This window comes from Pholcus phalangioides, unplaced genomic scaffold (genome assembly GCF_987345545.1).
Source record: "Pholcus phalangioides strain wild (caught in Gottingen) unplaced genomic scaffold, Ppha-v1.0 ptg000002l_1, whole genome shotgun sequence".
Taxonomy (NCBI): domain Eukaryota; kingdom Metazoa; phylum Arthropoda; class Arachnida; order Araneae; family Pholcidae; genus Pholcus; species Pholcus phalangioides.
The window spans coordinates 772,945-833,892 of NW_028301595.1; the positions used below are offsets into that span (position 1 = coordinate 772,945).

Genomic DNA, 60,948 nt, shown 5'->3' on the forward strand with positions numbered 1-60,948 from the left:
TACACGGTATCGGAAATATCTTCTTGGAAGAACATTCGCTTTGGTAACCGATCATCAGCCCCTAGTGAGCCTGTTTTCTGAGACTAAACCAGTGGCTCCAATGGCTGCTTCTCGCATTCAGCGATGGGCACTTGTACTATCAGGGTACTCGTACAACATTGTGTATCAGAAAGGATCATCTCATGCTAATGCTGATGCTTTCAGTAGGCTACCTGTGCCGACAACTGTGACTGATTCTCCAACGCCTGCTGATGTAATATTATTACTGGAATCTATGGATGATGGCGCGGTGACCAGATTTCATTTCCAAAAGGAGTAAGATGCTGATCCTGTTCTGTTGAAAGTGAAGAGATACATAGCACAAGGCTGGCCCAGGCGTGTAACGGCTGAAATTCGTCCTTTCTGGCTCTGCCGAACTGACTTGTCAGTGGAAAACGGTATTATTATTCGTGCGAATAGAATATATGTGCCACCAAAGTACAGGAAGTACGTGCTGTCGGAGCTTCATGGGGGTCACCAAGGTATGGGTGCTCTCAAAGCCTTGGCTAGACAGTCTGTGTGGTGGCCGAATATTGATAAGGACATTGAGGACTTGGTACGTTCGTGCATCGATTGTCAAGTCGAAGCTTCCGTTGCTCCATCAAACTTGGCACCATGGCCTTCCACAACGGAGCCTTGGAGCAGAATTCATATCGACCATGCAGGCCCGTTTGATAACCACATCGTTTTGTTAGTAGTGGATGCTGCCACTAAGTGGTTGGAAGCAATTCCGGTGTCTTCGACATCGTCAGCTGCTACGGTCGCTGCATTACGATCCCTCTTCGCGAGATTCGGACTGCCCAGGACAATCGTCAGTGATAACGCAACATCGTTCACTAGTCAGGAGTTCTCGGATTTCCTTCGTAGGAACGGAGTCATCCATGTCCGAGCTGCGCCGTATCACCCGCAGTCAAATGGGTTGGCTGAAAGAGCGGTGCGCTCCATGAAGGATGCGTTGAGGAAAATTAAGGGCGGCTCCTTCCAAGAAAGGCTTGACAGATTTCTGTTTCACTATCGAAGGACACCTGTCTCCTCAACTAGTCAAGCCCCTGGTACGGCGATGTTCAACAGAGTCATGAGAAGCAGGTTGGACCTGTTGAAACCGAGTCAACATCTGGCGACGGATCCCGATTTCAAACCAAAGTTTGCACCTGAGGATAAGGTATGGTGCAGAAACTACGCAAGTGGCCCAAGATGGATGCCAGGAACGGTCTCCGCTTCAAGGGGTATGGTCATGTCGGAAGTGAGTACTCCTTCGGGTCACTTCAAAGACTAGGTGTGTAGTGAGTTGCGTAACTGAACTCGTGCATTGTAGTGCAGACTTTCTTTTAGAAGGGAAGGTGTTATATATGTGTTATATTTATATGTATGACTTGGCAACAGCGCACAGCGCGAGCTTCAATGAGCGCGCGCCGTTCGATGGCTGTGCGATTCGAGTTCTAGCGTCCATGGCGGTCGGTTGTGTTTCTCCGTAGCTATTGTACTAATGTTGGAATAAAGCGTATTTATGCTATTGTGTAATTCCAAATGCTCCTCCAGTCTGACTTTTATAAATGTCTAGTGAGAGACATTTAGATTTTTTTTATTTTATGGCACACTGTATTTTCATTCTCAAAAATTCGATAGAGTGAATCTTGAACATATTCGAACATCTTTTTTAAATTGAAACCATACGTTTACGACGAACGGTTGATGAGATAAAGACCTCATTGCGACTTACACGACACCTTGTATATAAGGTAAGTGTGATTTTCATTCGAATTTTGAGTCAAACAGTTTCAATTAAAAATTTGCTGAATTATTTTATTTCAATTGATGCTGTTACTGTTTAATTTTTAATTTGATAAGAAATATTAACTGAAAAAGAACTCATTAGATAGATTACTATAAAATAATATTTTTATAGTAATAAATCTACAACGATAAATCATTCAATCATAATACTTCACTCATAGTTAGAAAAAAAACTGGTGGCAGATGGCAGCACTACACATAACAAGCATTACACAGAAACAAACTTTACGTCAGGTTGCACTACACGTACGCGCACATTCCCGCATGTACCGATTCGTTGGGGGTTCCGCGGGGGGGGGGGTGTGGGCTGGGTGCATGTGTGGTGTAGCAGTAGTAGGTAGGGCTCGGGGATCCATGATGTTCTTAAGTCAGCCATCTCGTTGGGCAATCTGCCTGTTGTGGCGTTGTATTTGTATTTGTATTATTTTTTTTAAGCCATAAAAATGCTTGCATGTGTCGAAGATTTTTAGGTCATAAAAATCCGAGCCCTAAATTATTATATTGCATAGTATGAATTTATACTAAACAAATCAATATGAAGGTACAGTCCAAAAAATCATGGCATAAGGGGCCCATAGTTCACTAAATCAAGGAAAGACCCTGGACATATATCCACAAAACAAGCGGCATTTAATTTCAATTTTAATCCACCGAATATTAGACTGACCATTTCTTTCTTCGAGAGAAATACGGGATGTTGGGATTTCAGATACAGAAATATATGGGACTTCGCCAAGTTTCGCAAAAAATGATGCTAAAAGTAAGCAAAGCTGCCAAATACTGCTGAAATCAAGAAAAGGTCGCCAAATGGCGGGAAAAGTAACACAACTACAAATTGCAGTGGATTAAAATGAATTCGACGAAGTAAAATGTTCACCAAACTTGAGATCCATATTCTCATAGGCGGAAATAGACTTGAAAGTCTGGGGGGAGGGGACACGATGATTGCTGCAGGGGCATGATGATGATGATGATGATGCCAGTTCATATATACGCAAATACATTAGATCAGTCAGCTTTACCCCCGACGCTGCCCCCCCCCCCGTATCTCTGCCCATGAATATTCTCATTTATATATTTGTACTAACAAGATATAATTTATGAGTTGAAAAATAATTTCAATCTTTAATTTTAATAAAGAATAAAAATTCAAATCGGATTTATTTCAAAAGCAGGAAAAACCGGGACAATTTTGCAAAAAAGTCGGGACGGCCAGAAAAACAGAAGAAACCAAAAACTTTCCCGGGTACTAGAAGATATGTGGTCAGCTCACAGAACATGATGCTGTGTATTTACGGAATTGTGTTTATGGTGACCATACGTCCCGTATTTCCCAGGATAGTTTGTTTTTTCTGTCCCGAGTTTTTGCAAAAGTGTCCGGTTTTTCCCGTTTTTTCAACAGATTTTACTTGAATTATTTAATTTATTATTTTAATAAGATCATGCCACGGGTAATTTTCACAACTCAATGACTATGAGTTGATGAGATGGCATAATTTCAAGTTGATATATGTACTATCATATATATTTGTATTTTCTCTGAATATTATGCGTATTTTCAATACTTATACGTTGAGTACATTTTTTTTAAACAAAACGTGGCCATGGCCCGTGAATTTCACCGAAAATTTTTTTTTTTATTATTATGTACTGCATTTTTCAGAATCGATACATTCAGAGCACAAAGTGAAACTGTAAACAAACATATGAAAAATGTTGTGGCAGCAGTCTTTCTTTCAGTTGAAGGAAAGAATTGAGTGGGGGGGGGGTAGGAAAAATAAATTTGAGTGGTGCTGCATGTAATGAAAAATAAATCATTCGGATCACCACAAAAGAACTTATTCTGAGAAAATGCTTTCAAACTTGGGATTTAAAATCGCTATTTTTGTGGTACTTCAGAAAAGTTTGGTTAGTTTTGTGGCATAATTAGCAACTACACCGTAGTTTGAGGACTTTTTGGCAACAATTGGCAATCTTCCGTATTTTCTCGTATAGTATATATATAATACGCGAATATTATTTGCGAACCAAATTTCTCGTATTTTCCTCGAGAAAATATGGTCACCCTAGTAAATACATTTTGTATTCGAAATAGGCTAACCATATTTGCTCGAGAAAAATATACGGGAAATCAGGCTTCAAAATACGGGAAAATACGGAACATTGTCAACTACTGCCATAAAATAAATAAATAAAATAAAAACATAACAAATATGTGAGAGGATTATTCCTATTTGTAATCATAATTACCCTAGCATAATTTCTGAGTTGAGAAGATAATTTTATTCGTTGATTTGAAGAAGAAACTGTCAAGTTGGCTTCGTTAGAAATACGTAAAAAACCGGGATATTCTAGCAAAAAAGTCGGGACAGCCTTAAAAACAGAAAAACCGGGATTGCCCCGGGAAATGGTCACCCTATGGTCACAGTAATTCGAAAAGAAGTTATAAAATTACTTTGATGGTACTAATATTGAAAGTTAGATGGCGCTAGCTTATAGATTCTGCACTTACTCTTTCTTCCCCATCAATATTACTGCACATATTTCTATCTGAATTTCACTTCCATAGCATGCAAATATGTTCAATTAATCACCAAATAATTAATAAAAGTATAAATTCTGATTTTTATGATTCTCAAAATTAATTAAGTTTTTGATTCTGACGTGAAACTTTTATTAAATGTTTAACGTTAATGTTTATTAATGTTATTAATTATCAATGTTTAACGTTTATTAAACATATATATAACTCCAATTTTACATAATCTCTGAATTAGGAGGGAAAAAAAATTTCACTGCATCGTTATTAAAAAACTAGAATTATCGTGATTTCTAAAAAAAGGTGATTATTTGAATAAAATAAAATGGAAAAAAATAAAATGTTTATTTTTTTCTTTCATAACATTAAAAATGATAGAACTGATATAATATTCATTTCAAATGATGGAAACAAATTTATACTTAAAATGAACATTATTGAAATTATAAAAACTCATAAATTTTATTTAATAATAATTTTAAAATTTTAATGATAAAAATTCACAAGTAAAAAAAATTTAATTTTTTTTTCGAACAAAATTTACCAAAATAAATTCTGAACAAAATTTTCCACACCATTCGAATTATTGGAAAAAATTATTGATGAAATTTTTATTCAGCTCTCATAATGCCCGAGCCCATCCGACCTGGGTGGAGGGCTCTCATGATGATGACATACAAATGCAAATACAAAGGCCACAACAGACAGAATGTGTAACGAGTTTGCTGAAAAAAGATGTCCATAAAGATTTCGTAAAGATTTTCGTGATTAAGCATTGCAAATCGGTAAAAAAAAAGCAATCACTTCTAATCTCTATCTTCTAATCTTATATCTCTTGCTGGTCGTCCCGTATTTATGGAACTCAAACGCGTACACAGAAGAGGGAGGGTGCATTTTCAAAATCATATCTACATCTCAAAGGGACCTCAGGCTAGAGGTCTGACAGCTTTCCTTACCCCTCCACTTCTTGGGGGGGGGAGTAGGGGGTATGGTTTCATACGTAGTTATGATTTATTATTAAATATTAGGTAATATTTTTTCAATTGCATTTATTAGCGAGTATAGGCCTATATCTTGTGCAAAGAAAGCCGCAGTTGTGATTGCTTGATGTGTTGCAATGGTAGGATTGCAGTGAAAGCGATCCATCGCGGAATGACCATCACTGTATTGATCCCATTACTGCGCGTGACCACGTACTGTATGCACTCATGTATTCTCGGAACTCACTGTGTAATACCTGGCTCGCTCATCTTCATTCCTGGAATTTCGCTCATTATCATTTGTCGCGAATATTACCTTCTTTTTTCTGCGCGTTTTATGCTCGGATACTAATGGCGACAATTTACATAATAATAGTATCCAACCTTAACATAATCAGCATTCCATCTTCACACACCGCAAATCATCTAATGACTTTTTTTTCGGAGTTCGGCTTGAATCAAATGAGGCCTAAACGGATTAGTGATTATGGTAAGGCATCATATCTTCAGGCCATGATATCCACTACTCCAAAAAAAGATGAGCATGAGTATAGTTCAGGCAAATAATTCATAATGTGAAAATTATCATTTTCAGAACTAATGAAAGTAATAATTTTAGAATTGACAGAAATTCAGAATCAATGGAATAAATAATTTTGAGAATTAATGGAAGAGATGTCTTTTATAAATTCCGAAAATTTTCTCTTTCATTACTTCTGAAATTTTTCTTTCATTAATTCTGAAATTTTTTCTTTAATTATTTCTGAATTCTTAACTTCTGAAAACTGTCTTTTATTTTGAGTTTTTATCAATTCTAAAATTTTCTTTCATTAATTCCGAAACATTTTTCATTATTTCTAAGTTTTCTCATCACAGAATTTTATCAATTCTAAAACTACTTTTTTAATTAATTCTGTATTTGTTATCGATTCTAAAGTTTCGATTCATTAAATTTGAACTTCATTTATTCCGAAAGAATTTATTTCATTGTATTTGAATTCATTAATTGTGGAGATTTTTTTAAATTCTAAAATGATTTTTTTCATTGATTCTAAAATTATTTCGTTCATTGATTCCGGATTTTTCTAAATTTACTGGAATTATCTGGAATTCTAAATTTACATCTTTCATCAACTCCAAATTTTATGAATTTTAAAATCATTTCTTTCATTAATTTCGAATTTTATTAATTATGGCTTTTTACTAATTTTCGTATAAGGTATTTTTCAGTATTTTTCTACATTCTGCCATTACGGTTTTTTTTTCTTAAGGGCCCCAAAAAAAATATTTATGCTTCCTCCCTCCTCAAGTTCACATAATCGTCGGGACATCCTGGAATGACTGCACATTCTTTTCGGCTTGTATATAAATCGTATTTTCCTACAGATCACCTTTGGAGGCCGTATAAGAATTGCATTACTTCTTCAAGGACGAATGTGAATGAAAAACACCGATGAAAAATACACGGTCGAGGGAAAAATATACTTCTTTCAACTGACACAAAATTCATCATGAGCTTCGCATTATTAAATGTTCGCAGTTTGCCTAATCTATAACCATTAAGAATTAAAAATAGTTTTATATAATTTAATATCATTTTTTTCATATATTGCACACAAAATAATATATTATCTGGTTTTTATTTTTCTGCCGCTTTACCATTTCCCACATCATCCATTACCTGTAAAACAATCTTAAAAACAACAATATTAAAAAATTCTATAAATACAAATACAACGCCACAACATGCAGAATGCCTAACGAGTTGGCTGAGAAAAAGATGCCCATAACAAATATGGATGCCATATGTTTCAAAACTATAGCAACCCAATTAAAAATGCAATCACAAAAACTAAAAACTATAAATGCATGATAAAAATTATACAATGTATAAAATTTATGCAATGTGATAAAATAAATGCCTATAATAAATAAATATTTATTCTATATAAATCTATATTACCGTTTGAATATTATAAGTATAACCGGAATCAAACAAAAATAAAAGTTAACATCATCTTTGGCACCATCAGGTGTTTGGTTTTCGGGATTCTTCTTACTACCGACATGAATCCATATCCTGTTTTAAATGATCCATTTTACTTGGAATAAAGTATCATCACCACCTGTTGCTTTTCATTCACAATAAACCGAAGAAGAAAATAATAATTGCGAGTTCGTAGAATGAACAAAAAAGAGGCCCGAGATAATCGAAGAGAAGAGAGATAATCGTTGTGTTCCACGAGAGAGCAATTCTACTTTTTCATGAAGATTCAGTAAATAATTTCATATTTAGCAACAATATAATATGTGCATTATGTGAGAAGTAGCTGTTCCTCACTTTAGTGATCGTGTGACTCACGGTTTCGTGACGTTTCTATCATGTTCATGTCGTTTTCCTTTCTTTTGTAAACACGAATGATAAATCCAAGGACGTGAACTTGAAAAATGGCGCTCCCGGAAATGGTTTCTTTCTCTTCATTTGTTTCTTATTGCTCCTTTATTGTATTATTACATTGTTATTTTCAAAAATGTAAGACTGTCATCTTTTACATTTAAAGTCAAATGTTACATTTAAAGTTTGAACTTATTTTTCTCTCAAAATTTTAAGTTTTTAAGTAATTGTTTTATAATTTTATTAATACAATTATATAAAAATATACAAATAATTAAAAGGAATATAAAAATAATTGAAATGTATTTAAAAATAATTGAAATGAATTTAAAAATAATTGAAATGAATTTAAAAATAATTGAAATGAATTTACAAAAATTGTCATTAAAATAAAAAAATTTAAATAAGTAAACAAATTTCCAATGCATTTCAGAAATTTTAAATCAAATTTGTTGAAATATTAATTTAATCTGAAAAGAATTTTTTAAATTAAAATATTTTTTTGATTTTCCAATTAAACATTCATTAAATTAATTTTTTTTAAATTCAATTATATCTTTATTTTTTAATTTCATTACAAATACATAATAAATATTGAATTTTTTTTAAATTTCAAATGATTTTTAGTGAACTGTAAATGGTTTGCGTATTTTCAAGTGAGCTGAGTTTTAAATGATTTTCAACACTTTTTTAAGCGAATTTTAAATAACTTTCAACAATTTTAAATGAATTTTAAATCTTTCCAAATGAATTTTTTAATTAATTTAATTTTAAAAAATTAATGTAATGTAAGAGGAATTTTAAAATATCGAATTTGATTTAAAACTGACAGATTTCAATAGAAAATCAAAAAGAGAAAAGATAGTGTTTTATATATATATATAAAACCAAATAATTTTTAAATAGGCATACTACTTAATAATTTTATAAATTGGTAATAAAGTAGAATACATATCTTGAAATTTTAGAGAAAAAAAAGTCTAAAATTTTTTTAAATTCGAGTTCTAAGTAGTAAAAGTTGGATATAAGTTTAGTTCATGGGTTTCCAACTGATTTTCCGTGGAAACTTGGGGTAGGGCCGCAACTAGGGGGGAGCAGGCGGGTCTCGTGCCCCAAGCGCTGGACCCGAGGGGGCGCAAATTTCATTCTGAAACCTCTCCTTCAACATTACAAGGGGGCGTCAAAATGCGCCTTGGCCCGGGTGACCAAGCATCTAGATACGGCCCTGACAATGGCCCTGTTCAGTGACAGCTTTTTTGGGGTTCCACACGGAGAGCTTTCAAAGAAGAAATTTTCTTGATACTAACACTCGCAAAGTTGTTCTTTATTTTCAATTTTTTTTAACGACGTAGAGTCTTTTAAAAAAACAGCAGGTTGAAAAAACAGCATTAATCAGGGGAAAGAACCGTTGTCCATTAGTTTATGCTACTTTTTCCGCACTTATCTCCGATTTTTGAATTGAAATATCTCTGCGAGAATATTGCACCAAGAAACTGCTTTTTTCCCCTTGCTTCGGGAGAGACAGGGCAACAACTTTCGAATTAGGTTTTTAAGGCCGGGGACCCGTATAAAAAGTTCATTTTTACATTTCAATAATTACGCAACCCTTTTCAACATGAATGACGTATCTGCGTTCTAAACGTTATTTCGATAATTAGTTCGCCATTATAATAAGGCCGAAAGAGTAATCACTCTGTACATACATCTAACAAACACCACTGAACTGGAACTACTGCTGTCACCTGTCAAATTAAAATACAATTGTTGCGATTCTTCGATAAAAATTGAGATGACCGGTTTTTGATTAATGCGCCGCATACAAAAAGTCAATATAGTGTGATATTGACATATATTTTTTGAGCAATAATAACAGTTTAATTGTCAAGTTTTTAACAACTATTATCAATTTTAACAGTTGATGTTTGTGTGCGGTAAATTAATATTAGTAAATTGCTCAAGACATAAAATTGTATATTACATAGACCAGAGTGAAATTATATTTTTTGTTATTATTGCGCATCATACTAATGCTAATTTACCGCACGCAAACAGTAGCTGTTAAAATTTCGAAGCAAACTTGACAATTCAATTAATGTTATTGCTCAAAAAATATTTTTCGACATCGTACTGTGTTGAGTTTTTCAATGCAGCACACTAATCAAAAACCGGTCATCTCAATCAAAGAATCACAACAGTTTCACTTTTTATTTGATATCTGGCAGCAGCAGTTCCAGTTTAATGATGTTTTACCTGTAATATATATATATATGCAGTATATATTTTTTTTCATTTATTCTATAATCATTTCTTTCATTTATTCTATAATCATTTCTTTCATTTATTCTATAATCATTTCTTTCATTTATTCTATAATCATTTCTTTCATTTATTCTATAATCATTTCTTTCATTTATTCTATAATCATTTCTTTCATTTATTCTATAATCATTTCTTTCATTTATTCTATAATCATTTCTTTCATTTATTCTATAATCATTTCTTTCATTTATTCTATAATCATTTCTTTCATTTATTCTATAATCATTTCTTTCATTAATTCTAGAATTCATCGTTTTTCAACACTTTGAACCATTTTGTGAAAATGATGCCACGCAGAACGGTCTGTGGCCTGCAGGCCATGCGTTCAAGATACCCTGTCATCTTCAGAGGCCGACAGAAAAACTTTTTTTAAGCGTAATATTCTCTGAGATATTTGAATTCGAAATGACTGAAAATGAGGGGAAGCATATGAAACGTAGAATGAGCTTGTCAGGTAGTTTATGCCAGGGGTTCTCGACCTTTGGAAGCCCGCGGTACTGTTGATTTATTTTATGTGAGTGGAGAAGGCCCGGTCATACGCACGTCTAATGGGGTATTAATGGGTAAAAATGAATCGGTGAGCTATTCACGGCCCGGTTTGACTGATGTCAGACAGGGCTGTCTTAAGAGCATCGTGGGCCCTTGAGCCAAGTGATTTTTCTGAGGCCCTACGTGGCAAATTCTCGAAAAATTCAACCACTTCTCATTTTTCTGAGGCCCCTCTTCTCTTGAGGGCCCACGGCCCGGGTGGGCCCATGCGTTAAAACGGCACTAGTGTCAGGCCCCGATGATTGAGAAACGCTGGTTTATACGGTTTTTTTCCCCCTCTCATTTTCAGCGATTTTTGAATTCAAATATCTCAGCGACTATTGCATTTAAAAGCGAAAGCATGGATTTTTCTGGGCTCATGAAAGACAGGGCAACCACTTTCTAATTTTATTTTTGAGGACAGGGTGTCCCTATAAAAAGTTTTTTTTATTTATTTATTAACTAAACACCCCCCCCCCTCCCCGCAATATGAATGATGTATCTGAGGTCTACAGGTTTCTTGAATACCTGGTCCAATTGGAAGTGTTCCTCTAGGATCAACGGTTAGCGAGTTAATCTACAGGGTGATCCAAAAGTCACGCAACCTGTTCTAATATATTTCATTTTTAAAATTCTATTAAGAGAAGTAAGTCCAAAAAACTATATAGTTCGAATAAGACAACATTTGTGGATAAAAAAATAAAGTTCGTTTCAAAATGTTACAACGTGTATTCAAATTGTGAGCCTTTTGCGTGAATGCAAGCGCACATTCTTTTTGCCAGGATTCTGGCCACTCTTCTCAAATCACTTTTCTTTTCAATCTTCGATTGAATGTTTTTTTTAGTTAATCAATGAAATAGGGATTATTCTTGTGCATTTGCCTTCAGGTGCCCTCACAAGAAAAAAAATCAGGGGCTTTTTTCAGGGTCCGGTGATCGTGGTGGCCACAATCCTTAAAATAAGGCGGTCATAGAAAAATGTGTGCAGTAATCCATTGTCTCATTAGACCATAGTTTCCCAAACTTTTTGTTCCATCGCCCCTTCATTATAAATTTCTTTCTCTCACCACCCCCCAACTCCAGTGAACTCGTAGGATCCTATGTTAAGCTTCTATCGCCCCCTGGAACCTTCCATCGCCCACCAGGGGGCAATATTGCCCACTTTGAGAAACACTGCATTAGACGTATGGCAGAAAAATCCATTCTGTTGCAAAAAAGCAAAAACGTTCATTTTCATTCAACACTGCGATGAACAGCAAGATCATATCCCTGTACAGTTCCTCATCCACTGCTTCATGAGAAAAAAAATGAACCCACACTTTTTTTCCTACGGCGTGAAATTGAGCACCACACACCGATTTTGATCGAATGCAGAGGCTTTTCATGATAGACGTGCAGATTTTCGGTGCACCAAATTCTGACATTTAATCTGATCTAGAGCTTTCATCTCCGGAACAACACTAACACGACAGAGTTGAACTCCAATTTCTTCAGAGGTTTTTTCCTTTGGTTCACGCATTCCATGCTGGCTCAGTAGAGATGGATGTCCACTTCGTCTGCGGTTTCCAACATTTCCAGTTTCTCGAAAATGAAACATCAATCGGAAGAATGTTGTCTTATTGGGCACAGAAACATTTTTGAATTCACTTTTGAATGCCTCAATAACGGCTTCAAACGAACGAGTTGAAAAATATTGTTCAATCATAAAAATTCTTTGCTTCTGACAAAAAACCATCTTGATCATACAACAAAACAAGAGCCACTGAGAGTATCAGTGCACGTGGAAAATTAAAAAAAAGTGACTTTCCATCTCGAACAGTTGTTATAGTGCTGCTGTCTATGAAAAACTTTACATTTGAGAAATTAATTGTTTTTGGTAGTGGGTTGCTTGACTTGGATCACCCTGTACTATAAAGGGACTGTCCTATGCACCCTGTGTTATTTTCTGCTGTGTGTGAAATAGTTTTTTTTTAATCATTAATTCACACAAATAGATCTTTCATTTTTTTTCAATTCAATCTGAACTTTATTGAATCCGAATAAAATCTGTTCCAATCAATTTTTCATGAAAATATTTCTGAACATTTTGTAGCCTATAATAGAAGGGCCGTCATTTCAACTTTTTCCAGGTGGGGGCGGGGGCAAAGCACATTTACTCAATGCATGTGTGTATATATATATTTATATATATATATATTTATATATATATACCATTTTTAGCGTATTTTCAAAAGGGGGGCAACCCCCGTGCCCCCCCCCCCCCTGAATGACGGGGCTGTATAATAAATAGTACTATATATCATAGAGGAAAGAATTATCACACATTCGAAATTATATTTAATATTTTAATGCTATATTCTGGTGAAGTGAAGGAATGATTGATGAGATTGAAATTTCCTGACCCCCCGCGAAAGCTCTCCCTTCATTTCCCGGGAAATAAGTAACAAAAATATTTGAATAGAGCACGTGTATTTCCAAGAAAACGATCGTAGCGTGTTCCAACGGAGTGCTACAGGAACTGTTGGAACCGTTCCGAGTTCTTTGTTGGCTACGATTAATTCAACGGGAGAGAGTATATGTAAGTTGGTGACTGACTGGACTTGGGTGAGGCCCAAAAAGACTCAATGGAAATGGAACGCGCTGTTCGCGAAATTCTCCGCATCACGTGGATCTAGTTTTAGGAAACGAATAATTAAGGTGAGTTTTCAAGTTCGAGTCCCGCTGAAGTGTGGGTGGAGCGCCTGTAACCTTATCGGAAACGGTCTGATTCGGGTAAATGGATACGTGCCAAAACACCGGGTTGTTTCTCGAATTTTTTAACTCATTGGTGACTTTCGATTGTGATGTTAAGCTAGGGGTCTTCAACCTTTCAGACACGGCGGGCAAAACTGAAACTTGCCACGAAACTCGCGGGTCACCAACGCTTAGTGACATCTAAATAGAAGGGACCGATGGGGTCCCGAGTTAACAGGGGCAAAAATAATTTGAGACTTATTTATTCTCAAATTATTTCTTTTACCAATTATCAGTTTTGATTAGTTCTTAAATAGCTTGTTGACTAATTCTAAAAAGTTTTGGATCAATTACTGTTTAAATTAATTCTGAGAATAATTTTTATCTGAAATCACTTTTTTCTCTCTCAATGTGTGTCTTGAAATCATTTCTTTCAACAATTATGCAATTATTCTTTCGTTGATTGTAAAATAATTTCTATCAGAAATTACGAAATTATTTCTCTTATTGATTTATTTTAATGGTTTTATTTCATTTTATCAAGTTTTTTTTCACTAATTCTGAAATTATTTCTTTCACTAATTCTGAATTTTCATGAATTTGTTCCGGAATTATTTCTCTCATTTCTTTTAGAATTAATCGTTTTTCAATGTTTTTAACCATTTTCTGAAAATGACGATAAAAGGCACCGAGAGCCAAATGTGGCCCGCGAACCATACGTTGAAGACCCCTTGGCATACGGCAATGTGTTCACCGATCATGTGAATTTCATAAACAATCTATAATTATTCTATTATTCTTTGAAAAATTGAATCATATTTACATTTTTGTGAATATTATTGTTCGGTGAGAATTGTATCAACACGATATTTTCCGATCGGCATCCAAACAATGTGAATATAACACACGTTAAATTTCATTCCCCGTGTAATTATGATTAATCGGGAGAGTGTAACCCCCCTGCTCGCAACCAATATGTTGTTCCGGCAAAGCCATTGGCCGTCTGTGGTTCCAAGAAAAAACGGACTCACGGGAAATGCGTTATCCATTGTCTTTCTACGCCACTGTCTCGCATACAAAGCGTCATTTCCACCACCTGTGCCCAGAACAAATATACTAATCAACGACGCGAATTGTATATCTCTCCTCTCACACACACCACTGTCCATTTATTTCTAGGAAAGAGATACGAGCCAGTGGCGATCTACACCTACACCCATTCTAATGACGTCATTGCCTTCCGGCCTCCGCTGACGTCATCGAAGGTCGCCAAAAAGGAAGGATACGTTCATTACCTGTTTGATTTGATGTCCCAGATAACCTGCTTCCAGAGACGGAGAGAAAAATAACTAGTACATAAATAAGAACGGCTTTTTTTGGCAAATTCAAGCCAATGCAGGTTATCACAGACGCGCTACCTTGTCCTCTTACAGTGTGATAAACAAACGTCATTAGTGACGTCACTAGATTTTGTTTAATCGCTCTGTATTGGCTGCAGTATTTGGCGATATGTCTGTCCAGTGTCAATTGTGTCTTCATTAGAGCTCAGAAATTACCTCAAGAGCAGGGGTGCAAAACTCCAGGCGCGGCCCACCAAGCCAGGGCCGCAACATAATATCTAATCAGCCGGGGCAAGCACGCATTTTGGCGCTCCCTTTTAATGTGGAAGGACCAGTTAAAAGAAGGATTCGGTGCGCCTTTAATTCCAGCACCCGGTTCACCAGACCCGCCTGCTTCTCCCTTGTTGCAGCTCTGCACCAAGTGGCAGAAAAGCATCAATACATGCCATGATGAAGTTCACAATTAGTCACAAAACATTGTCTTGGCAATCAACAAGCCTATCGATTATATTCGAGCGAATGCAACCACAACCAACAGGCTTATTGGTTGTTTTTCAAGTTTTGTAAAAGATATTTTATCAAACTTTTATAGTGTAATCCCGGCCTAAAGGCAAGTAAGGTTGCCAATTATTCCCAGAAAGATTGTTTAAGGCAGTGGTTCTCAAACTTGGGAATCTCACGGCCCGATTGATTCCATTTTTGTGAGTGGAAGGCCCGGTCACACACGATAATGAGAAATAAATTAGGAAAAATGAAACCCCTCGCGGCCCGGCGATTGAGAAACACTGATCTAAGGCAAAGTGGGTAGCCAATTACAGCCAAAACAATTGTCCAAGGCAAGTAAAGTTGCCAATCACAGCCAGAAAAATTGTCTAATTCCGGAATTACACTATAACAGTTTTGTAAAAATTCTTTTATAAAACTTGAAAAATGCTACCAATAAGCGTTATGGTTACATTTGGTTATAATTAAGAGTATTGGTTATAACATTTAAGCGATGTCGACACCAATAACATGTTGTAACCAATTAAGCGTATTGGTTACCACATGTTATTGGTTTTTTTTTTTTTCAAATTTTGTAAAAGATATTTTATCAAACTTTTATAGTCTAATCCCGGGCTAAGGCAGCGTTTCCCGAAGTGGTGACTCCTAGGGGGGTGTCGCCAACCTTTGTCAGGGACGTCACGGTGAACTGGAGTTATTTATGTGTGTGCTTATTTATACTTTGAAATGGTTCTTTTATGAATGCACAAAATACCTACTAAACTGTTCTAGAGAGCCGTAGATGATCCATGGATAGGGCAGGAGAGCCACGAGTGACAAAAGTTTGAGAACCACTGGTTTAAGGCCGGTATTACACTATAAAAGTTTTGTAAAAATTATTTTATAATTGATATTCTCGGTTATATTCGAGCGAATGTAACCAATAACGAATGTAACCGAATGTAATGTAAACTTATTGGTTGTATTTTTCAAGTTTTTAAAAGAACATTTATCAAACTTTTATACTGTAATCCCAGCCTAAGACATTGATTCAGAAGTCATGAGAACAGCATCAATTCTTGATTTCAAAAATTCAAATAAGTCTTGATGAAAATGAGAGGGAAAACTGAGTCACCAAAAACTACGGGAATGCTCCATATAGAAGTTTCTGTTTCGCGAGCGGCAGAATTACCGTATACATGCATAGGCGTACGCAGAATTTTTTCGGGGGGGGGGGGTGTTACGTTTTTTTCCTGCAAAATAACAATATAATCTCGGCTTGGGGGGTTAGAACCACAATTCGCCCCCCCCCTTGCGTAATCGATCCCCGAAGAAATAAATTATCGCCAGGGGAAAGAGAATCTTAAGTAACTAAAATGTTTGGCGAATATTATCGTCAATAAGGGAAGAAAAAAGCGGCAACCCTAATGACAAACTTGTTTACTTCGTGGTTCTTTTTGTGTCCCAACTATCAAAAAAACACGCAGATTCTTCTTTTCTCTCTTAAAATTTCCCCAAAATATTTCAATTCCTGGAATCCCAGAGGGATTTTTCCTACATTTATAGTGTTGTTGATTTTAAAATGCACAACAAAACGAGGAAAAAATCAATGCAATAACGATGCGAGGTTGCTACAAACAATGACGAAATTAACATTAGCTATTGCTTTTTTTCGGCGGAGGTCGACGTTCTGATTCCGTCTCACGTCGAAAAAAATAGGGCAGCTTTCACTGTCCCTTAGTTTTGTCGGTCACTGGGAAAAACCTCCTCAGTGAGTTAGCTATTACATGCACAGGTGCAATCCCGAGACGAATTCTTAACAGAGCCTTGACCCTCTCTCTTTCTTATTAGTAGGAAGTCGAAGACCACTTTTTCGGATACATATTCTTTTACTTGTCGATTTTGTGATCACTGACAGCTTGAAATGACTATAGAGACCGCAGACAGGGTTCGTGCAAGCTATCACGGGCGTACGTATGTCGAACCTAGCTTCGGGAGGAAAAGAGCTTAGGACTTTGGATTGAGGAGATGGAGGGAACGTGGAATCCCTTTCATAATTTTTTTTTAGTTTTAAAAAGTAGCATTTAAATTGAAAGAAACTGGTTATAAAAACATAATAATAATTATTTTTATTTTTGATCGTCTTCGGTTTGGGCTTTCTTAGGCCGGTCGTCCACTGGAAGCTACTAGGAGCCAAAAGAAGTCGCGTGTATGCGCACTATAGAACTCTTACGAGAGACTTGTTTTCGCTCCTAGTAGCTTCCAGTACTTCACTCACAGTTAGAAAAAACTGGTGGCAGATGGCAGTACACTACACATAACAAGCATTACACAGAAACATACTTCACGTAATGTTTCGCTACACGTACACGCACATTCCAACATGTACCAATTCGTTAGAGGTTCCGCAGAGAAATATGGACGAGGTACATGTATGGTTTAGTAGTAGTAGTAGCTTCCAGTGGACGACCGGCTTTATGATACTCTCCGCGTACGCCTCTGCAGGCTATAGTATAGTCATAGAGACTAATACCGTACTACAATTAAAGTTCCTTTAAAAATTGATGCACTTACCACACATTGCCGAAATGGCACTGCTTTTAGACCTGACGTTCTTAACCAGAGGTCCACGGACCTCTTTCGGGATTCTTGGAAAGGTTTCAGTTACCACAAAAATTAATTTCCTTCAAATAAAATTACCGAATTCGCTTGTAGTTGTGATCATGTAATTTTACATTCAAAAACAGGCCTGGAAAAACATTGTGTGTCTTGATACTGAAGGTATGATTCACTGTATACAATGTGTGTAAAAAAATTTGACACACATTATACGCTGGTAAAAGTACTACATTTTTAACTATAACTAATTTCAATTTTTAATTATAAGTACTCTGGTATATTTTTCTAATTAATTTTTTTTCAATTTAATTACAATACGTTTCAATTTTTCATTGCTGATACGCATTTCTTTTTCATCAATTAAAGATTTTCTTAGCGTTATCGGCACCGGTGGTATTCGACCTAGGGATATCCATATAAGCTCCCTTGCAAGGGCGATTTCCGTGAAATCGTTTCATTAAATTTTTATTAGTTTTATTGGTAAGCAATATATACAGCAAAAATATGGAAATTTATTTTTACCGTAACATATATAGGCCTACTCTATATTTCAAAAAAAATAAATATATGAATATACACGTATGTACCATGGCTCACACGTGAGGGAGTGGCTCAAGTCTGAAAATGAATCTCATTATTTTTTGTTGTGTTTTTTCCTCTATAAATTCTCTACCGAAAGTCTCACAAAAAATCCTGACTTAGAGGCCCGAATCCAACATGTTGGAGCATGATTTGTACACACTATACATATAAAATAAAATTTCTTAAAAGTAAATCTATAAGAGAGTGAAATCTAAGGGATCCTATGAATGCTATCATTCACAATTTAGGGATCGGCGCATAATATTTTTCATAAATGGCAAAAAATAAGATGTTATGTTATATTCTACTTTTTCGTTAATTTTCATGATAAATAAATAAAAAATCGTCTAACAACTTTAATTTAAGAAAAATTGTTTTTAATTTTCAAAATTTGAAAAAAAGGGATTTAATATGAATTGCTATAAACAATATAAAATTTCTATGTGATTAAAGTACATATTAGAGTGTCCTTAACTTTTAGTACTGTTAAACTACCAAAATACATATTTCCCCATAAATTGTTTTGAATAAAACACGATAAAATTCATGGTGAAAAATTCTCATCCAAATAATTAATTTCTTAAAAGAAATGTTGAACTTCTTGTTCCTAAAATTTTGAACTGCTCAAAATATGTATAAGTGAAATTGACTAAACTTTCTGTTCAACGTGAGAAATCATTTATACAAATAAATACAAATACAACACCACAACAGGCAAAATGCCCAGCATTTCCACGAATCAATTGTTTTAGTTGTTATTTAAAAATAACAATTTAAATCAATTTAAATAACAATATGTACTTCACGATTATACGATTTTTGAAAGTATCGGAAAGTTTTATAAAATAATATTTAGACTCCCTCATAATTTCCGAAAGCGTTATTATTTACAGTATAACAAAGAAATGAATACAGGGAATATTTCATTGGAAAAAATCATATTTCAATCTATTTCATTAGTGTTCTTTATTTATATTTCACCCTTAAACAAAAGGTATTTACAGCCTACACAAATATTTCTGGGACCAAAAACGCTTACAACCTGGTTTTCGTACTCATGCTTTATATTAGTCCATAAAATCGACAAAAGTATTCGTTCATAGTTCGAAAGATTCGGATTGAAATAAGAAATGAATATGTAATTTACCGACATTAATACGCGGCACACGGATATAAATGTTCACTGCACATTCATTATTATATTATATTAGTCATCCTTCGTGACTAGGGCACATAAGTCCATTATTCATTTCCGAGTCGAAATTGTCCACGTGAATTTCCTCGTAAATCACCATCATCATCTTTACTACGAAGATTTATTCATTTAAAGGGATGTGTGTGTCATCCATCGCCATTCGAGCGTAGTGCCCTTCCATCAGCATTTGTTCTGTAGTAAAAGAGAATGAAGAGAGAGAGAGAGAATGTATCAAAACCCTAATAAAGACGTTAGTGTCTGTCTTGTGCCCATTCATAAAAATTCGCGGGAGAAAAAGTCATGAATGGAAAAGGGTTGCGTCATGATGTTTTTTACTACGCGAGCGAATTTCCACGTGTTTTACTAGGAAAAAGAAAAAACACGCAAAACACGTTTTTACGTGAGGCGGCGTCAACACCAGATTGCAAACAGTGACGCAATGACAAGGGTTGTCGCAGTCATCAGCCTTGCTTGGCGAACTTGGCAGCGGTTGAAAAAAATCCACGTATTTTCCAATTACTGTGTACTACATTCAAATTGAGGTATCCGACTATCTTCCTTAGCATTTTTTTTATGAAATGATATTGGAGTGAACTCGGATAAGAGTTTTTGATAGAAAGTTACCATTTTTCGAAAATGGTGAAAACAATAATAAATGTTAGACTACCTATCGTTGCCGTTCGTGAAAAACGTCACACGTCCAAATTATCAGTTTTTTTTATGCCACTAAAAACTTCTTCACGTGTTAAGTAGTAGTAATAATAGCTGTAAAAAGGAATCGTGACATCTTTACAGAACACGGAAACACGTGTGAAGAAATTTTCAGTGGAGTGATAAAACTTGGGAATTTGGTCAAATGGCAGTCTGCACGAACGGCGGTGCTACGTCATTTTCTATGGAAAATTCATTTTTATGTCAACTTTAAAGCAAAAATATATGTAACATTCATAACACGATTGAAAAAAAAAAATCTGTAAATGAAATGTTTAGTTATTTTCACTGCACATGCAGCTAGTAATGATGCAAGTTCGATACTAAAATTCAAAGGATTGTATGGTATGCGCACAAGTTACACCCAAATCTGTTGTACGTGTGAATTTTTTTAAATTTCATTCTACGTATTGTGCATATATAAAACAATGTAATCTTACAAATACACGTAATAGGCCTTAGACTTTAGTTCGTAACCTTAATAATAGATGACAGAATATCATATTAAAATTTCGCAATGACGCAACGAATAGATTTTTAGAAATCATGTTTCAAGTAAAATGTCAAAAAAATAGCATTCTTCGTAAAAAACGTTTGAAGTTTTTATTCATGTGTTACACTTGCATGTAAAAATGCAACGCTAAAGTGAACGTAACTTCGGTTCTAAGCATCATATAAACAAAACAAGCCTATTTTGGAATCACAAAAAATATGGCTTTCCTAAAAAATGGATATTTTCTTCCAAAATGACGTTTTCAACGTGATCGGACACGTCCAAATCGTGCTTAAGATTTCACATAACAATGACTTTTTTTCATAGAAAAAATGATATTTAGGTAGTCCAAAATTCATTATTGTTTTCACCATTTCGAAACGATTTTTATTACAAAACGTTATTCAAATTCACTCGAGTACCATTTTAAAATTATAAAGTTATGAATATCTCAGATGGCTTTCTTTCAATGAAATTTTAATATCTTCTTCGCCCCAAAATATTTATAAAAATATATAACTGGATCCAGGGCCGCCCTTACCAGACACGGGGTCCGATGCAAAAACGACAGCGGGGGTTAGATGTGTCGTAATTTCAAGCCCCTTTCCTCAGTTCCGATTTTATATATTTTGTGGAGAAGAGAGGGGAATATTGGCATCCAGTTCATACATTATTAGAACATGTACAAGAATGCTGAAAAATATCCATACAAAAAAATATAGACACTATTAAAGGTAAATTAAGAAAAATAATTAAAATTTCGAACTGAAGGAAATTTTAAATTGATGAAAGAAATAATTCCTAAATCAAAATCAGGACCAAATGAAAGAAATTGTCGGAGAACTAATTCAGAATCGATGAATGAAAAATAAGAAAAAATAATTGACCAGCACCCACGAAAATTCAGAATGAAAGAAATAATTCAAGAATTGATTCAGAAAGAATATATATGTTTCTAGAAAAATTCAAAATTCCAGAATTGACGGAAATTTAAAAAAAATAGAAATGGTTTTGCAATTTAAAAAAATTCAGAATAACTGAAAGAAATAATCCCGGGACACCCATGAAAATTAAAAAACAAAATCCAGATTTGATAAAAATTCAAAATTAATTAAAGAAATAATTCCAGAATGCATGAAAATTCAGAGAAAATGAAAAAACAAATAATTCCAGAGTTGATGAAATCTAGAATTCTGAAAATTTGAAAGTTCAGAATTTATTCAATTCAATTTCAATTTATTTCGTACATGAAAAAATTACAGAGAGAGAGAGAGAGAGAAAGAGAGAGAGAGAGAGAGAGAGATCATTATAAAACTCATACGAGATTCTGATACAAATAAGAGCATTAAACAATATAATATAAATTAAACATGTACAGGCGAACCACGGAGAAAAGGGCATATAAATGCCCTGAATGAAACAATTTCAGAATCTGTGAAAATTCAAAATTTATTAAAGAAATAATTCCAGAATTTTGCAGAAAATACAGATTCTTCCAGAATTGATGAAAGTTCAGAATTTTTTATAGGAATTAATTAATACGATAAATGCACCTGTCACACACCCCCTAAGGGTAGCTCTGGTTTGTGAGTTGATTATTGAAGCAACAAAACTTTGAGTATCTTTTTAGATGGCTTACTTTTGATGAAATCGTACTTTCTTCAAGATATTTTTTAAAAAAGACAACCGCGGCGCCTCTTATGCTAAGTGTCGTGGCAATAATGTATGACACGTTATACTTAAAAAGGTGTATGTTGCCAAAATATTTTTCTTCTTGGTTTTTACTTCCTTTTCTTAAAGAGCAACGAGCCTTTTTTTTTTTCCTAATTTCCTGTTTGGGTCTTTTTTTTTTCGTATTTTTCTTAGTTTCCAGAGGTGGATGAAAACATCTTTCGCAAATGAAAAGTGATTCCGGGAAGGAGATCGGCAATCACTTTTTCTAAATGCCAAGCTCTTTCTCGGCTTTCCGTTCTGTAACGAATATGAACGCGACGATATGTATGGTCAAGGTCGTTATATGACTCGGTCGATGATCAGTCGAAAATTTCTGTTAGTAATTGCCTGAAAAATTGGTTTCATATCGGAATATCTCACCTTTAAGAAATGGCATTTGAAACAAAATTCTGACCCATTAAGCTCTCCTAAGAAATGGTTATCTTTTTAAGAAACTTCTTGGTCAATAGTTGGTAATACAGACGGGAGCCGCCCAATTAGTGGGCCTTGACCTCTTCAAATAGAATTTACTTTCTTTGCGAGTTGACGGGATCATTATACAGCATACTTCTCAACATAAGGAAAAATTTATATTTTATTTAAAAATTATTTAATTAAAAAATTAAAATAAATATGTGTGGTATCAGGGTCGTACGCAGGATCGACCTTTGGAGGGGACACAAAAGGCTTGTGGGGGCACAAAAATTTTCTTAGCGAAGAGAAATTTTGATTTACCACCCTTCAAAAAAGCATTTAAATTAACAGAAATTATTTTATATTGCATATAAAAGGTATTTTCCTTCAATATTTAAAATTTTTTCACTGAAATATTACATTTTTTGGGGACGGCCTCTCTTAGCATCCCTCTGCTTACGCCTTCACGTAATATAATATAACTATTGAATATATATTAGTAATTTGTATTCAAAGTCACACACACACAAGCATTAATTTAATGTTACTTTTTTCCCAAAAATATACATATATGTATACAGTGATATTTATTTATTTAATATTTTTTTACCAAGTATCATTTTTATCCTTTTCAATTTTATTCACTTTAGAATTTTTTTACTTCAGCATTTTTTCTACTTATTTTACATTTTAGTTTTTTTTTTGTTATTATTTTTATTTTAGTTCATTTTAGTATTTCCTACTTTATTTTAGTATTTTCTACTTGTTTTATTATTTTTTCATTATTTTAGTATTTTCTACTTGTTTTATTATTTTTTCATTATTTTAGTATTTTCTACTTGTTTTATTATTTTCTATCCATTTTTGTATTTTTCCTACTTATTTTAGCATTTTTTACTAATTTATTTATTTATCTTCATATTTTTGGGTTCATTTTTATTTTTAAGTAATATTGTGAATTTGTATCTCGCTGCTTTTCTTTACATGAATTTTTACGGCTTTGTGTGTTTTTCGATGCCCCGTGTAAGTGCATCGATGCCCTTTAGGGTTTTATACATAAATATTGAATATTTTCATGAATTAATTTTTCTTCAAAACATGTTTCGCAGATTTAGAGTGTGTTGAGATATATTTGAAACGTACTGAATATTTATCGATTCGCCCAAAGTACTTTAGTGAAGTTAATTGCATTGAATAGTGATTGTAATCACTATTGATATATACAATGGAATTTTCAGAACAAATAATTGGTGTTTGAAGACCTTTTTTGACATCACACACATTTTCGTTATTCATTTTTAATTAATATTTTTCGTATGATAATATTGTTCGCCATTATTGTAGATGAGTGAATTCATAGACAATTCATGACACATTGATCGTGCACAAACTTTTCCGATTTATGGTGATATATGATTGAGCCAAGACCAATCTCGCTGCCCGTACAATAGCGACACATTTACAGTTCACTTTAGCGGTCCGCGGCATTTTTATGTATCAATTTAGGGCTCCCGGCATATTTCCAGATTGGTGGATGTTTCCCGGATCATTTAAGTGACTCGAAGAGCATTTCCCGATCACTTAAATTACCCGAGGTACATTTCCTGATCACTCAAGCGGCACGTGGCTCACTTTCAGATCACGTGAGTGGCCGAGGCATATTTCCGGATAACTCAAATGGTCCGCGACACGTTTCTAACCCAATGCACTCCTGCACACCCGCACTCCCCGAAATATTGAGCACCTTTGCCCTAAAATTTAGAGCCTAAATGCTCTTTGAAGCACAGGTCGGGAGAGACTTGTTACTACTTTCAATACACAGTAAAACCTTTCTTTTGCGGATAACGGTGGGGCAATAAAATTCATCCGTAATAGAAAGGTGCCAGTTAATCAGGTGTTTGAAATGCTTAATTATTTTATACAAGGGGAAATTATTATTTGGGCATAAAAGAGGGGTGAAAGCATCCGGAGGGTGTCCGTGTTAAGACGGTTTTTCCTCATGTCCAAAACATCTCGTGGCATTTCTAACCAATATTACGACCAGGCACGGATCCAGAGGGGGCGTTCTATGGGGGCCCACCAAAGGTCCAAATAATATGGGGGCACTTTGTCTGTCCCATAAAATATGGGATGATCCGATGCACCTTCATAATAAAGTTTCTTCTCCATCACATCACCCTGGATCCGCCTGCCTCCGCTCCATTCGCAGTTTAAGATGTCGGCCTCGGCTACATTCGCAGCTGAAAATATATCTGCCTCATCTCATTCACAGCTGAAAATATCTGCCTTCACTCCATTCAAATTTCAAGTTGCCTGGTTTTACTCTATTCACAGCTGAAGATGTCCGCCTCTGCTCCATTCACAGCTGCAAATGCCTCCGCATCGCCTTCGCTCCATTCACAGCTGCAAATGCCTCCGCATCGCCTTCGCTCCATTCAAGATGTCGGCCTCTGCTCAGGCGGAGATCCAGAGGGAGGGCAATGGGAACGACCACCCTACCGAAGAGCCAAATAATTTGGTAAAATTTTTCTGTCTCTTAAAATATGGGACTATCAAAGAAACTAACACGATTCTCCCCTTCCAACACATCGTCCTAGATCGGCGCCTGATCACGGCACCTCAGGATGCCGCTACACACCGATCACCAATCATTCCTTTACCACAAAAGAACAAAAAAATATATGCACAAGTCTCCAGAGAGTCGTTCTCCTCTCTCTTTGAACTTTATTTTTGACTTTTTCGCTCGAGGAGGAGAAAAGCATTTGGAGCTTGGAAACGAGTAAATTTCCACCGGGTTGCGTAATTTCTCCCCAACCTTTTCTTTTCTTGCTATCATTATTACATTATTGCTACGTACTGTATTTATTGTTTGCTAACGGAGCGCACATTTCCCATCATCATGATATTCATCACTAAGACACGAATCCTGCCGCCGCCGCTGCTGCTGCTGCTGCTGCTGCTTATAGCTTTTGAATAAGACAGAATGGGGGGGGGGGGAATTCTTAGAAAACAAAATCTAGAAGAACTTGTTTTCTCTTCGCCTTTCTTCACGAAAATAAAAGAAAAGTAAAACAAAAATTTCTTAGAAGAGACCGAGAAAATAAGAGGCAAAAATCATCATCATTAGAAGAAGCTGAGAGAAGACTCTCATATTAGTATGTGCGAGTGTTGTGGTGTGTGTGTGTGTGTTGATTTCATACCGCGGGACACTTTTGGAAATCACCGAGGGGACAGAAACAGAAGAAAACAAATCGATGCTTAATTTTTTTGCTTCTTTGATGTTTTAGTATTTTACCGGATGAACTATCCTTATTAGAATATTATCGAACATTATCTTCCATAATTAAAATTATCGCAAGCTGGGGTTTCGACACTATTGTTTCGCGATCAATACGCAAATTACGCAGAATATCGACGAAAGATTTTTCTAGAATAAAACACCAAGTCTTTTATTTTGACGTTCGTATAAATTGCTTTATAATTATTTCCCTTTATATAATATTCTTCTTCAACCTCAATCTAGCTCGTACAGAGTCGCATCCTCGGAGGAAGCTAATAAGCTCCGTACGACCTGTACGAATCCTACCTATAATGCATCTACCTCAGTCCATCAGTCATCCTCAACTTCATTTTCGGTGTAATTCTTCTATTCAGTGATATTGGAGTCGGGGATGCAGTGAGTGCTCGATCACATCCACAGTGTTTTGTAGCACCGGTCTGAGCACCCCCAGAATTAATTCAGAAATCAAAACTGCCTATATAAAGATCAAGTCGAGCACTCACATGTCTTAAAAACACTTTCGATACCTCTGCTTCTATTTGCTTTGTACATAAATATTTAAATATTTCTGGGTAGTGTTCCCGAACGGTGAGCCGTGGCACCCCAAAATGTCAGGGATGGAACGTACGATATTTTTTAGTTTAAAATTATGAAGATATATCTTCCAATGTACAATAAATTATTGAATGTATCAATTATTCATTGCACAGAAAAATTTGTTGAATAGAGGTATACGAGTGCAGTCTCTGCTGTACATTATTGTAAATAAACACAGAGTGTTCCAGACTCTGCCACGAAGCTTGGCTGGAAGAGATCTGGAAGCGGGGTAAGTCCGGTGGCAGAATTCTGACGTTCATTCATTCGGCAATGCTGTAAATAGGAATAAAGCCAAAGTTTCTTAATACTTCGTAGCACCACTGATAGATCTCATAGCACCTTAGGATGTATTAGGATTTGATATACACACCCTATAATCACTGGTCTGAGTAATTAATTTTAATTCGGTGTATTTATGTTCAAATTTTTACGAAAAGTTGATAGGATAAGTTATAATTAATTCAAGTTCCGCATATTCGAGTTAATACTTGAATAATATCTCATGACCAAAGACCAAGGACGTAGAGAGAGAGAGGGGACCAGGGGGTGCTCGTTCTCCCCACTAAAATGTTAGAAAATGACTGATATGTAATAGAATAACATGCTTGTTCCATCTCTTTGGCCTCCCCCCGAAATGTGATGAATATTTTAAAAATTCCTTTTCTAAAATTTTTCTTGAAATAAATACGTATTTCGATATTTTTATGTTTATCCGTGAATTTTAGAAGTCATATTCTGTGAATATTTAAGGCATTAAGAACAAAAAAATTTCTCTTTTTAAAAATTTTTGATTTCTTGTATTCATTTTCATCAGAAAGCCCCAACGCCTCCAGCCCCCCCATTTGATTGCAAGCAGGCGTAAGTGCCTGAGAGAGGTCTGACAGAGCAGTGTGGTCAGACACATAATATGTGACAAAGATTTCATATATTATAACATCTCTGAATATTTTTCAGATAGCAATCAACCCATACCGTCAAACTCACATCTATAATGTAAGAGTTGCAATATTATTAACTAAATTATTATATCCTTCAATTTTATATAGCAAAATTTTGCATTTTACTTGATTGCGTATTTAATATATGATTATCGATTAGTATTTAGCATTTGATTATCGCCACCGACCGAAGCGCTTAAAGGATCACAAATATTACTTTTACATGATAATATCGACTTGACTTAACTTGTAATGCAATTATCATAAAGTAATATGGAACAATAGACAGAGTATGGGGGTGAGGAACTATGTGAATTCCTTTTCTTAGTGCCATTTTAAGCATTTTTAGCGTCTTTTTGCATCGCTGTTTTTACAATTTTTAGTACCTAAACTTCCGGCCTGTAATAATCATAAATGAATTTACTTTCGCGTGCGATTCCGCTCATTAGAAATCAATATCTGTTGTGGTCGCGTGGTTCCCGAAGTGACATTCCCTCATTACCCTTGCCCTACACTGAATGGACTTTTACCAAGGATACTAAGAACCTAAAATGATGATGGGAAAACCCCCCTCACAGCCCATCAACACGACCTTTAAAAAGCAAACGAATACACAGAAAAAAGAGGCGATAAATTCACCAACTTGGCAGTAGTTTTCGAAAGAGAGAAATAGAGAGGAACTATTTTGCGTCGATGCGCGGATGGGTCGCAACTAGAAAATCGAGTAATCGGGCGGAAGAGAATGAGTCACGTGTGGCTCTGACGAAAGAGGCTCGTATAATCACGTGTGTGGGCCACGTCTTGTGTTGTTGCGCGTAAGATCTCGACGGAGTAGCACGACTCCGAAAAAACCGCAGATTCATTGGCGATTCCTCCAGGGTGTTGTGTGTTCCAGCTTTGATACTCTCTTTGTTGTTTTAATCCCCAGTGATTTTTTGGTTTGTCATCCGGAACCTACCAATTGAGCAGCTGTAAGAAGGACTGACTACTACTAGCGGAATATCCTCGTTTATATCATTCGTCTGATCGGCGGACCGCACGCCGTACCGCAATGCACTTACCTCCGGAATTGACAGTGTCATACCATCACCACCAACTCGAAGAAGGCTATCGCATGAGCTCTAAACATGTGTGCGACGACGAAGACTCGGCCGCAGCTGCACTACCGGGCATCGAGGGCGACAAGCTGTTGCTGCCGTCGGCCGAACTCTGCGGTCTGGACCCGCAGCATTCGGGTGAACTCGTCCGTACCGGTAGCCCCTGCTTCATGTGCACCGTGTTGCCGAGCCATTGGAGATCCAACAAGACTCTACCTGTGGCTTTCCGAGTTGTGTGCCTCGGTGACGTGCCGGACGGTACCGTGGTCACCGTCACCGCTGGCAACGAGGAGAACTGCTGCGCCGAGCTGCGCAACTCCACGGCTGTTGTCAAGAACCAGGTGGCTAAATTCAATGACTTGAGATTTATTGGGCGCAGCGGCAGAGGTGAGCTAACGCTACTTCTCAACTAATAGTGTTATTTAACTTCAGCGTTGATTAACTTCATTGGTAATTAACTTGACTTTTACAAAAATAATTGACATTCAAATATTCTAGATCTTTTTCCTAATTTTTTTTTTGTCGTGGCGGGACCCACCCTCAGGGGGAGCCACAGAACTCCTCTGAGAGATATTTTGAGTTAATAACTTTTAAAAACATAAATTAACACTAATTATGTATATATAAATGCATGAATTAATCAGTTTTTTATTAGTCAACAAGGTTTTCTTTTTTTTTAATTTCAATTTTTTTGCAAATTATAATTTTTAATTTCTGATAGTGGGAATCCCTTTTCAACCAAATTTAGTCTAAAAATTTGGAAAAAATAAAAAGATTAATTCGTAATTAAATTCTTAATTATTTAATAATTTATAAATATATTATTATTATATCATAAATTCTTAATTATTTAATTAATTATTTAGTTAATTTTCTTAATTTTTATTAAAAAGATTGGCTCTTTTGGCAGAGCCTTGTTCCTAATAGTTAAATTGGTTAAATATTAATTAAATTAACAATTTAAATTATTTTTGCCGATTAAATTATCTCTCTCCTATTTATTTATTTTTTTTTTTGCCAATCCGCAAATTATTTCTCCTCTTTATGTATTTTTCGAAACAAATTTATATGAACAAAACTTACAGTGAAAAGAGTGAATAAATGTTATAAATAATATGGTATATACATCCATATACATTAAATAATAAGAATAATAATTTTGTATTAACATATATATGCACATACATAATTACATTACAAATGCATTCACTATATTCAAAAATGAACATTTGTTATATATACATTCAAATAAATTATATGCGATACTGAATTAGATAAACTTTTGGATATACAGATCAATATCGTCCATTGATAAGATTAATTGGAAAATGGCTTTCTTGAATTTTGTGAAGGCATGTATATTTTGCATTCCTAAAGGTAATGCATTGTAAAATTGGGAGCTAAATAGTAAAAATATTTCAGGAAAATTTCTTTTCGACAGTGTGGTATAATAAGGATTTCTATTAGTCGTCGCGATAATATACTATTTCTTACAGCACATATTGATTTATCCAGGTATACAGTGAGAAGAATTCGGTTTATAACATTATATATCTAAAAGGTAATATAAGTTTAAGGTTCTGTGTATATATGAGGAAGACCAATATTATTCATGGTTCTAAAACATTTATTTTGCAACATTGGGCATTTGCCTATTGTGGTGTTGTATTTGAATGGACACTATAGTGTAGACCCGGGGTCTTCAACCTTTCAGACATAGATTAAAACTTCCCACGAAGCCCGCGGACCACCAACTCATGTAGTGTAGTTGGTGGCATCTTATATAATGGAAAATATCAATGGGGCCTCGAGTTAAATATGGAAAAAAATAATTGAAGATTTATTTATTCTGGAATTATTTCTTTTATTAATTATCAATTTCGGTTAGCTTTGAAAATATTTTTAACACCAACTCTGAAGAAACTTTTGATTAATTACTGATTTTATTAATTAGTTCTGAGATTATTTTTAATCTGGAATCTCTTTAAATGACTGTGATTATTTATTGAGAAATAATTATCAGAAATTACGAAGGTGTTTCTCTCATTGATTAATGAGTTACTTTTCTTTTCACTTATTCTGAATTTTCGTCAGTTCTAGAATTACAGTATTTCTTTCACATTGTTTCTCATTCCTCTCTCATTCCAAAATCATTTCTTTCATGAATTTTCTGAAAATGATCGGTGGGCCACGACAAAGAGCTCCGAGTGCCAAATGTGGCCCGCGGGCCATATGTTGAACACCCCCGATTTCTACACTACAGACACTAGATTGTAAATTTGTCTTATAGTCTTCACCCCAGATAATTATATCATAGTTTATAAGAGAATAAAACAGTGCATGTGTATAAAAATCATTCAAGAACTTGGCTGTAAGTTAGTATTTGAGATGAAAAAAAGTTTATATACAACGAAACGAAGCTTTTTTGGTATTTCACGAGCATGTGTTCCCCATATTACAATGAAAAATTTACGATCTATACTTAAATACAAATACAACGCCACAACAGGCAAAATGCCCAACGAGGTGGCTGATAAAAAGATGCCCATAAAAATATAGATGTCATATATTAAAAAAAAAAAAAAAAAACAGCAACCCAATTAAAAATGCAATTAACACAAATTATAAACAATATTGTCTGGGTCTCGGCATTGACGTCAAGTATTTTGACTACAAGAACAATCGGGGAGGGGGTTTTTTATGGGACCGATTGGGTAGTGAAATTTTAGATTAAGATCAGTTTCTGTGTTTTCCTTTATTGGAAATTGTCTTGGTCCGCCCCAGTTGAGAATTCTTCTGTAGATGCCACGCTAAACTTATCGAATAGTTCTTAAATATTTATGAAAATAAATTGTCTTGTTATTATGTACATACCGCCTACGTTGCATAAACAGAACGATGAATATTCCTCGAAATCAGGGAAATGCCCAAAGCGTATTAATTGATACGCTTTGGAAATGCCCTTCAATGAGAAAACAAGATGAATTTTTCCTCTGTTTTGTCAATCATGAGTGGAGCGTGGGAAATTTCCTCCTGCGACAAATTCGGACAAAGGAATAACAAAAAAAAAGAGCACCCTCACTTAACGAGGAAAATTCTTCTATTTATTTGGAGACACCATCTCTACAAATTGGCTCTTTTTCTTTTCCATTAGCCTCCAAGGTGAAGAAAGACAACTCGACACTATCGCTTTTCTTGCATAGGAGAAAGGCCCCCGCCCCTAGGTATTTGGGGACCCTACCGGTATCTTTTGAAGGAGACTTGCCCCGCCATGGGTGATCCTTCCACCATAATAGCAAACACGGTGATTACCGTTTTATTGCCCGTTTGCTTTTCTTCCGTTTAGTGTAGGATATAATCGTTCTTCAATAGCGTGCTTATCGCCTTTTTTGTCTGGTCTGGCGGAGATGTTTGCCGAAAGAGAGGGAAATAAAATGTAATGTATTATGTAACAACTGGTCAGACTGATTGGCAATCGTGGCTCCGAGTGAAGTCCGTCTTTTTTCTCTTTTAGTACGAGTTGAGATTGAGATCTATTGAAGGTGTCTGTTCAATGTCGAATTCCCATTCTTCCCAACAATTTTAGCTTCTATAAGTATAAGCAACGTCAACTTTTTGCTTGGGATATGAAGCACCGATCGTCACCTTAATTAATCGTCTTTTGAAGGATTAACGCTAATATGAGTTAGCTTTCGTACGTCGAAGTTGCCAGATGGGTGGTCTTCTAACACTGAAGGAACTCAAAGACATTTCTCAAATCGCGAGCACTTTTTCTGCTGAGCATCAGAAAAGAGCCCATAAAGCGAATCTGATTCATACGGTCATAAGCGTACGCAGAATTTTCTCAAGAGGGATTTCAATTTTTTTTTCCTCTCAAGGGGGGAGTTTACATTTTTTCCTGTAAAATAACACTATAATCTCGGCTTAGGGGGAGGGTTTAGACCCCAGAAGCGTGCAGTTGGGCCCCCGAGTTAAACTGAGGCAAAAATAATTGTAGACTTTTGTTTACTTAAATTATTTCTTTTCTTAATTATCAGTTTTGATCAATTAGTTCTAAAGTATTTTTTTTAACAATTCTGAATTTTTTTTATTAATCTGAATAGCTTTATTATTATAATTATTCTATAATTATTATAAATTATTCTATAATTATTTATTATGTTAATTCTGAAATTATTTACCTTTCTCAACAGATCTTTAAATCATTTCTTTCAAGAATTATGCAATTATTCTTTTATTGATTGCGAAATAATTTCAAACAGAAAATACGAAATTATTTCTCTCATTGATTTATAGGGGTTTTTTTTTCACTAATTCTGAAATCATTTTTGTTTCGAAAGTTCCAAAATTATTTCTTTCAGTAATTCTGAATTTTTAATTCTGGAATTATTTCTTTCATTTATTCTACAATTATTTTCCATTAATTTTGAAATTATTTCTTTCATTTAACATTAATCGTTTCTCAATATTTTCAACCATTTTCTAAAAATGATCGGCGGGTTCCGAGGGCCATGCGTTAAAGACCCCTGGCTTAAGCCATAAATGCGTAGCTTTGCGTGTGTGCAAAGAGTTCTTTTAACGTTCGTTACTGCAGCCAGTTTGAAGATCAAAATAATTCAGAATCGCCTTTTGCACATAACGTGAGCATTTTTAGCAATTTCGAGTGAAGCGAGCATTTTTAGCAATTTCGAGTGAAGCGAGCATTAGTAGGCAATTTCGAGTGATTATTAGGAGAGGCGGAGGGGGGAACACGTGCCCTAAGCCGACCAAAAATTAGGGGGAAAACTTAATATTTCGGTGAAAAATTAAAATATCGAAGGGAAATACCCTTTTATATGCTATGTTAACCAATTTCTGTTTATTTTAATGCTTTTGAAGGATGGTAACTCAAAATTTCTATGGAAGAAAAACTTTTGCAACCCCCTCACTAAGTCTTTTGTGTGCCCTCCAAAGGTCAATCCTGCGTAAGCCCTTGATCATTAGGGTGCTAAGCGCAACAGATTGAAGTTTTTTTTTGTTTTTTTTTACGGAGGGGAACGTGAATTTTACATTAATTGAACGGTGGGTTGATATAAAAATTCAAATTAAGAAAATCTACTCCTTAACTAATTACCACGCCCAGGGCTGCAACTAGATAGGCTACTTTGTTAGCCGGGGCAAGCACGTATTTTTTCGCCCTAGTGTAATATAGAAGAAGCAGTTAAAGGGTTAATTCGGGCCCCCCCCCCTCTAGTCCAGTGCACGGTCGCCTGCCCCCCCCCCCCCAGTTGCAGCCCTGACCATGCCTCCCCAGTTTGCCGAGAAATTGGCCAAGGGTGTCGGGTACATTTTGAGGATAAAAAATTATATTATCAGCGGTAGTGGGGGGCTGCGATTCCCTCCCATCCATTATAGGAATGGCACATCGAATATTCAATTACATTGAGGGTTGTCCATTTTTTGGCCTGGATGATTCTAAACATGTGATAGTTGGTCATTTAAATTCTCGCATAATAAAGCACACAGCATTAGATGCATGTTTTTCTTTTCTTCTCGAATACGCCGATACTGTACTCAAATATGTAATCATTGTCCGTGAAGGAATAAAGGAATGTCAAACACATCCTTGATTAAAAAGTGTTTTTTTGGTATTTATGTTGTATTCCATCCTTGCCTGTATTATAAAAGGGAAAAGTTTCTGGGAAAAAGTTACGTAACTGATAGAATAAGGTGAAATTTATGTAATAATATCTCGCGGTAATGATAAATATTATTGTGGGAAAAAGGGTGCGTTTTTATGTGATAAGATATCTCTGACAACATCTCCTGTTTGTTAACATCCCAATCGAAGAGCGCCATTATCAGATACGGCACCAGTACATTAAAACAGGGGATGGGTGCTTTAACTGAAAACGAGGGAAGTTTCCGCCTAGTCTTTCATTTGATGTCGTATGAAAGCAAGTACTCATCTTAAATATTGCATCTCCATTTGGCAATACATCTGGTGCCACTTTTGATAAAGCGCTGCAATCAAATCTATTTCGAAAAGAACTCACCCGTTTTTAGCAACTTCAGTATATATACGAAGAATATTAAAATATTACTATCAAATTCGACCATAATGACACGAAAGACTCGAAGGAATTGCATCGATATAACGAGGTTAAGGTTTTAAGGTACTGGTTTAATTAAACTAGCTCCTCGTTATAACGTGTATTCGGATGTACGATATTTTGTGCCTTTTACTTGAACTATTGTTAAAAATGTAACAAATATTTAGAAATTCGACAAAGCCGTCGGTTTGATTCGATCTTTCGTTTCTGTCTCCCGATATGCGCGATATATACACGTACTCATTGGCGTACACAAAGAAGGAGAACCCCCCCCCCGAAGCCGAGATTATAGTGTTATTTTGCAGGAAAAAACGTAAACCCCCAACCCCCACTTTGAGAAAATTCTACGTAGGTCTGTGTACTTACTTATACAGTAACCATTATGCAGGGCAAACATCTCTGAAATCTGCATTGATGATGAAAATGATTCGTAGGTTTCTTCTGACCCATGACATATTATTCCTTTAATGGGGGCTCAAAATTCAAAGTCAGTCCATTCAAATGAAAGACAAAGCCGATATAAAAAAAGGTAACAAATGCGTGTATTCACAGTAATGAATGTTGATCTCCTGGGGAGAGACCCGTACCTTGATCATACAGTGAATCATGTTGTTATTGCCACAGCAATCGATGAAAGAGGCAAACCAAGCATCGCATTAAAATATTGATCTTCAATCATGATTTCCGGGGGAAAGCAACGCAAAAGTGAAAACGAAAGTACTGAAAAACGGAAGGTAATATTTCGTTTGATGTTGAAAATAAGGTTTCCTTACGCCTAAGGGAATCAACCAAACTGCTCCTTTCAGACGTTATAACGTGTCTTGATAATCAAGTTTCGCTATAACACACATTCTTTTTCCCCATAATTACGTTTAAAAGACAATTCACCAGAACCTATACGAAACGGAATAATTTAAAAAATGGTCATTTCTAATTACACGTATGTACTCAGAGGGTTCACGTGCAAATCTATGACCTAAGACAGAGGTCTTCAACCCTTTTCTCTAGTCGCGAGCACTGTCTGTACAATCATAAAAAATGAGAGCACCCTTACAGCAAGTTTGACGTACGAATGCATGTAATCAGGCTTATTTCATTCCTTTTGAATGCAATTTGTGCTATGTGTTTAATTGTAACGTTGACCAAGTGTTCGCGAGCACGAAATCGAATGCAAGTATCGAGCATTCTGGATGCTCCAGAGAGCACCGTGGTGTTCGCGAGTAACGGGTTGAAGATGCCTGACCTAAGAGAATTAGCTGCTCAATCTTTCGAAGAGTGCGTGCCACTTCGTTGGTTTGAAAACGTGTCACGGCACATAAGTGATCTGTTAATGCGCTGTATGGCATTCAAGTAATCTGGGAATGTGACTCGAGTAGTGGGCCACTTAAATGCTCTGAAACAGTGGTTCAGGTCACTCAAGTTATCTGTAAATGTGCAGCGGGTCACTTAAATGATCTGGAAATGTCCCGTGGGTCAGTTAAGTGGGGTAAAAATGTGCCACGAACCACTTAAGTGAGGCAAGAATTTGCGCCACAGTGGTGGTCGACTGAAGTTGGTCTTCTGTGGTTCCTGACTTCGAGATACGAATACGAGCCGATCTCTCCGTTAAAATGTCCCACCACAGAGAGCAACGGGTCTACAACGGTACAAATATTCAATCACAACAACTCACTAACAATTTGAAATATAGATGGCGGCTAACAAATTCCACACACAACACTTTCTACGCACTCAGACTAATACTCAGGTACACGCGCTAACACTTCGGGCACAACTCGGTCGACAGTAAATTGCCCGTTGCGATAGACCTAGAAATTACTTACTTGATTTTTAAATGTGCCACAGCTCACTGAAGTGGTGTGGGAATGTGCCACGTGTCATTTAAGTGGTGTGTAAATTTGCCGCGGGTCATTTAAGGAATCCGGTTATGTGCTGCATTTTCACAAAATTATGTTTCAGGTCGCGGGCCACATCAGATAATTCGAGGGCCACATTTGGCTCCGGGCTATGATATGGTGTTAATAGTTTTTTATTTTATTTGTGTGTAAAATTTTATGAACACAACGAGCGAGTTTCTACAATTTCCAGCACTTAGTTATGAGAGTTTCGAAGCTAATAAAGTCCAGGACTTGACAAATCGAAAATATTTTTAGGAGCCAGCCAAATTCCTTAGGAGACAAGAATGATTTTAATCTCAAGAAGAAAGGCCCTACATAATGTTTTCTTTAACCTTTTCCGGGAGGGACTTAATACCATTTTCCCATGTTAAAAAGACACATTTCATGAAATCAGAAAAATCGTCAATCATATACTTCAATTTAGCAATCGCATACAAAAATATTTTTTGATACCAATACTGATTTTATACTCGTCAAAACTGCCCCCACATCCTGGAGCAGGGCCCCTAGGCTGGGATCTTTGTCGGGCCTCCAAAGAACCACTTTTCACTGGCCCTTCTATAGGGAATTTATAGCATGAAAAAACAAAAAAATATATATAATTGTGACGGGCCCCAGGGCTGGAACCCTTGTGGGGGGGGGGAAGCCATGGCGACCTGACGCCCGGGATTTGTCAATCCCTGACCTAAAGATATCGTGTTAAAACATTTTTTTTAAACTTATTTTTGTAAAATTTTCTGAACACAAGCAACACCACTTGAGTTATCTGGAAATGTGGCGCGGGCCACTTAAGTCATCAGGAAATAAGCCGCGAGTCATTGCTGAGGTGATTTAGAAATGTGCCACAAGTCATTCAAGAGATCTGAAAGGGCAATTTAAGTGATCTAGGATTCATTTCGAATCACTTAAATCAGCGGTTCTCAACTTTTTCTGACTGGTGGAGCCCTTTTCAGTGTATAATTTCTATGGCGGTACCCTGTTTAACTCGAGGAGCCCTTTTTAGTATGGCGGTACCCTTTAGGCCTCTTTTTTTTGTTTATCAAATTTATTGATTTATTTTATTATCCTCGAGTGGTCGCGGAGCCTCTAGGAAGTGCACACGGGACACTGTATGAGAACCGCTGTCTTAAATAATCGATCTAGAAATATGACAAAATCCATTAAAATTATCTATAAAAATGCCACCGACAGCTTGGACATAGGCCCGCGGGACATTGTATGTCCAGTGGTTCTCAACCTTTGGAAGCCCGCGGCCCGGTTTCATTTATTTTTGTAAGTGGAATGCCCGGTCAAATACATGATTAACGGAACATGAGTGGGGGGAAAGGATACGGCAGATCAGTCGCGGCCAGGTATGAATGATGTCACGGCCCGGCACCGGACCACGGCCCTTCGGTTGAGAAATACTGCTTTAGTTCACGTACGAAGATACTTGTTCTTATGCGAGATTCGTCGTATCCCAAATCAGATCGCCTATTTCGGATACTAGACATTCTACCGCAATTTGAAAACAAACAAGTGAGAAAAATCGGTAAAAACCACATTTTTCAGCCTCTGTTCTCTTTTGCGGTGAATCGATTATAGTGTTTATTTGTTCTGCCCTCAACGTGTTATTCTTTTCGTTTATTTATCTAGTGGTAAACCACCGTGTGTTTACTCTCTCTCAGATATAATACATAGTGTTGTGTTTGTGTATGAATTACACGGTCGATTGAAGAGTGGCAGTAATATACGTATATATAACGCTCAACACTCGCGTGAACTGATGTTAAAAACCACTGTTTTTGCTGATATGAAGTGAACACGCTCTCCTTTCAAGTGAAATACAACCTTCGTGGTTTACTCGTGGGAAAACCACTTTGCACGTGTGTGTGTGTGTGTATGTGAGAGAGAGAGAGAGAGAAGACATTTTATTGTTATTTTAAATATAAATGAAAACTTTTCAACGTAATATTTTATTTTCAAATTATTTGAACGTAGATCTTTTAATCCATTTATTACAGGCAAAAGGTTCAATTTGACGATCCACGTCAATACAAATCCTCCGCAGGTAGCCTCTTACAACAAGGCCATCAAAATCACGGTCGATGGGCCGAGGGAACCTCGTACAAAAGGCCGTAAGTACCTATACGTATTTGGTATTTCTATAATAAGTCTTCTCTTCATAAGGTAGTGGGTGGTTCTCAAACTTTTGTCACCCGCTGCTCCCTTTTTCAATTCTTGTTTAGTAGATATTTCTTTTTATAATCATGTACCTATATGTGTGGTTTTGGCTGGAACTTGTGTTTCATTTACATATACAGCAGGACTGGACAAATTGCAGAAAGATCTAGGTACCAGAATAATTTTTTATGCGCCAAAAATTTTTTTACCCGAAGAAAAAGGCCCAAAATAATTTTTTTGACTTTCTCAGGGAATAGTGCCCCCTCTTTCAGGTTGACAGTGATGCTGCTATAAAGTCAAATTTTGCGCTGCTCGCAGCCTGCAATTTAGAAACTAAAATTTTAGGTGCCATTACCAATTTCTTAGTTTAAAAAATTACTCTATTAAAAGATGTAGTACTAAAATGTTATACTAATCTTAAAGATATTTATAATATCTTATGTTAATAGTTGTTTTACTAATTTTTTAAAAGAGATGTATCATATTGAAATCAAAAAATTTGTGTCGTCCTTAGATTCCAATTTACAAATTCATTCCAATTTAGCAACCACATTTGGGAAATTTTAACCGCCAATACCGATTTTCTTGTCGTCGTCATGGTGATCTGGCGCCTGGGATATGTCAAGCCCTGCTATATATCATGTGCAGAAACTTAAGAAATGGTAATATTGAGCTAAATCGATCGGAGCTATCCGTACTTAGATAAGACAACCATAAGTTTTTATTGGCAATGCATTATATCTTTCTCATAATTTCTATATTTTTCTTAATAATTGCTCTTATTTTGGGTTGCTTGGCATCCATAAATTTTATGGGCATTCCGCCTGTTCTGGCTTTCGTATTTGTGCAATGAATAAGGAGTGTGTGGCGAATTTCGGATTGTCTGAGCGAGTCGTGGATAAGTGCGTTGATTCCATTCACGTTTTACGATGATCAAGTGATGGTTTGTCGACGACGATGCACGTATTTTTCTCCGGAAGATGATCGTCACCCTTTCGGGGTGAAACGTTGAGTTTTTCACGACGTGATGTGATGGTCAAACAGACCGAAATCATCCCAACAGTTGTTGAATAGGAAGAACCCCTGGGGTCTTCGAGAACTTTTCTGGTTTTCCTCTGTATCAAATGCTGTAAAATATTTTATTGGTGTTGCAATATAAAAACATTTATATTCAAGAAATATTCATGTGTTTGTGGGTTTTGAAGAAGCCTCCCCGGAGTATAGAAAAAACCGAAAACATCGGCGTAACAATCAGTGCTGCTGCAGAACAATCTCGGAAATAACTTTGAGGGGAAAAATACAGAAAAAAAGAATTCTCTCTTTCATGTATAAAACACTATTATGGAAAGTTTTGTTTTTATCTCTGAAAATTTTCAGTCAACTGAGGACACGTTGCAGAAAAATGCGACATCTGCTTTGGGGGCTTGTAACCATCATCACGGTTTAACAAATTGAAAAAAAATCGAGGCGCCGGTGAAATATTTAGAGCCAATAATATCTTTTTTCCCGAAAAATAGCCCAAAATAATGTTTCTTTCAACTTTTCCCGCACAAAGCCCCAGTAATCATCAAGGGTTTGATTAAAACTAAAGCATCAATTACTTCTGTTCTGCAGAGCTTGAAAAATCGAAGAAAAATTATTCACCGGCCGAATTTTTGAAGATCCAAGCATATTTTCTTCCGAGAAAAATGCTAAATAACAAAATAATTATTTTTCTATTTTGTGACTTGATCACCTCTTTTCCAGTTGTTCGACATAAATCCCGAAAATTTTGTGTTCTGAAACTCCAATAATGGGGACCCGTTACCTGAGATTTGACAAGCCCTGCGTATATTATGGCAGTCTTTCTATAGGATGGATATTATTTCTGAGGGTTCCGAAACCGATAATTTATGGATAATGATGAGAAAAGTAGAGGCAAATGTGAATTTTTCTGATCGTCATCCACATAATAACCGATTCGATTTCCTGCTAGCTTGTAAGGTTTTGTGATTTACTGTATTTTTATTATTATTTTTGTCGATGATTGGTATTTCATGATGGTGCCGATAAACACAAAAATGCAAGGCGAGACGATCAACCAGACAAAACCAAGAATATAAAAATTGTATTAGACGAAGCATCATATCAAAAAACGGGAGTTACAGACGGATTGCCTTTAATAGTATGGTTTTAGAAGCATGTTCCGTATATCTCAGACAGGACGTCGTATTTTCTAATCGATAGCTTTGTCTAGAGTTGTTCGCTTCGACGTCCATGTTGTTGACAGTTTTCTTTACAATAGACGTTTCAGCTTTTTCTCATTGAATGCTATAAATCAGTGACTGTGATCATTTCCCTTCGGAATTGATTAGAAATCAATAAGGCATGAAATATGGCGTTTCATATGACCGTATAAACCAGCCGTTGATTGATGGACAGAATTTTGATTTCTGTTAAGTTACCTAAATGTTTTCTGGTTAGATGGAAACTTTACTTTTAGCTCCCCCCTCAAAAGGATTAGACCCATCAGATGTGTCTACATAGAGCGATACAGAAAGAAAAATGGTTTTTCCTCAACCCATAACACATCAAGGAAAGAGAGTTTCTGGATATTAATGCCGAAACGAACTCGGGGAAAAATAGCTCGTCTCCTTTTGGAATCAAACCAAGCTCTTCTTGCTATTGGGGCAAGTGCATTATCCAATACACCTGCAGAGACACGACTTCTTTTTCCTTATCAATGCCTAGTAACAGCTTGACCAGTGACGTGTTTACAGGAGGGCTTAGCGTTCTATAGCCCAAGGCAACAAGTTCGGAGGGGCAGCAAAATTTCAGGAATGATTGGCCGAGAAAATTAGTAGAATTGGAGGAGGTCGGCAACATTTTTATAGCCCTCCATAGATCCAACCCCCCCCCCCCCACGAGAGCAAGGGACCAGGTCAGTGGGCGATTAAAAAGGGTGACATAGAGCGTGTGCAAGCATGTGAATGACCAAAAAAGTGATTTACAAAAAAGGATCATGAAGAAGGAAAATGAAAAAAAAAAAAAAAACAACATTTGGGACTGGCTTTCCCGCTTGTGGGGGGGGGGTAGACCTAAGAAATTCGGTTGGCACATAAACTGTTATTCGATTTATCAAGCCCTGCTATATGCAATAGCTAATTTAGTGTCTATGGATGACACAAAATTTTATTTATTTCATGACAGGGTACCTTCCAATACGGGGCAGAGTCAAATCCCGCCGAAATGTCAAAAAACATTATTTAGGCCGGGATTACACAATAAAAGTTTGATAAAATTCTCCTTTTATAAATCTTGAAAAATCCAACCAATATAAAGTTATTGGTTGCATTCTAGAAAATGCAACCGGTGACCTTATTGATTGCATTTTTTCAAGTTTTATAAAAGGACATTTATCGAACTTTTATAGTGTAATCCCGGTCTTATATTTCTTGGCTACTGAGAAATTCGGCTAACGCCTAAAATTATATATATATTTGCCCATCCCCGAGTTAATGTGGTTGACGTTCTTCAATTGCCGATTCAGGGTAAAAGAAACCCTTGTGAATTTTGTCCGCAAGTGCCTCTAAATTACCTCCAAACAATTTTTACGTGGTTCTTATTTTGCCTGTTTGGGAGAAAAACTTACCGGAGATTTTATACGCATTTTTGTGTTTCTTCCTCAATCGAAAAAGGAATCTCTAACCTAATTTGATGGGAATTTGATTCTGAAAAAGTTTTTCCCGGTACCAATTTCTTGGTTGCGGGTTGCAAAAAAAAATATTAGGGGGAAGATAAGGTGTTGCTAAAGAGTTGATTTCACAATTCACCATCAACACACGGTCAATTACGACGTATCAGGGTATTTTCCCACACTTGTGGTTTTTAAGGTTTCAAAAATATTTTAATAAATATAAAACTCGATCAGAGCAGTTAATAATTTCCAAGTGGACGCTTCAAGTTGAACTGGTTCTATTTTTTTTCTCAGTTTTTTAACATTGGTTACGCACAAAAAAACCTTGTAATTTCGTGCCGCGAGAGAAACGCTCGTTTGTAAAAAAACAAAAATGGGCGTAAGTTTCGGGGGAATTTCCACGTATTGTGCAAAATGTCGACACTGGGATGATAATAATTGTAATAAATCGCCAAAATATCTTCCTTGTTTGCTGAAAACACATGCACGACCATAGATTTAATCGGTAACCTTAACCGCTCCTGAGTGTGGTCTTCAAGTGTTATGTGTGTGGCTCAAACTTCTGGATTATCATACTCACATGAAGATATTGCCATGTTTTGTGGGCAAATATAGTACTTTTTTGCATGCAGGAGGGGTGGGGAGGTCGTAGGCGGGATCAATTTCTTGTCGCTAGACAGTTGTAAAAACCGAGGAAACACCATATCCTTGCGGTTTAAGTATTGGATATTATGCTCAGATGAGAGAAAGCTCATCGTCGCCTGTCAGTCGCACATCTGTATGTTCATCCAAGGCGCCGTTTTCTGTCATACATCGAAAAAAAACCGTATTTCAACCCTTTAGGTAACACGTGCAGGTCCATTAAAGTAGTAAAAAAGAGGTTTCGTGACTCATAGTGTCACACAATGTGTATATAACTTCCTGCCGTAGTATAATTAGCCTATACGGAATTATAACCTCCCGCCTAGAAAAAAAAACGTGTTCATAAACCCTCAGTATGTTCCAGCTTGTGGCAACTCTGACATTTTGATTACTCATGTTTCTGTGGTTGTGTTGCGAGGGAAATCTTCAAGACATAGGTGGACACGTGGAACTTTAAACACCCCCTATATGACATAAGTATTTCTCAACTCTCGGCCGTATAGCCTCCTTGCGGTCCTAGGATATTCTATGGGGGATACTGGTGAAAATCAGATGCAAGGGGGTTCAGCCACGACAAGTGGTGAAGAGGGCCACGGGTGAAAATCAAATGAAAGGGGAGCCACGACATGTGGTAAAGGGGAGCATATTTGCAGATCACTGAAGAGACGTGTGGCACAGTTCCAGAACACTTAAGCGGCCGGCAAGATAGTTACATATCACTCAAGTTACCTAAGTTACCAGCGTCATGTTTTCAAACAAATGACCCGCCCTCTCCTGCGAAAGTTGAGCACCCTCACCGTAAGGGGTGCTCTTCATCTGATGATAAACATAAGCAGAGTGCTCACAACTCGAGAAAGGTTGAAGACCCTATTCTAGAGACTAATCTTAGTATTTATTAAATTTTTGTTCATTTTAAATTTAGCTTTGATTAAATGTAATTAAATAGAAAGATTCTCTTTCTTTTGGATAAGATTAGGAGGCCCTGGGTAAGACGGGGGGGGGGTGCCACAAAAAGGAAATATTGTCCAAAGAGGTCTGTGAGCTGGAAAAAGTTGAGGAACACTGCACTGTGGCAAATAGTCTTTATTTTTCAACGAGAATCCTCGCGATCTCTCTTTAGTTATCCGAAATGCCAAAAAAATGTGGCATCAATATCCACATGATGACGTAAACACTTGAACACTCTCTTCTTCGAAACATGATGAATAGAATCCCGTTGCCATCGCCTTATTGTGACGTAAAGTGTTTGACGTTTTTTCGATGAAATTCGTGAAAATAAAACACCGTGATGTCAATGTGATCTCTCCTCTCACTTTTTTTTATTTGCTCTCCAGCTTTACTTCATTTAATGAGATCTTGTTTCAATCTTCTCATGAGAAAACGCTCCGCTTCTTCTTTTTAGAAAGTTCTTGGGATTATTGAAGAAAGCTCTGGTAATAATACACAGAGAAAGAAGAAAAAAACATGAACTAAATGGTGACAATGGTGCTCCTTATGTTCGGGTCATTAAATTCGCGGAGTCACTTCATGTGCAACTTGTGCCACCGAATTGCTTACACCAGACGCTTGCCGGTGCAATATATATAATTCCGGTTTAATTTCTTTCTTAATGAAAAACAGGAAACGGATATATAATATGTGGTATTAGCAGCTTAAGATTAATCATAATTACCGTTAATGTGTGGACGAGACTTGCTTTTACCGGGATGTGGTGATGATTGAAGTTTATCTTAGATTCCGATCGCTTATTCATCATTTGAATTTATATACACTAGTCCACGGGATCCATATCCTGAAGACGTTGAAATCAGGGCCACCCTTATCAGATGAGGGGGCCCATTACAACAATAATAGCTGGGCCAGGTGTATCTTAAAAATTTTGGGGTACGAAAAATTTGTAGGACCCCCCCCTGCTTGAAGCTTGGGGGGGGGGATCAGCATCTATTATTTCAGAATACATAATACAGGAATGCTGATAAATATCCCTACAAAAAATTTTAAACACAGAATGAAATGTAAATTGACACAAAAATTGATGAAAATTCAGCACTGAAAGAACTAAAAATAATTGAAAGAAATAATTCCAGCACCAATGAAAAATTCCGAATTAGCGAAATAATTCCAGAATTGACGAAAATTCTAAATTATCGGAAAGAAAAATTTCAGAACTGATGAAAATTCAAAATTATTGGTATTAAAAGTTCCAGAATTTATGAAAATTTGGAATTAACGCAAGAAACAGTTTAAGAATTGGTAAAAACCTCCAATGATTTACCGTAAGTGCGGGGTCCGGTGCAACAGTACTTGTCCACCCCCCCCCCCCCCCCCAAGGGCGGCTCTAGTTGAAATGTATGAAGAAACTATCTTTGCGGTCATATTTTGATTATATTATGACCATTCACCGTAAAGGGAAAACACAATAACCCCCCGTTCTTTAAAAATCACTCTTTCAACCCGGGTAGATTCTCGTTGCTTCCCACGGGTTTGTCTCCTTTTGGTTGTAAAAAACTTTTTTTTTTGGTAAAAAATGTTTTCTTAATACAAATTTATTTTAACCCGCTATGGTTCACCCCCCCCCCCATATAAACGAATTTTTTAAAAAAAATGTTCACAAAAACGGATGTAAACTGAAGCAATTGACATAATTTTAATTGAAACAATACATCAGCATAGCAATTTAGATTATTAGAATGGGGTTTTTAATTAGGTTAAATCGTTAATTAAGGGTAAAATATAGAGTTTACCTTTTTTAATGTTATCTGTAGGCCGATCAAATCTAGCTTTGCAAAGTTGAATAGTTTTGCCTTGAATTTAACTTCCAATTTCCTCAATTTGATGCGATTTTGTAAATCTTTGAACACGTAAAATTTCAGCGGCTGTCGTTAATGGCACCGACAAGGAATCAACCCTTCCGACTTAAAAAAGTATTGTGCTTATATAGCCGTGTTTTGCACTGAAATGACACTAATAGATGCACTTTCTAAAATACCAAAAAAATTAAGAAAAGAGATTATTATAAGGGTTTTTTTTTCATGTGTTTGCCATGTGTATTCAAATATACACTTCACGGGACCATAGAGGTTCATTTATTTCGAGAATTACTGTATAACTTGAATATAAATATTGTATTTGAAAAAAAAAAAATTATTCAACTGAAGCATTTCATCTTCTGAAAGGGAAAAATTCTCGTATGTGAATTACTTTTCCATATAGTACAAACATTCACGCGATTATCATGACTATCTGTTTAAATGTAAAGATTTAGATATGAGATTAAATTACAATTTTGCACAATGAATTTAAGAGTGTTATGAAAGATTGAAAATGAAAAATATTTTAACGAGCCTTCATTTGCCAAGTATAATCTTTCGATTTAGAAAATAGCAAATCCCTACAGATCAATCATATACTGTGCAATACAAATAAAAATAATTATTACAAATTAAATGTTTCGAATCTGTGAATGAAGATAATGCTTTGTGAAGAAATAAACTACCATATAAAAACTAAATAGATTTTTATGAACAATATTTACATACGTTTTTACCTATGTTGTCATTTCGAAGAGACGCTTATGATGCAAAAGAAGAAATTTTTCCTCGAAAACTTCTATTCCAATATTTATATCATTTATATCAAGTTTAAAAAAACAATGTAGTTTCATTTGAAAGCACAGATAAAAAAGTTCGAGCTAATAGCATAAAGAAAATAGTTTTACAGGATAATAAAGAAAAATGTAATAAATGTAATTTTTTTAAATAAATAATTTGGAAATAAAGAAAAAGTATAGAAGGGGAAAAAAATGTCTTCGTAATACAGCGTGTTCTTGTTGAATTCAAGGGAAAAAAGATTTCTGAAGAAAAGGCAAATAGGAAAATGAATACAATGAAAAAAAATTAAATTAAAAAGCAATTTTTCTGGACAAGAAAAACCAAATAATTAAAAGTATCAAGAATAATCGAAGTATATCAATTTGTAAAAAATTTCCTATCATCCAGCTACTTTCAGCAAGTAACTTAAATTATAGCTCACTGTATCACCGACATCTTTCTGAATTTTTGCTACATTCAACTCGAATTTTCATATAAGTTGCACTATATATCTGGCAACCAAATTATAAAAAAAAATAAATTTTATATTTCCTGCGCATGCCTAATTAAAAATTATTTACTTAAAAATTCTCATATCTCATCGAAAACTAAAGTGTTATATTTTAAAATTAAATTTCTTCACAGTGTCGAGCTCGATTTTTTTTAAAAGTCTAACAGAAAACTGCACTTTAGAGAATAGCCGTTTTTTTCTTCTTTTATTTGTGGAGTGGCACTGACTAGCACGGCTTGACAAATCCTAAATTCCAGATTACCATAGTGATTAAATTATATACTGTATTACAGGGCTTGACAAATCAAGAAAAATCTAGGCGCCAACCAAATATTTTAAAGCCAAGCGTATTTCTTTTGCCCGAGCTAGTAATAACACACAAAGAAAATTTTAGGTATCACTATGAACTTTTTTAGTTGTCGCGGTGATCTGGCACCTAGGATATGTCAAGCCCCGATGTATTAAAATTTGACATTCTTCTAATGCACTGTATTCACACGAAATGTATGTGATATCTGAGTGACTGAATATCGTGCCGCCTTTCATCAAATTTCCATAAAGATCGGAAACCATTGGTTTATCATAGCTTCCCTCAACCTATAAATAAAAAAATAAATACGACAAAGTACTAGATATTAAACCAATTGTTTTCTGAAACATTGCCATAAGTTGGCAAAATCACCAATTGTTGCTGAGATGGCTGAACATTATGAATGAGTGGAAAATGGAGGACCACTGGCACTCACAGTAACTTGAAATGTAGTTCACGGAAAAAACGTTGGTCATGACAAGTATGTGAATTGAGTATTCATATAGTCATAACTACCGTAGTATAATTTATAAGTTATGAAAGTTAAGATTAAAGTGAAGATTACAAATTAGAATAAGCTTCGTTGAAAAATACGGAACAGTTGTATAAAGTCGGACAAAAAAAGAGGAATGTCCCGTAAACGGGGCACATGAACACAACTCATGCTGTAAGTTAGAGGTCCGTTGAATTATTTCTTTATGATATTTTATTGGTCCTTGGGTTCAGAAAGGTTGAGAAACACTGTCTATTTATTACAACTGAATACGGCAGAAAAATCAAACCTAAGCATACGTCTCGATAAACTCTCCAAAACAGTGATTTATTTGTATGTCATAAAAGGCGATGAATTTTAATATTTGAAATAATGATAATGATCACAAGGAAGAATAAACGGCCGAGAAAGAAGAAGGATGAGAATGATGACATTTGATTCCATCCCTTCTATGTCAATGTTAACCGATTCGCTTCCGGCATTACGTACATCATAAACGCACATTATACAAGAAAAGCACTTGGCATTTAAAAAAAAACGAATAAAACGCTGGGAGTCATCGCGTGAGTCACTCGATTATGATGATGGTGACTCGTTTTCATCGATGCACTTACTACTCATCGTTTTTCATCGAATCTTGTGGTGGCCTTCAGTGTGAAGAGTGCGGTTTCTCAATGTGACGAAAAAACAAACATAACTTTGATAGTGATTTTCTAGTTAGAGCGGGTGTTTGTCGTTTTTGTCGCCACCGTTTGTAGACACGCGTTTGTCATTTCAAATACTTATCAAAGGAATTATTATCTTACTATTAATTTTAGTAAAGTTTTAAATTTTAGGGACGTCCTACCTTTTAACATGGTGAAAAACTATGTTCTAGTAGAAATATCATTAAAAATATTATTTAACCATTCATTTATTTCAAATTTGGTACACATATTTTTGATTGTATATGCTATCATATGCTAATAGAATATTTTACTTATCTCCATTACTCAATTTTTTGCACATTTAAAAAAAAGAAAGTATTATTAACACATTGCGTGCATGCTAATATAGCATAGCATCAAATGTAATTGAATAAAAATCGATTCGGAATTAAAAAGAAAACTCTTGAGTTCATAAATTAATGAAAAAGATTGAGATTTCATTGACTCAATTTTATTTAAAATTAAATTTTAAGTTTTTAAAACCCGAACAAAAACTAAATATTATCATAATACTGTATTAATTAACTACTATAATAATATGACGATATCATATTGTCATTTTATGAACTAAACAGTTTCTTTTAAAAACATTTAATCGATATTATAACAATGACAAATAAGTTTCGTTTTAGGGGATTTTTAAAATATAAACGAACTTATATGTCATTCATTGTAATTTTCTTTCGATTTACATAATTTTGTATGAAGAAAATACTTTTTTCGGGATATTATGCCGAGGCGAATTCGGAAAGTCCGCCGGGAATCGAAACCATGTCCCTCTTGCAAACTGCGCGAGCGCGCTATTCGTATAGCTAGCTATACGCACGCCACAATGCGTAAATAAGGAAGGAATGTTCATGTCTCGTGTGGTGTATGTGGATAGCGCGCTTGTCCAGTTTGCAAGAAGACCTGGGTTCGATACCCGGCGGAATCCAGTAGAATTTTCTTTCCGATATAGAAAAGTCTTATTTTCTCATATCTATTTCTTTTTGTTATGTATATTTTATATTTTCTTTCCGAGTTTACCTCGTCATAATATCCGAAAAAATTGTTTCCTTCTTATTATTCACACATACATGTTTAACCGATCCAATTGCACTACGTGCCAGGCCTGGCACTTCAAGTGGCAATGGGTCGCAATCTTGTTGGGAGGGGGGGGGGGAAGCGGGGTGATAATCGATAGAAAGTGAAAAAAAATATAGTTTTATTTCAAAACATTAAAGCCTTGTAACCTCCCCTCCCCCTCGTGGAATCTATGGTGCTAGGCCAAGCGCACAAAACACTACTACTCAAGTAGTCTTGAAAACTATGAGGAAATAGCAAAAATAATGGAACCGTCGGATTGTGAGTCATATTCTTGCCGCGGAACACTCTTCGAGAATTAATATCACGGGCTCTTTCTTTCCTTCAATTTTTCTTAGAGCTTCATTAACGCTAAATTGTAAGTTTCAAGGGGAGTTCTAAAAACAAAAAATCTGAACGGGTTCTCAATAATTATTCGCGGATCACAATTACCGGACATTCGGACCAGCTGTTCGGCCACTAACGGGGCGTGTTTCTGAAATGATACATACTAGACAAAAAATACATATAAAGAAATGTACTATTTGCCAGCTGCTGTTTCGACGAAATCTTTTCGATTCAGCAAAAGAAATAAAAAGCAGATTATAAAAAAGGGACATTATCATTACCAGGATATGCAATATACAGAACACAACAAAGGTGATGGTTATTGAGCACGCGACCAGCACACCAGAGTGAGAGAAAATTACCCGCCATGGAAAAAAAATCTCCACCCCGATCTTCTCGGCACTCTTTTACTTACTTACGCCCGGCGCTAGGGTGCTTCCTCGTGGAGCTTTTTCTGATTTTTATAATAATTTTTCTTTCCTTTCATTTCGACTTGGTACGGACGTAAAACCGCAAAAGCGTGTGTTGTGAAGCCGCCATCGAGACGCCGCCATGTTTAAGTATACACACGTACATAAAAAAACAACACTAATAATAATATGATAATAATAATGATAACAAAAAATAAAAATCAAGGCAGAAAAGGGGTTTTTTTTTCCCAAGGGAGCAAGGGGGCATGATTTGGCACTTGAGAAATTAGGCCGGAAAATCCCGTCTCCTTCAAAAGGCCTTTGATTCGATGGCGCATCTCTTTATCATCTCTTATTACCTGTCGTCGTTTTTTTTCCCCCTCTTAGTGTATGTGTGGTATTCGGGATATGCTCGCAACTAGCGGAAATGGTTGTGTTGGCACGTGATCGAATTCAGCAGCTCCATCCATATTAAGCTAGTTCTGGCATCGTGGAAGATAAAAGAGAAGCGTTCTTGTGATTGCTTTTTTATTATGTCACCCTTGTAATCAAGGAACAACACAGCCGCCGAATGTACACAGTCTTTTCTGCTATGGATACATATTTAAGTCACGAGCGGTGTCTTTTCTCTTCCCGTGCTTCCTTTCTTCTCTTTCTTAGAAGTTGATGTCTCCAGCTGGGTGAGTTGAGGCCTGAGGCGTTAGCCTCTGGTTCCTTGGACTCTCGGGGGTCCTTATCGTTTTGACATCATATCCGTGATCAGGGATTGACAAATCCAATCAAGGCGCCATGTCACCGTTGCGATTGAAAAATTGGCATGAATCGGTGTCTATAATTTTATGAGTGAAATTATGTACCAATTGCAAGCCGAGGACATCGCAAAGTTTTCGGAAATTAGATTGGCCTCTCCCGTATAAAAATAGTAAAAAACATAATTATAAACCACTTTTCACAAAAAGTTAATATGTCTGGCTCATGAGAAATTTGGCTGACGCCTACATTTTTTTTTTTACACTTAGTCAATCCTGTGTATGTTGTTTCTGTACCATCCCAGTACACTGATCACATACAGGGCTTCACAAATTGAAATATATATATATATGATGTTACAGTAAATGCTATTTATGTATAGCATTTACTTCACCCTCACAGTTCTGCTGTGGTAGTCGAGTTGTCATAGTGACGAGCTCGTGCTGGGTTCGAACCCCACCAGCGCCACGGCAGTGGTCGGCTGAAGTTGGTTTTAGAGAGAATGTGTGTGTGCATGGAAGTGACCTAAAGAGTAAGAAACCACCACATCAGTGAGTATAACCAAAAGAATGCCCGAGAGAGCAAGAAACCAGCAACCAAGACCTGAACAGCATCGCGGGTCACTCACGAATCCCTAAGTTTGCGGTATGTCACTTATATCATAAGGTGACTGTAGGGGCCTCGTGATAATTTAAGATTTGGTGCTACGATTTCCGATATTTCGTATGAAACTTGATAGGCAGGTACTTCAAGCGAGCTGGAAAAATCAGGGGACCTGGACAAATGCTACCTACATTCATCCATGTGGAAATTGCTCCATGTCAACACCTCTCCTTCCCCAGGAATAAGGATTCCCTAAGATGTCAGGGGTCCTTGTTGAGTGATCGTTGAGCTTCGTTTATAGTGCAGGAGATAACTGCTGAATTTCAATATGAGTGCAAAAATGCGAGAATTTTTCACTAAATTTTGAAGAAAGAAAAATTCATTCAAAAACTTTAATATAGGCGGAATTTTTTTCGTATCTTGTCACTGCTCAAAACACGATAAGATTGCAATTTTATTTCATTTCGTTCGCAGGTCACCAGCAACTGCACAGTAAAGGTTTCCACCCTCGTTCGAGTCCGAGGTCGAGCCCGCCATCGGTCAGCGACGTCCAACAGATCTACAGACCGCCGTCGGACTCGTCACTGGTCATCAGCACCAGCAGGCCGGTGTCACCGAGGCCCGAATCTTGTTGGAGCAGCAGCGACGTCCCATCATCCAAAAAGGACGAACAGTGGACACCGGCATCTTTGAGGCTACCGACGACCACTTTGCATTCCGCCGGTGGCGCACACGGTAAGACAACAATAATTGCTTTTTCATTTACATTTTTCGTTTCTCAAACCGGAACCGGACCGCTATTCGCATGACCGCAGCGCCCTCTATACGGAATGTTCCGAATCATTCGTCAACGTAAAGGCATTTCCGGCGTTGCCGTAAGAACTTGTTTTGTTTCTCGTTGTTTTTTGTTTTGGCGCCAACGAGCCATTTGATCGGATCGCTGATCCAAAGCCATTTTTACGCCCACGCGCTTCTGATTTTCCGTATTACGGAAACTACTTTTTTGAATACTTTGTGGCGATTTTTTTCTCCATTTTTCTTTGTTTTTGTTTGGTTTTTTTTTTCCTTTGAATGGGGGCCGTATTCAAAAACAACGGCTCTTTCTTTTTCTAACGATCGTTACGAACCACTCTTTTACGATTATTTAAATAATAATCTGGAATCTCTCTTCATCTGCAAAAAAGCCCTTTTCGAATTATTTTTCCCATAAAATCTGAATTTCCTCCAATTACGGAATTGTTTCTTTAATAAAGATTTATTAAATTTGATTTAATAATTTCTTAAAATTATTAAATTTAATTTGAATTATTTTTCATCAATTCTGGACTTATTCCTTTCATGTATTCTGCACTTGGGTGCTGGAATTATTGAGATGAAATTAATTATCATATGGGTGCTAGAATCATTTCTTTTATTTAATTCTGAAATTTCGTGGAGAAGTTGGAATTATTTCTTTCATATATTCTCAATTTTCATCAATTCTGGAATTATATTTCATCCATTTATTCTGGATTTTCGTGAATGCTGGAATTACCTCTATCAATTATTTTTATTATTTTCAATTAATGGACTCTTTAATGGATTTTTCGTTAGTTCTCAATTTCTTTCATTAGTAGCTTTAATTTGTTTTTTAATTATTTCTTTCGTCAATTGAAATTTTTTTTAAGTTTAAGTTTACATTAACTATTTTTGTTAAGTATTAAATCGTATCTATATTTTTTGTACGTATTACAGTTCGGCATTCCTGTATAGTTTGTAATGAGGTATGAATTTTTTGGATGCCGATTCTTCCCACTCCCACAGAATATACAAAATCGGGGCTGGGGGCGAAATCAATTAGGACACCTCTGGCCCTGCGTCTGGTAAGGGCGGCCGTGTTACGAATTTCTCCCCCCCCCCCCCGCGCCTATTCGACGAACGGTCGTTCTGAATGGAGAGAAAATATTCGAGGCTTAATTATGAATTTGTGGTCGCTCCCTACCCATCCGTCCAAGCGATTTCTCACGCTCAATAACGTGTGCGTACGCTCCCCACCAGCTATAGTAGATGGTGTCGTCCCCACCCACGGTGATTCCTGGAACTGCCAGCAACTATTCGTCCTTGGGAAATTTACCGGCTATTACTACTAGTCAGGATGTCTTCTTTTCTTCCACCTTTGATACCTACCACCCTGTAGAATCTTCTGTCTTACCTTGGAAAGAATGCCACCTTACAGGCTGTCAGTGCTGAAGAATGCTGCCGCAATCCTTTTTTTTTTTCATTGAGGCAACTTCCGCACACCACTCCCTTCCTATTAACGCCCCCCCCCCCCCCCACATCTTACTATTCGTGTGTCAATCAATATTTTGTGGTTTTTTAGCGCTGAACCCGGTAAATGACCTAAATTTGAAGTGTGGCATTGATGGGATTTCAGAATCGAAGACAATCTCGATTGACTAAAGGGGAGGTCTCAAAAAGAGAGCCAAATGTGGCCCTCGGAGCTTTCCGCCGTGGCCCGCCGATAATTTTCAGCTGAAAGACAATTAAATAAATGAATTGGATAAAATAGGCTCATGCATTTCTCAACTATAGGGGTCTTCACCTTTTCAGACACAGCGGTCCAAATCTAAGCTTCCCGCGATGCCTGCGAGCCATCGAACTCATGTAATTCAGTGATATTTTAATAGAAGGGACCAATGGGGGCCCCCCGAGTTGAACTGGGAAAAAAATAATTGAAGACTTTTATTTATTCCTAAATTATTTCTTTTATTAATAATCAGTTTTGATTAATTTTTCTGAAATAATTTTTTCCCTGATTCTGAATTTTTTTCATTAATTACTGATTAAATTAATTAATTCAGAGATTAGTTTCGATTTGAAATTACTTTAGATGACTCTTTAATTATTTATTTTGGTAATTCTGAAGTTATATTTCTTCGCAATAAATCATTTCTTTCAGTAATTATGCGATTATTCTTTTACTGATTGTGAAATAATTTTTACCTGAAATCGCGAAATATTATTTCTCTCATTGATTAAACACTTATTTTTCATTAAAAAAAAATAAAAACTTTAAAAAAATTGAAAACTTATTTCAGCAATTTTTGATTTTCATCATTTGGAATTATTTCTTTCATTAATTCTGAGTGTTCTTCAATTTTGTTCCGGAAATATTTTTTTTTTCAAAATTCTAGAATTATTTCTTTCATTTATTCTTTCCTTCTAGAATTAAACGTTTTTTATTGATTTAAAACATTTCCTGAAATGATGGTTGGGCCGCGACAAAAAGCTCTGAGGGCCAAATGTGGCCCGCGGGCAATGCGTTGAAGACCTCTGCTCTACTATCAACGCTGTGCATCTGATGCACTATCAGGTCCGTTTTAATAAGTTGGGGAGTTGAGAACAAAGAATTTTTGGGGCCCAATTTCATTATCTCTAAAGGGGGAAAAAATCGCATAACTAACTTACAGAAATGCTTGGAAATCCCTCAATGAAAGATATAATTTCGGAATCAGGGAGAGAAAGTTTTTCAAAATTAGTGGAAGAAATAATTTCATAATAAATAAAAGGAATAATATCAATAATATTTTCGAAGTACGAGGGGAGACACCCTGTAATTTCAGAATTAATAGATGAAATAATCAATGAAAAAAATTATTTTCGAGTGATTAAAAATCTTCAATTATGTATTAGGGGAGGACCCCATTTTAAGATGCCAATGCCCTCGTTCTCTGGATTTTATCTTGCAATTATGACTTGGTGTGATGACCTGTGATCTACATGTGAAGTTCGAATTAGGCCCGTAATGTCTGTACGTTTAAAGTTCAACTGGCCAATAGGGGCCTGCCCGTGTCATTATTACAGTTGAATCCCGTTATAACGAACTCCAAGAGACCGAAGAAGAAATCATCGAAATTTCGCTATAAAGGAATTCCAGGTTATTGCATTGGGGTCATTCAAGTACTACGTCAGCATGGATATGGTGGGGTTTCGGATTTGCTGACTTTTGATGATGTCATTTTTAGACATTTTACCGCTATTTAAATATGTTAATAATTGAAATATATTTTCTCTACTTTATTTCTCTCAGATATTTCGTCGAGGCCCGTCTTTGACGCCGACTCGGACATACCATGGAATCTGCTTCCGGCGCCGCCTCTTCCTCATCCTTTGATGCCTTCTTCTGTATCCCAAGGGTTGTCGACTCATCCTACCCCTCATCATCATCATCAGTCTGGTGTGACTAGCATTACCGCTGCTGATCAAGCATCTGGTGAGTTTACGACTTCAATGACGATTCTTGTTAATTAAGACTGGCCAATTTATTAGAAATTTTTCTTGTGGGCTAGTCAGAAAAAGGGACACGAGATACTCAGAGAGTAGGTGCGTCCATGGTCCGTCATATCCTGTTGTAGAACCTCTCTCTTGGCTACTACTACTACTAAACCAGACATGCATATTCCTCTACGGAACTTCGAACGAATTGGTATATGTTGAGAATAGCACTAGAATTTTACATACCTCACCTCTGCTCACGAGACCGATAACCATTCTCATGGCTCCTTAGGGCCAGCGCTGTCTAACGCATGGGTCCACCGGGGTACTTCCCTGAGGGTAAGGGGAACTTGAAGTATTGGTAGGAATGCATTTATCGTCAAATCACTTAGCCCCCCCCCCCCGCTCCCCCATGATGCTCTTGAGAAGGCCCGCCCGCACCGTTTGGGGTTTACTGTTTACGGGTGGTATTTTTCATTTAACATTCATCCTAGAACTCCCTTGGTCAACCACAAAAGGAACCCCCTCCCCCCTGCTATGTAGCTATATAATTGCACTTAATTAATGCTTTATTGTGAAACACGTCCTTTGAAGCCCTTAGGAACCTCTTGCAGTGGTCCGCGAAGCATATCTGGAACAATTTTTTAATACCGCCAATGGCCATTTTTGCCTGCTAGCTCAACAGTTAGCGTGTCAGGCTTGCGTTAAGATGCGAAGTTTCAGCCATGTTGACATCGTGACCATGAAGTTTCTTTGATGTTTTTCTAACGATTGTTTTTCCCCCGCTTTTTCATGTAGGTGTCCTGGACCAGATAGTTGGCGAATCGTTACAGGTTCAAGCAACAGACCCATCGTATTACTCTTCATCTTTCGACCAATCATTCTTCAGTTCGAAGCAATCATCTTCCACCACGACCAACTTCCAATACGCTGCCACCTCTTCCTCGCCTTCGGGTGAAAACGCACAAATCGATAACGTCATGAAGACCTCGTGGTACAACAATCCTGGTGATAACAAAGGTATTTCTAACATGGACTTCTGCGAGTTGCCTTACCCCGTTGCGAGTACAACGGCGACGTCTCCTCGGATGGTGAATCTCAAGCCCCCTACTGCTGCCGCTGGCAGTCAGCCACTGTCATCGTCGTCAGCGAGCTATTGGGGTTCTTCACGCGATAACCAGGAGCCGCTGCCGAGTTACTACGGAGATCAACCGACGTACTCGACCATGGTCAAGGACTACATGAAGGAACTCTCCGAAACTTGCGAGTCTGGGACAGCCGCCCTTCTGTCCGAGACCCAGAACGTCCTGGACAGGCCGAACCCGCTGACGACGGAACCTCACCCTTCGTCGTACTCGTCGCCGCCGACTTCGTCGCCCCTCACGCACCAACTGTCGTCCCTGCAGCTGGACCTCTTCGGTACGCCACTGACGTCGGCAGCATCGATTTTGTCCACTTCGTCCTCGCCGTCATCGAGTGACCTACCGTTCTCCCTGGACATGTTGGAGTGTGACCCGACCGTGTCCATGTCACGACCGTCTTCGGTCCCGCAGTGGCTTCAGTCTTCCGGCTCTCAGCAGCAGCAGCAGCAGTATTCGTCCGCGTTCATGCCGGTTTTGCAGAGCTCGAGCAGTTCGAACGTTACCCTGGTGTCCGGTGGAAGCCTCGAGGTGCGTGATGTCATGCCCGTCACGACTGCAACGACGTCTATCTCTCAGAGCGACGTTTGGAGGCCTTATTGAACACTCTCTAATTTTGGATTTTTTTTTTTCGAGATGCAATCAGAGACAATTGAATGCATGTGCTGAAGGAACAAAAATCAAATAGGGTACCAGAACATTATTGATCTGTCACTACCCTCGATACCAATATCTTCCCAAACGTGCCTTTTCCTGAAACATGACGTCCTCATGATATTCGTATGTTCAAAAATACAAATTTTATCCAACGTTTTTTTTTGTAAAATGTATCTACCATTATGAAATTATTGAAATATTTATCTCTTGTATGAAAAATTTGACCGTAGCGAGAGAAAAATCTTATCAATTTTGTGTCAGACTCGAAACGGTTCTTGACAATCCAATCAACTGACAATCGTAATTATAAATGAAACAACCTAACCATAATCTAAATTTAGTAACTGTATTAATTGCTCAAAGTGGCGTATTGACAATCGCAATTTGATACATGTGTAAAAAAAAGTTATCCCAGTCGCAGTGTTTTTACATCCATATTATTATCACTGTAAGTGTATACATGTGTTTTTAAACATGTTAATTTAAATATGTATATTATAGTTTTTGTTCGTGAATGTGTTCTCGAAGCATTTTTACAACTTAATGAGTTTAGTCATTTTTTTTCTCCCGCCTTTTTAATCCTTTGCTTTAAGAGAAGGGGGATCCCAAGGCAGTGGCGTACGGATGATCGGCTTTTGGAGGGGGGGGGCACAAAAATTTTCTTGCCGACAAATTTAACGTTACTACCCTTCTAAAAAGCATTTAAACTAACAGAAATTGGTAAAGAAAACCATATAAAAGAGGTATCTTTCGATATTTTAATTTTTTCACAAAAAAGTATTTAAAAACAATTTAATTTTTGATCACTTTTGGGGAGGGGGGTAGACACGAGCACCATATGCCCACCCCCTTCCCTGCGTACGCCTCTGCCCCCAAGCACCAGTAAGATGTCTGAAACAATTCTATACGGAGCACTTACGAAACCTAGTAAAAAACAAACAAAAAAAATCATAAGATCCACATCGACCCCTGTCAGCCTTCCTGCGCCCGTGGGAGCCCTGATAGGCGTGTGCAGCAACCTCGGTAATAAAACTGTCTCCGGAGTGTGAAATTTGAAAGTAAATTTCTCGGTCTACAGCACTGGTTTTTTACCAGGGTTCCTGGGAGAGATTTTCAGGTCAGGGCAATATTTTTCAGCATGGATGGCAAAACAGTAAATTTATTTAGGAATAGATTTGAATCCTTTTGCATAACCGGGCAAGTGCGCTAACTTTCACACCAGAGAGAGACAACTTTTTTCCCTAGTTAACACTCATTACTAACGTGATGTGCCGAGTGGAGACATTCTCTTTGAGGCAGGAGTACAGGGGCATGGAGGGTCCTCCCCCCTCCCAAGACGATCAAAAATTAAAAATATTTCTTAATATTTTTGTAAAATATTAAAATATCGAAAGATGTCAATTTTACCATTCGAATGGGCCCCGGAAATTTGTGGTTCCCTGGGCACGTGCTCCGTTTGTCCATGCGAGAAAACGGGCCCTGAGGGTAGAGGAGTGTGGTGCCTCGGACCTGGATCAGTGAGGAAGCTAAGTTTATTGTTTTCCGTTCCAATTACAAGGAAAGGCACCAAAACGGTGCCCGGTAGCCCGGGCAACAGCGTAAATTTTTGTTTCTAGTGGTGGCCCAGTACATTACTAAATACTGAATATCATTCCGTTTAAGGGTCCGTGGCCTCATTGTCACAAAAGGTTCACTCAAAGGAATAAGAATCCCTGGTCTGAAGCAGTGATTATATCAAACTTCTGTCCTCGCGGCTCCCCAGTATAGTCCAATAAAGATCCTTCCATAGCACCGAACAGGCACACATCAATATTATCAGCACAACGCTACTCCTCGGAGCCGGGACGCACACTTTGAGAATCACCGGTCCAAAGGAACTTCAGCGGCACAATCATGAATTTCCGTATAAGTTTAATTCCCAGAATAAACGGTAACCATTACCGACCCAAAAATACGCCTCTGCTGTCGTAATAGCTAACGGTATCGACGCCACTGTCTTGCTTGACGTATTACTAGCCTCTCCAGGATGGAAATGGATTCTTTTTGTGTGTGTGTGTAGGTCTTGTGGTCAACGCATGGATGAGCATCAAGTTGCAATACAGATGAGTAATAGGACAGGCGCCTGGAATGCATAAAAATAATCCCGATTATCATCGGTGGTTATCTTGTTTTTCCAATTTATTTCTAGTACTTATGGGCGACGTTCAAGATGGCAATCATTAACTGAGATAACATCTCGAAAAATTGCTCAGTGCTTTCCTTTATTATAATCTTGCATAAATTTATATCTTTCCAAGAACCAATCTTCTCTCTGCTTCATCTCCATATTTATTTTTCCGTAATATGATATTTTCAGGGCCAAAAATAAACATCTCTCGTCCACCGGTAGAGGAGGCTAAAGTCACAATATTTTAACTATCGCTTTTGTGGCAAAGCATTCGAGTTTGGTTGTAGACAGGGCCGCGACAAGGGGATCGTTCCTGGGCGTAAATTTTTGTTTCTAGTTGCGGCACTGCTTTTAGATGGAACAAAGTCACAGCAAAATATTATCCGTTGACATCAGATGACGCTTTAGTCCAAATATGTGATCTGATCTTACTCAGAGAGAATTTTGGTTCATCACAAATCTTAGTTAATCGTTTAAAATAATCAGAGATGTCCCGCGTATAATATTGCCTTCGATAGCTCGGAACATGCTGTAACAACTGATAGTAGTCATTAGAGAAAGACTCTGGTACAAAATTCTTAGTACTGGAAGGACACAGAAATTTCATTTCTTCTAGTGTCGCCATCTGGTGCAGATATCAAGGGACTTAAGATTCAAATCGGATCCCGGACTTGTCCCGGATCTCCGA

The 60,948-nt window shown here is 36.7% G+C and overlaps 1 protein-coding gene across 1 annotated transcript; it reads left to right on the forward strand.

Annotated features, from left to right (window-relative positions):
• Positions 1-28,496: 28,496 nt before the first annotated feature.
• On the forward strand, positions 28,497-59,022 carry LOC149089029 (uncharacterized). The gene is made up of 5 exons (XM_089236728.1): positions 28,497-29,175; positions 38,782-38,895; positions 52,518-52,778; positions 56,113-56,295; positions 57,096-59,022. The coding sequence occupies exons 1-5, from the start codon at positions 28,743-28,745 to the stop codon at positions 58,037-58,039; spliced, it is 1,935 nt and encodes a 644-aa protein (XP_089092854.1). The 5' UTR covers positions 28,497-28,742; the 3' UTR covers positions 58,040-59,022.
• Positions 59,023-60,948: the final 1,926 nt, after the last annotated feature.

What these genes read in the sequence shown, in the direction of transcription:
- LOC149089029 (XM_089236728.1), top strand. Translation starts at nt 28,743, where the DNA reads ATGCACTTACCTCCGGAATTGACAGTGTCATACCATCACCACCAACTC. An exon ending in TATTGGGCGCAGCGGCAGAG is followed by an intron (nt 29,176 to 38,781) that starts GTGAGCTAACGC and finishes CATTTATTACAG; the next exon opens with GCAAAAGGTTCAATTTGACG. An exon ending in TTCCGCCGGTGGCGCACACG is followed by an intron (nt 52,779 to 56,112) that starts GTAAGACAACAA and finishes TATTTCTCTCAG; the next exon opens with ATATTTCGTCGAGGCCCGTC.